This window comes from Dipodomys merriami, unplaced genomic scaffold, assembly GCF_024711535.1.
Source record: "Dipodomys merriami isolate MVZ:Mamm:240054 unplaced genomic scaffold, mDipMer1.0.p SCAF_523, whole genome shotgun sequence".
Lineage (NCBI taxonomy): Eukaryota > Metazoa > Chordata > Mammalia > Rodentia > Heteromyidae > Dipodomys > Dipodomys merriami.
This window is the reverse complement of record NW_027206095.1, coordinates 545034-617122: the sequence shown is the minus strand read 5'-3', so window position 1 is coordinate 617122 and position 72089 is coordinate 545034. Positions and strand designations below refer to the sequence as shown.

Sequence of the window (72089 nt, the reverse complement as noted above, 5' to 3'; positions counted from 1 at the left end):
GGGTGAGAGTGACAACAGCCTAGAGAGTAAACTGGCACTCACAACATTTAACAACTTCTCCTTTGGGAAACTGACCTCCTGCAAAGTGGCAGTGAGATAACTCACCTAGTGAATTTTCATATATGAAGGAAGTTGTCATGTCTCACTACACTACTCCCTTGTAGTCAAAGAGAGGGTCATTGTTTTGTGTCCTCGTTAGGCCCAGGCTCAGTTTATCTCCATCTTAGATTTTGCTCAGACTCTATTCCTACCAGAAAGTCCCTGATGAGGAGGAAAGTGTGATCTCTTGGCTTCTGACTGGTCCTTTCGGACCTGAGGCCACTTTTAGTTTTCAACCTGTTACTTCTGACAATGGGAAAGCTCATTCTCTTCATTGTGCCCTAGTATCAAATCTTTTCAGAGAAAGTCAAGGAATGACAGATTCTACATGAGGGAGTTAGTTGCTCCATTTCCAAAGAGGCCAATTAATATCTGATTCTGAGACCCAGGTGGAAGTCCTTCACCAGATCCTCCAAGCTGGAGTGGATGTTAGCTCAGACTCCAAGCCATCCTCATATTTCTTCAGCTCTTTCTCATGAACCAAAAGGTTACAAGAGTTTAGTTCAGAACCAAAGAGAAATGAGAGTAGCAGAAGGACCATTGGCAGGGTGAGGAATTAGAAACTTTGAATGAAAAAAAGGGCTCAGAAAATCTAGGATCACTCACATCATTTGGGAATCACATCATAAGATTTGGGAATAAAAGTAATAAATTACTACCTAAATTAGTAACTCCACTACTCTACATTACAAGTGTACTGTCAAAAATTACCTGTCCTAGCTCTATTTTAATCAGAAAAATGGAGCACATTCTTTCTTCACTAAGTTCTACTGAGTATCTTTATCCATACCCCAGGTTGTTCTTACTCTCTAGTTCTCTGTTACTTTTCTTTGTTGGATTCAATCAATGACACTTGAAAGTGTTAGCATATTCAGACATGTAATTACACTTCCTTCTAATCCATTTGTTATAAAGTAAAACAAATTATGGGGAAATGTATAACTATGGTACATTTTCTTCCAAGGCATATTTATTTGATTTTATTAAGTATTATTTTAATAGTTTCATTGTTAAAACTTAAGGAAAATGTTTTACTATTAGCAGTAATTAGTTGCACATTTTTTGTATTTTTCCATCTCTGTGTATTTGTTAAGCTTCTAACATCAACTTTTCCCCCAACTGTTGCCTTCTTAAAATTGCTTCAAATTATATACTATATATGATGGTATTCTATGTGTTCATTGATATATTTAAATTTTGATCTAATATCCACATATTATAGGATAACCTCAACCTATTGTAACTGGTCTGAAAATCAATATGGACATTGCTCATTAAAGCAAAAACACAATGACACAAAATGCAGTGAAATTAGGATTAGTTATATATTCAAAATATTTAACAATGATACAGTAGAAACATTCACTTCTCATATACCAGAGCATGTTTATAGCTATGAATAGCACATTTTCTTCATTCCCTCTTTCTGGTGCATCTAGGTTGATTACACAGCTTGGTTGCTATAGAATATTGCTACCATGAACATGGATGTTCATGTTGATTTATATTCCTTCAATATGTATCCAATTGCGGTAAAGGTCTTCAACATATCTGACATTTTGGTATTGTGTAAACTTACATTAATATATTCCTATGGGTTGCACTAGTTTACAATGCCACAAAACCAAATATAGTTCCTGATTTATTTCAGTCTATCCAGCAGTTTATTTATTTGAGTGGTAATAGCTATACTGGTGTGTAAGATAGGATCTCATTGACTTTCCTCTTTATTTTACTTCGTCTTTGCTATGTGGATATGAATTTTAAACATTTCATTTATTTATAAAACACTTATGTTTGTACTTCATTCCTGATCAGTGTCTTTCTTTTTCTTTTGGTATTTCACCAATTTTTAAGATTTATAATTTTTTATTTTTCCCATTACAAATACTCACTTTAGTTAGTAAAAAGATTTTTTTTCATTACAGTGGTGCACAATTAACTAAAAACAACAGATTGTAGATTTATATCACTGGATATTTTTGTTTGTATTTACAACCAGGAAATTGTTTCAATAAAGATGCTGAACTTCTTTCACTGATATTCTGAAAGTATACTATCTCATATTGGCCTAAACTAATCTCTGAATTAACAGTCACAGCAAGGACCACCACAGTCTGGGCTAAGTAAAAACACTAACATAGTAAAAACTGGATTTAAAGAGAGCAAAAGGCTTCAAAAATTTTAGAAGAAAGGCATCACCTTCATGAAGCAAATGTGGAAGTTCACAAGAAGACCTTAGGAATCTGAATATCAAGAAGATCAAAGGATAAAAATATTTAGAAGGACAACCTTAGAACTCCAGATTGGGGAGGGGGGACAAACAATAGATACACAAACTGAATGCTGAAGGGAAGGAGTGTTTTACTCCAAACCTCATCTGTGTCTGACTGTCTTACACAACACACACACACACACACACACACACACACACACACACACACACACACACACACATACACACACACACACACACACACATCTAGTGAGAGGACTTTGCCAAAGTACAGGCATTCTGTACTTAGACTCCGAATAATCAGGAAGTATCCTTTGTGAAGACCTCTACTGAAAGTACCCATTGTAAGTAGACTTTTACTGAAAGTTAGAACTCAGGTTCCTGGAAAAACTGTGAAATGTCATAATAATGTTCTGCCCATAACTCCCCTAACAATAGTCATCAGCGGATGAAGGGAAGTATCTAAAGTTACAGATTTTTTTTAATTTTTTAATTTTTTTAACTTTTTTATTGTGAAATACTGTACAGAGTGGTTACAATTAGATGGGCAAGATAATGAGTACATTTCCTATCAAACATTGTAGCCTCCTCCTTTGTTTCACCCTCCCATCCCTTCTCATCCTCCCCCCGCTCCCCATTGAATCCTCCTCCCCCTCCCCCCCACCAAAGTTGTAAAGTTCGTTTTTCTCCATAAGAACTTGTAGATCTCATTGTTGCAATGGGTCCACCTGTATCCTTATTTAAACGATTTGTTTTTTCCCTTCTCCTCCACAAATTATTGCTTATTGCTTAGCCTGCACTTGCTAGCCAATAAGATTGTTATAAGATTACCCATTTAACTGAAGGGTTGGGGTTCTCAACTCTGACACACTGCAATGGTGACAGTTGTGATTCCAGGCTCAAGCTTGCAATAAATGACTCTAATGTGGTTGCATGAGAACTGGCTCCGTGGTGGTCTTGGGGATCCTTATCTAAGCACAAGACTAGTGTACACAGAGAACCCCAGGGGCAGCTGTATCTGGGACAATGAAGCTTTTTTTCCTCTTCTTTTTAGATAATCAAACATGATGTTGCAGTTGGCTCCACAGCTGCTCCACACCTGAGCAAGAGGAAGGAAAGGGTGCCTTAGACTGCAGGACGGCCTTGTGTACCCCTAGTTTTCTGTGCAAGAATGCAATTCATGGTCTCCTAGGCTGGGGTGGCCAAACTGAAATGGGGGTATGCTTTGCCTAGAGGATGTCACCCTGTGAGCCCTGCGTGCATGGTGAAGCAGCCTGGATAGCCCTGTGAGCATCTCCGGGATGGCCTCTCAGTGGCTTGCAGAAGTTGACTCCTGTAGTTGGACAAGGCAGGAGGCAAGAGGAGAGCAAGAATCCAGAAGATGGGAGAGGCACAGAAGCAAATGCACCTCTTCATTGAGACTCCTCGGCCATCCTAAGGAGGTTCACAACCCACACTTGGCGGCCACTGCACAAGTCCCCAGAGGCCCTACTTGTTTAAGGAGCAATGCCTGGTCCTGATGGTCCTAATCCAGAGCTGGAACTTCCCAAGTGGCCCTGAGCTTGGCTGGGCTGTAGCAGAGCCTACCAAATATGCTTCCTCTGCCCTGCTGTGTATAGCCTCCTAGCAGCTGCCCAGGCTACAGCACCCACAACAGGCCACCTCCTTGGGGCAGGCTGAGGCTGTGCTGACAATTCCTGGTGCCTGCTTCAAGGCAAGAGCGAGGCCTAGCCCACAGCAGAGCTAGCCCTCACTTCCAAGGGCACTGAGAGAGGCATGACAACCACAGGCCCAGCCTTGCTGTCCTCACTGCCCCTAGAGGTTACCAATAAGTCCCTGCCTTTGTTCTTGAAATTCTTCAGCCATTGGTTGCCTCATTTTTCACTATCTGTTTGGGTGGGACTCGAGACTTCTTCCTCTCCTCACCAAGCAAACAGGCCCTAGCAAATCCACCCCAAATTCCACACCTCACATACACTCCCCAGAACCCAGCTGCCTTTAGGGCTGCTGCATGAGCTGTTGGCCAACTGCCTCTTCCTCCATTCACAGCCTCCTTCAGGGCCTCCCCACCATCCTCTCCCCACCTCCCTCAGCCCCAACCAAAGCTTGGCTTCTCCTGTGGCCTCCTTCCTCTCCACACAGCCCCCATCCCCAACCCCAGCAGGGCCACTGCTGTAGTGAAAAGAACTCTCCGCCTGGCACAGCAGAATCAAAGGTGTCACAGTGCACAGCCTGCTGGGAATTGGAGGCAGCATAGGTCTCTGATCACTGTCTTTCACTTCATCTACACATGTATTAATTGTATTAATTTGGTATTTAATATTAGATCTCATAATTTCTTATTAAGCCTTTGCAGAATAGCTGGTAGAAATATAGTCCCAAATTTGTATTGTTTCTTGTTTAATTCTTTCGAGATTGAGAGATATTTTAAGTAGACATAACCATCATAAATTCTCATTTACATAACAGAGTTTTATTCAGAAAATATTTGCTTATGCATCTGTTATCAATTATTTACAAGACTAGAAACATTTAAAGTTCCAAATATTATAGGAAGATCGTTGATTCATGTTGAATGAATGTGAGTAGGTTGAGCTGTTGCATACATTCGTGTGTGTGTGTGTGTGTGTGTGTGTGTGTGCACGTGAGTATGTGTGTGTGTGTGTGTGTGTGTGTGTGTGTGTGTGTGTGTGTGCAGGGGGGTTATATGTGTCATTGAAATCAAGGACAAGGAATTTTTTCCTTTTTCTGAGATATGAATTATGGTGTTTCTTTGTTTGTGGTAGGCTCTGATTTCTTGCTTTTGTTTGATGTGCACATTCCAGCTCAATTTTTCAATTAAACCTTCTTATTTAATATTGAGCATATAGTGCTCTGATATGGCTTTGTCTTTAGTTTGTCATCTAGGATCTTCTTTTCCTCTTTAACTATTAACATTCAATATAAATATTACCTCCTGACTTTTTCCCCTTTAATTTGCATTTTGAAATAAGAATAATAAGACCTTTGATCTCTGTATTCATGAAGAAAAACTATTTTGAATTGTCTGTTTAATATAATAATACTTGGACACATTTGTTAGCAACAAGATCTTAAAATTTCTTTTGTAGTTTTAGTTTAAAATACCCTCCTCCATGTTTTTAGTATGGGGAGACAAACACTTCCTAGTATCAATGATAACAGTTTTATTCATTAAAATATCATTTAATTCATAATTAATTATAATTCATAATTCATAATTCATAATGAATATGTCTAGTGGCAAATGTATACATTTGCTCAATAGATTTGGTTGATAGACCCGTGCACAAACATACCACTCATAGGGGCTGAGAAGGCGGATCAGTTGTAGACACTCATAACGGCTGAGAAGGTGCATCAGTTGTAGACAGCTTGCCTTAAATGCACGAGACCCTGGGTTTGATTCCTCAGCACCACCTAAGCAGAAGAAGATAGAAGTGGTACTGTGGCCCAAGTGGTAGAGCACTAGTCTTGAGCTGAGGAGCTGAGGAATGGCATCAAGGCTCAGAGTTCACCACCGCCGACAAATTACATTAATAAATAAAACTCATACTCAAGTACATTAATTTCAAAGATTAATTACCATTTTAGTTAAGGGCAGGGTGCCAAGATATAGCAAAGCTTTAAGAAGAATTCAACACCTGACAAGTACTAAAAACAAAAAGTAAAAATTTAGCTATTACAACATATATAATCACTACTCAAAGAGAAAGATGCACGAAAAATGAAATACTTTTATAACATTTCTTGAGATTCAGGCTCTACATTAATTATCATATAATGTGACCTTCAAAAACTCCAGGTGAGCCTGAGTCTTAAGGGCCTCTACAAAAATTGGAAGAGAGAATAATCAGCCTGGATTTCTCAAATGGTTTTTGTTAAGGTAGTGTACATACAGATCACCATGTTATAAGTCGCTAACGAGTTCACTTCTTGTTTGACAATCTCATCACTTTGTTCTCTCTCTGATTTTCCCTCCTGTCCCTGTCCACAAGAGGTATAGCTCATTGTGAATATAATATCTACAGAGTACAACTGCTGCATTTATTTCCCTGTTCTTCTTGAATTTCTGTGGCTCCTTCAATGTCCATAAAAAGATAAACAAGAACAGAAAAATCCCTCTTGTTTCCAATTTCTGGAATTCATTTAAATATAAATGCCAGTAGTTTTATGAGAGTGTCAGACTCTGTCCACACATTCTGAACACTTATACTTCCTGCACCCAGTCATAACTCCAACCGGATTCTTAGGTCCACAAAGTAATTCTTTTCACTTTCCACACAGGAAGAACCTGAGTGTCAGAAAGATTAAGTAACTTACTGGAAATACTGGGCTGAGCATAGTGGCTCAGATCTGAAGATCATAGTTTGAAACTAACTCATGTTGACATATCCATTACATGTTTATCTACAGTTTAAGGCCACCTGGACATCAAAGTAACCCATTTTAGCTACAAGAGTCTGGCAATCCTGAGCCACAGAGAGAAGGTGGAAGAGCATAAGCACATGCTCTTGCCCAATTTCTAGGGAGTGGCTTGGTGCCAGCTTAGTAAGGTATAGCTACACCAGTGAAGGGGAGTAAAACAGAAGTGTTTATAAATAAAAGCACTGGTCTGAAGCCTCAAAATAAGGACCCCAGTGTGTGTGGACCAAAAAGTCTCTAGCATGAGGTTCTTAAAATTAACAAACACGATTTTAGATTTTTTCAGAGTGGGATGGTGTATAGTTACAGGCAATGTCTGCAATGTCAGGTAATCCAGTCTGCTCTATCACATGTTACCCAATAGCCAGATTTCAACACAAATGACTTCAATGAGATTGTTCAAATTATACTGTGACTTTTACCTCTCATGAATCAAAATTCTGTCAAATGATTGCTGAATTCCAGATGTTGACACACGTTTCTCATGATCTTTTCTACTATTTTGTCTTTATTATTGATGTTCATATCACTTTTTTGTTGTTGTCTTTTGTGTACTTGCCATTTTTAGGGCTTGAACTCAATGTTTAATGGTCTCTGTTGTATTCTTTGCTAATGGCTTATGACACGCTATTCCTTGAGCCACATCCTCAACTTCTGCTTCCTGCTAGATAATTGGAGATAAGTTTTCCCCTATTTTTGTTTGGACTGATATTGAATTAAAATATTCAGGTCTTAGCCTCCTGAGTTTCTATGATTCCACACATGAACAGCTAACACCAAACTTTCCTATACTGTTATTTTAATTATGTGTTAGAAGAAAGTGGAAGTATATTTGTGTTAAGTGTACAATTTTTAAATACAAGTTTGAATCAACTAGATATGATGTAATTGCTATCAATTTTAAGTTAAATCAATGAATATTACACATTCCAAAGAAATATAATTGAAAAAATGCATTATCATTTTCTTTAAACAAGTAATGAAACTATGAATTTCTTTCACTTTACAATTCATGTTTTATATAACTTTAATTAGCAGACTTCTGTGACTGAAAGTAAATATATTAATTTTATACTACAAGAGGCAAAGTGATTATACTTAAGAATAGATATTTCATCAGCCAGAAGATAAGTTTTTGAGCATTCTCACAATAAAGAAATGTTACACGCAGAAATTAATGGATACGATGTAGCTTGATCATTAAGCAACATATAAATGAATGGCATTGCCACTTCATACTTCATAAATGTGAAAAAATAATTATGTAGCTAGCTAGCCGCCAATGGCTCATGCTTGTAACCCTAACTACTAAGGAGGCTGACAGGTGAGAATCATATTTCAAATCCAGCATAGGCAGGAAAGTTCATGAGACATATCTAGACTATGACTTCTCATGTTGGAGAAGAGGAAAGGTATGAAAAAGTTCAAGATTGTTTGACTATTCCCCAAGATCATTCTTCTTTATCAGCTATAGCAATGCAAGTAGCCTTGGTTACTCTTAGTATCATGCTTGTTTATATTTAGAAACATTATTTGTTGCTGGGTTATAAGCTGCAAACACTTGAGTATTAACAAAAATCATTTCCTAGAGAGTAAAGTTGCTGTGTAAAAAAACCTAAAATATAAAGACTTAGCATTGTAGAAACTATTTTCTAGCTATATCACAATGTGTAGGTGTAGATTTGTTTCCCATTGTTCCAGGGGACCCATTCTTGTTACCTTTTTTTCACCATCTAGTGATCCTATAACATCCTATATCATCCTGGGATTGCTGTATCTTTACTGTATTCTCTAATTTCTGTTGGAAAGTTAGGAAAGATATAAAATTGACTTACTGTTTCTGTTTTACCTTAGTTTTTATTACCTTACAACTGTAAATCAAAGTGACATAAATCATCTTTATAACATTAGAAGACAGATTTCATTTCTATATTCTTACTTTAGCCTTCTACATAACTTTGGTACTTAGTGATTCCCAAATGTGAAAATGAAGAAAAGGACCTTCTTATTTAAATATTATTTAGAATTTCAAGACTTCATTAATGCAAGGCCCTTAGTAGTATGTATATCATACATGTGTACAAACCTGGTGGCAACTTTTTCTTATTCTCAGAAACTAGGACATGTGGTAACCTTTTGGTTGCATCAGGAGAGGCTGTAGTTGAGTTAGTTTACTAAATCAAATCTTCTGTAAAATATTTCTACAAGTTAATTGGCTTGAACAATCCGTATTTATCATTTTACTGTTCTAATGGACAAAAATCTAAAAAATTCTCACTAGATTAAAATTGAGCCCCCTACAGAACTGAAATATTTTTCAGATGATTCTAGTGGAAAACGCATTTACTTCCTGTTCCGCTGTCCAGAAACTTCAGAATCTGGATTGTTGTCTTTTCCTTTATCTTCTAATGTAGCATATTTACATCTTTCAGATGGTTCTTACCTAATAATGTCCCTCTCGAACTACAGCTGGGACTTTTGAGTATACTTTCCCCATCTGATAATTATTCAAATTTGTGTTCCTTAGGTAATGAAAGGTGATTATTTTACAAACATATATAAAATGTAAATCTATATTTGATGGATTAGATATTTCGGGACTATTGATATTTTGGAAAGGTGTTTTACTGCCTACCACAATGAGTGTGTAAGCATTCTTTCTACTAAAACCTGCTATCTTTTCATTAATTTCAACGAAATGTAACTAAAAAAAATTTAGTTCCTGAAAGCCTTTAATCCTGATTAAAACATTGTCATGTACTAGAAATCTTAAATGTCAGGGAGCAGTTCCTTAAGCAGTTCTGGCACTATCAATATTTGTATATTCTGCTTACAATCTCCTCTTTTCAAGAGCATTTGTTTGTTATTATTTTGGAATTATGGTTAATAGTTATTTGACTGATATTTTTAAAGAATGCACCACAAATCCTGGTTCTCTTCTTCTAACTTTTTATGTCTAATCTATTTCTGAAATAAACACAGCTATTTGAATTACATGAACTGCTTATTGAAGTGTGAAGAGGAAAAGAAGAAAAAAATGTCCCTGTGTGTATGTCATGCAGAAAATGTACCTAAACGCTATTTATCTTAACATCATATATTTTTCATTTTGTTTAGATTCAGATATTATTTAGCCTTTCAACTCACACAATGTTAATGCAGTCTTATTTCATGCCTACCAAAAGCAAACAACAAATTACTATATATTTAAATTTTTAATTTTTAAAATTATTTATTTTAAAACACTATATTTTTAAAAATTAGCCAAAGCAAATGGTTTATTAAATATTTAGAGTTGTGTTCAGACTCTATTGTTGAAACTATTAAGGGGAAAAAATCATGTTTTCCTTCTTCCTTGAGTCATTCTGATTTACTTCATCTATTTCTGAAAGAATAAAATTCTGGCTTTGAAGCCTTTTGCTTGATATGCACAATGTCTCATTCTTTATTAATAGGAGAATTTGGAGAAAGGATGAGAATTCTCACTAGAAAAAGGAGAAGAGGAAAAGAGAAGTGAGTAATCTAGATATTTTGTTCTTCCTCATCTCAATCACAAGGTCTGGATAATGATTGTGGGTGTTAGATACAGTGCTCTAGAGTGATTATACACATTTATAGAAAAAGTTAACGCCTCAAGTGACCACATATAGAATGCTTATTTATTTAAAAAATAAATGTAATAAATGTAATAGCAACAAACAGGAAGTTTTATCTGTTTAGTACTTGTTTAGTATTTCTAAAATACTGAAGTGCTGTAGGAAACTATTATAAAGGTATACAAGAATAGTAAGAAACTAATATCTTAGTATCATATACTAATATTAACTTAATTCTTCCTGTGTTTGAGTTTTGCCTCAATTTCACATGCTATATTCTTTCAGTATATAAGTTGAAAAAAGATTCCCTCTGGAAATATGCTATTTTTGTAACTAAGGGAAAAGAAGTTAACTCTTAGACCCAGACAATGGGATAGAAATCTTCCCCTAGAAATAGCCTTTCACCACTTCTGCTTCATTTTTGTAAGCTGAAGTAAGTCACATGCTCCATCTTGACATTTCATATTAGAGGTAAATCTCACCTACAGGAAGCTGATGCAGGACAGATTAATATGCCAAAATATGCAACATGAGATGAAGAGGAAAAAAAAGATAATTACAATACGATCGGTCATACATGCCATCACATGCCTCTGCATGAAGGCAGCTACTATGTACCTTTGTTTCTAAAACTACTGAGATCTTCAAATCAGATCTTTTATGCTTGTATATTACTGGAATTAGAGAACATCTTGATACTTAGACAGCATAAAATCTCAAAGAAAGCTGGACTACTCATTTCAATACTGCATTTTGTTCTGCTAGGACAAGAAACCATTTTATAGTCAATACTTTATACTAGTAATTTTTTTTGGCAGAACTGGATTTTGTTAATATATATGACGATACACCAGAATAAACGTCTTCCTTTATCTGCATCTTGTGCAGACAGCATAGTCAAGAAGATGTAGGAGTTCATCAGTAATACTTTTTAAAAATGCAAAAAATGTGGACTGGGAGCCAATATAAATATTTTTCCAACATCACCTTCCACATCCTCATTCTTCCTTCCTAGGAAACACATCTAATCAATAAAAAGGCTTAAATTTTTGGCTCTTGAACTTGAAAGTGGAAGCAGAATGTTATGGATGTTGGAGATGACTGTTAATGTTTTTTACATAATAATGTAAAATATTATGTAATAATGTAAACTAATAATGTCACATGCAAGAGCCCTATGAGTCCTAAAGATCTTAACACTGTACTTCCTTAGTGATGTGACAGTAATGTCAGCCTTACTGGGCTTAGTATTGTTTTTCACTTCCTTTTCTACCAAGTAACCTAAATTATAATACATAGTAATGGAATGAAAAAGCAAAGTCATCTTAAGAAATTTATTTAAGGCTCTGGGAATGTGGCTTCATGGTACAGTGATTGCTTAGCATGCATGAAACCCTGGGTGCAATTCCTCAGTACCACATAAACAGAAAAAGAAGTGGTGCTATGCCTCAAGTGGTAGAGTGCTAGCCTTAAGCAAAACAAGAAAAATCTCAGGAAGAGTTCCCTGGTCCTGAGTTCAAGACCCAGGACTGGCAAAAATATTCATTTAACTAGTAAATGCCAAATAAAGAAACTATACTTGGAATATATTATTGCTCCTTCCAACTATGACCTAACAATAGTTCTTAATCCATGTACTTTACCTATATTAGATGACTGCGTTGAGAAAAAGAAACATTTTGTTAGTAGGTCATGGCAATTAATGTCAAGAATGTGCTCAGATATCAGGTGAGGATTAATCTAAGTCTAAGTGAGATTTGGAACATTTTTGGTCAGTTTTGGCACCAAAAATGCACCAGCTAATTAATGGTTGTGATAGAAGTGAAAGAATGAATCCAGATGCAAGAAATAAATGATAATAATAACTAAATTATACCAGAAACTGTTCTAGAGAACCATATTTGGTTATTAAAGAACTAGTTATCAAGTAGGCTTATTCCTCATTCCTTTAGCATTCTAAATCACTTAGGGTAGTTCTAAATCTCTGTGAGATAAGTTTTATCCCATTCTATGTTGTTGTTTCATATCTGATCTCCTTTGCTTTCTAAAAATCTCAGTCTTTCTCTATTTATCTACTAAAAATTAATTATAATAAGTCCACCGATGCAGACCTCACAGGATGCTAAATTAAGAGTCCAATGGCTCATGAGTCATTAATGTAACAACATGGAAAAGGATGACATATTTATTGCTACCTCAAATTTTCTGAAAAGCTGCATGGTCATCACTTGATTCAAATTTCCAGTATTTGTCTACAGTGTCATTAAGTGCACATACATGCAAATATGAGACGGGTGCTGGTGGCTCACACTTGTCATCCTAGGTACTCAGGAGGTTCAGACCAGAGGACTGTGGTTCAAAGCTAGCCTGGTCAGGAAAGTCAATGAGACACATCTTTAATTAGCTACCAGAAACCCGGAAGTGGTGCTGTAACTAAAGTGGCAGAGCACCCAACTTGATCTGAAGAGCTGAGGCACATGCCCAGGATCAGAGTTCATGCCCCACGACCAATGAAAATGTGAAATGTACTTGAAGTTTCCCCAAAAGAAACTAGGAATTCAATAGTAATCTTCCCAAGCAGAAAAAATTTTCCAATATGACTCAGTGCACTTACTTTTGCTGAGTTATTTAAGTTATGGCTTCTTTGCTGCACATATTCTCTTCTTTTAAAAATTGTCAAATATTACCTTTATAATAAACTTCATCTAATATTTCTTGGTTCAAGAGAGAAGTCCATACAGTTGATGTGACTTGATTTTCTTACTGTCTTAGTTCAAAGCCAACTCAGGAAGGAGAGTCAAACTCTTATGTGTAATTAAACACCAAAAATCCAGAAGTGGAGTTTTGGCTCAAGCAGTAGAGTACTCTCTTTGGGGGCAGGTGGGCAGGAAAGACAACTGTTCAGGGACAGGGTCCAGCCTCTGTGTTCAAGCCCCAGAAGCGGCACAAACTAAACAAACAAACAAGAAACAAAAAAAACCCCACATATTTCTTTGGGACCATCCTTAAAGCACTACTTTGAAAAGAGGCTCCTTTGGCTGATCATACTCACTGGATCCTGCTTTTTGGAATCCTTATTGACATGGCAAACTCAGGACCAGAATAAAGGAATGGATATCTGACTTTTGCAACAAGAGAATCATCTCAGTAGTTAAATATTCATGCATAAGACATTTTAAAACCTCCATGTCTTTGTTTCTTTGTAGTAGAACACTGTAAAACAATGTTATTTCCTTTTTTTCCATGCTGGCCTTCAAATGGCATATTGTTTCCTTTTGTAATACTGTCAACTAGAAGTTTACAGACAAGTTTTATGGCTAAAGTGCACACTCGAAAAAGATAGGGACAGAGTTCCCCTCAAGCCTTGGTTTATATTCTTGTACAGTAAAAATGAGAGCACAAATTAACTTGAACTTTGTCATTTCTCTATTTTCAATTTCTCTCCTGGATTCAGTTTCTACTTCCTATAAAAGTTCGTTCCACTTACTTCCGGTAACAATCTATGGTATTGCTCCAGGAAAATGAATGTTTTCTGGCTTCATTGAGATAGCACAAAGGCATCTTTAGACACGAGGTAACACGTGTTTCAGAGACAACTTAGTAATGAGAAAATATGGAATTTACATGGCTTATAAAACATTATCCATGTACATATGGCTGTATAAGACGATGTTAAGTGAAATGAACCCCAAATACGGACACAACTTGTTTTTTTCTTTCTTACTATTGTTTTTAATGTATCTACCATGTATTATGTGATTTTTTTGTTTCTCTTCTATTTTCTTCCTCCATGGTATAACCCGTTTCCACTGTATTTGAGTTCGGTGAGCTGCAACTTGCATATACATTTTTCTAATGTGGGGAGGGGAAGGGAAATAAAATGCTGAAAGAAGTATACAGTATGACCCGTTGTTACAATGAGATGAACAAGACTCTATGTTGAAAATGAACTTTATTAGTTGGGGATGGGAGGGGAGAGTTGGGGCAGTGTGGAGAAAAGGGATGACAGGGGAAAAACAAAAGAGGAAGTAACAATGTTCGGTAGATAATGTACTCATTAACTTACTTATGTAACTCTAACCCCTCTGTCCACCATTTTCACCATAAAAAAAAAAAAAAAAACATTATCCTGGAGTACATTAAGTTCAAATTTCCTAAGTGCTCTGTAAATTAAAACCAATTTTAAGTGGGAAGAAGATTCTCAAAAACATTTTTTGTCAGTGTTTGTGTTGTGCATTATTACCCAAGTGTACATAAGTTAACAGAAGGAGAAACAATAGGAATAGGAGAAAAAGAAGTTCTGTGTTTAAGTATAATGTTTCAATACTCTATAGAAGACTCTGCAAATAAGACAGCGTTGAAATAATAAAGCCAAGGCCAGTATGTAGATCTATGGGAGTGACATAGAGAAAGCTTTACTACTAAGTGGAACATGAAGGATGAGACCACTCTCTTTCTTCTACTAGCTCTAAATCATGATAGGTAATCATGCAAATTTGTAAAAAGTAGAATGGAAGAATAATTCTGGTTCCAAGCCAGTCAGATATAAGACCATGGACTTAACTGGAAAAAAGTCCTTTTCAAGAGAGCAGGAATTATACTAGCAATGAACTAGTGGCTAAGATCACATTTCTTTTTCTTTTTCTTTTCTTTATATTCTAGACATTTCCTACTTATTACAAATGAGGAAACCACGGAATCTGTTTCTTTGTGTCTTGTTTATTTTACTTCGTAGGATTTTTCCATGTCTTTCCAGTTCCATGTGAATTTGAAGTATAGAATTCCACCGTGCATACATAAATCACATTTTGTCAATTCGTTCATCTACTGAGTGGCATATTGGTTTAAAACATGACTGCATATAAGTATCACTTAGTTTCATTCAAAAATGAGAGCTGTCACCTCCCCAGACATTCTAAAAGCATGATTTCTAAGTAAGATAGGATTTTATGGTGGTACGAGTTTTGAGATATCTGGATGAGTCTCATTTATATCTTGCACTGAATTAGGCAGGAAGATATCCAATATCATAGAGGATAAAAATGGTAGTGTCAAAAATATTTCCTTTGAGAAAGATATAGGAGCCTGCCAGAAGTATAAAATAGTTCAGATAATTTTGAAGTATTTAGAAATGCAAGGTCAAGTATGTCTCTTTAAATAATAATTATGTAAGTGGAAGGGCAAAAGAAGGGGAAGAGAATAAAATAAGTGACAGCAGATCATTGTCCCAATAGAATATAAAAAAACATAATCTACAACTTTCAAGTTAATGAGAGACCAATAGAATAAATGCAAAATATTTACTTGACTTTATCCTACTTTAATGCTCCAATGGCTTTCATAAAATGCAGATGCATAGTTTTGTGTCTTCTGTCATTTGCTAAAAGTTTCGTCCAGAAAAGGTTATCAATTACTTATAAATGATGCATAATTCCTAGGTATTTCAGTTATCACATACCCTCTTGATTGAGATATCTCTGTATAAACTCAAAATAACGGACAAAAAACCCTTAAAATAAACAGAAATCACATGTTTGTTTTAAACGCTGTAGTTTACAGAGTTTTTAGCCAAAACCAAAAACGTCTATTTAGATATTCTGCATTTTGTGTGAAGAATTTTTAACAATAGTTTATTTGCTGACATGTAATTCACTTGCAATATACTATCTCCTTTTATTGTATACACTTTAGTGCTTTGGAAGTGAATTGTACCTTCATAGGTTTTCAAAGCCTAATTTTCACAAACTTGCATTTCTCCAAATAGAAATGCTAAAAATTTTAGAACAGACATTAAAATAGATAAAAAAAATTCTGTTACTAGAATTTGTCCAGCATACATGCTCTGTAGTGTGTATTTTCAAAATTTTGGGGATTTTTTCCAGGGTCTCACACATACTATTTAAGTGCACTGTCAATGAACCACAATTCCCTGTCCAAATACTTTTTTTTACTTCTCTTTAATACATTCATAGAAGTATAATGAATTGATCCTATACAATTCTTTTTGACCTTTGAGACTTGAAAACTTGCTTGCTAAAATGATTTCAGTATTATACAAATGGATCACTATGAGTAGTTTATCAATTCTTCCACAATGCATTACTATATTTTGTGTCATCTTTTTATATTAGAGTCATACTAGTGATTTTTCTTTTTCTTTTTTCTAAGATACTAAAGAGGAACTTATTTCATATTCTCCTCTTATTGACTATTAATTTACACATGTTCTTTAAAGAAATATCCTATTCAGGAAAAATTATATAGAAATAGAAGATATAAAAATACTTAAGATTAAGAATCATTGTAGCATTCACATTTTAGCATTAACAAATATGTTACCTCCATCTGTTGGATATGTTTTCACTTCGGTTATAGTGTCCTTTGAATTATGAGTATAGTGTCATTTGGATTATGAAAGACTATCACTTGATATAATCCAGTATATTCTTGCTTTTCTTTAGCAACTAATGCTTTCCATTTAGAAACCTTTACTGATACAATGTCATGAATTTTTTATGTTTATCTCTTATAGGTTTTTACATCTCACATTTAGTTTGATAATCATTTTTTATTTTAAATTTTTGTATAAGGATTAAGGTAGGCCAGGTGCCTGTAGGTCATGCCTGTAATCCTAGCTAATCAGGAGTCTAAAATCTGAGGATCACGGTTTAAAGCCATACCGGGCAGGAAAGTCCATGAGACTCGTATTTCTAATGAACCACTAGAAAGCGAGAAGTGGTGCGGTGGCTCAAGTGGTAGGGTGCTCACATTGATCTGCAGAGCACATGAACAGCGCCTAATCCCAGAGTTCAAGCTCCATGAGTGACAAAAAACAAAACAAAAGAAACAAAAAAAGGGATTGAGGTAGTAGTCTAAGATCATTCTTTAAATCTCGAGGGAAAATAGTGCCAATACACCCATTTAAGATTCTATTTTTTATTTCATATAGTCATAGGATAGTTTTCAAAATCAATTGACCATAAACTGAGAATTTATTTTTGACAAATCTGCTACATTCTTCTATGTGTCTGCTCTTGTAGTAGAACTATGTTGTCTTTACTACTAAACATGGTAAAAAGATTCAAAGCTACTATGAAGGCTGAAGCTAAACAATTTTACAAGATTGTTCTAACTGACCTGTATTCCTTGAATTTACATACGAGTTTATTGAGCAGGTGGACCAATATTCTACAGAGATATCTAGATGTTTGAAAGTGACTCATATTTTTACCTTGTAAAAACACAAGACCCCAGATATTATATATAGAAAAATGTCTTCAGAGAATACTTGAAACAACTAAAATTAATTCAAGAATGAGTTACGATTTAGATAACACTGTAACATAACAAAACTGAATGATAACAACTTGAGCTGTACAACAGAGGAGAGTGAGAGGGGAAACAATGATGTACCACATAGGAGCTATATGTCATTGCTATTGTGTTTCAAAAAACAGATAGACTTCAGAGAAGAGAAGGAGAAAAATAACATTTCCTGAGACAAGTTTCTTTTTAATCCATCTAATAGTTTGTACTAAAAGTCAGTGAAAATGGGAAAAATTAAAATAGAAATTAAAGCATTGTATATACCTGTTACAATGTAAAGAAATTGTAATAGGAATATGATAATTAATTTCCAAAGAAATAAGAGAAAGAATAATTAAACTCTAAAGGGAAAAATAATGAAGAGAAAAAAGAAGCAAAGTAAAACCTTTATCTATAACAAACACAAGAGTTTGGAAGTGGAAAGGCAGTGGAAATGTTCTAAACAATAAAAATTGCTAACGTGGATAGAATATGGATCACATGTTATCATATATAATTTTGAAAGGGCATACTAGGAATGAAAGTTTGAAAGTCATGGTTTAAAACACTATTTGGATTATAACTAGACAGAATAGCTCAGTGGTAAACCATTGGCCTTGCATATGTGAAGCAATGGTGTGATCTCGCAAGCATTATAAAGTACACACAAAGCACACACACACACACACACCACCACATACACACATTTGGAATATTGATTTTATTATATTAAACGGAGGAAATTATCACAAACAGTAAAAGTATGTTAATATATGAAATCATAATATTGCTCGTACCATTTAAAAGTTTAGTAGAAATAAAATAGTCACAATATACTTGGATTTTAATAGATTAAGTAAATCGAAAATTAATAGAAGACATGAGAACCTTTGCAAATAAGTTTTAAATAATAATAATTTTGAAACAAGTGTCCTTTTATTTTGACAAAAGATTGATGTTACTGGTGTTTTAACTCAAGATTTAGAATGTGATAGCGAGGTGCTCTATATAACACTAGCGATGGCTACATCTCTAATCAGTTCACTCTGAATAGTTTTATAATAAGGTCTCATAGTTTCCCACTCTCTCCCGAATTACAAACCCTATTTACAATTCCCACCATAGCTAGAAAATGGATGCAACAAATCACCATGCCGAGCTCAAACTTTTTTTTAAATTCAAGTAAAATATTTCCAAAAAGTGATCAGGTAATGAACGCTTTCTTAAATAAAGTAAGTGCTTCTTGAAAATACAGTAAATATTTGTTACCTGGACAAATATGTTTACAAATATAAGAAAATAAATGTATTTAAATTCACTAACCATATAAAAATTAAGAAAATAATTTCAAATAGCAACGTGTTACATATTTTGAAAGCAAAATATATGTGACTGAATAATATACATGTGTAGAAATCATGCAAAATTATATTAACTGATCCTACAACTCTGAAAAAAGAATTACCCTAAAGAAACAAAAGGAAACATTTAAGCTCAAAATTTGAAAATTAGAAAATAAAATGAAGTAGGGGCTGGGACAGTAGCTCAGTGGTAGAGCGATTGCCTTCCATGCATGAAGCCCTGGGTTCGATTCCTCAGCACCATATAAGCAAAAAGGAAAAAGCTGGAAGTGGTGCTGTGGTTCAAGTGGTAGAGCACTAGCCTTGAGCTGAAGAACTGAGGGACGGGGCCCAGGCCCAGAGTTCAGGCTCCACAACCGAACCCCCCCCAAAAAAAGAAAAGAAAATGAAGTGTACTCTTTAGTTGACTTAATTAAGTGGAAAAGCTCTATATATCAATTTTATAATAAAAAAGGCATGAAAAAATTAGCAAAAGTACCCATTGATCAATAGCAACAGCAAGAGCATCAGTAGTTCTTGTTTTGAGTGTACAAAAATATCGATGGAAGATATAACAATGTTCCTTCCCTAAGAAATGTATTCATTACCTCATTTATGTAACTTTAACCCCTGTGTACCTTACCATTACAATAAATTTAATTGAAATTAAAACTAAACCAAAATATATATATACCAATTAAGAATTCTTAGAAGCCATTGTTTAAATTTTTGTAAAAATCTTCCCTAAATACAATATAATTTGATGATACTATTTAAATACTTCAACCTCAGCAGAAAAGCAAAAATTTTAAAAACTGTTACAAAGTAAAGTAATAAATCAGAATATATTACTATTAATAATAATCATAAGATGATTTTATATTTGTAGTCAAATAGGAAGAAATGAGGCAATTTGCCATTCATCTGCACCTAATAAGTGAGAAAGAATTGTCTAGGTCTTTTTAAATTATCATGTTTAATGAAATTATTCTGTCACATCATATGATAATCATATAAAGCTGATATTAGAGCAAAGAACAGATTGTATTAAGTTTTTGGATGTTAATGTATATACTTATTTTGGTTGTGGGAAAATGTGTGTATTTCACCTTGGGGTATATTGTTCTTGCAGGCCGGGATTCCCTTTCCACAAGAACATGCATCTCATCTGTCCTTTTAGCCTTCCCATCATCAATGGCATCAGAGTTGCACACCAACTTGTCTAGCTTGCTACCTTGACTGACCTGGATCCACAGTCCTTCCAATCTTAATCTCTAGATAGTGCAGGTTGGTAGAAAAGATCCAATTCACCCAGCTATAGATAGAAGTAAGTCCACTAAACTTTTGGTTTGCGTTCTGTTCTCAAGCCTCCAAAATAGTCAAGAGTACACATGTGATCCCCTGTTGCCAAGAAATAAGAATATTTTAAAGCAACTAGACATATATATGACTTAGGCTTGTGAATACCTCAGGAAAAGTATAAAAGAGCAGTGAAGCATAGAGGACAGCCAGAATTTTAACTACCTACTCAGAGGCTGAATAAGCAGAGCTAGCTACTCGGGAGTCTGAGATCTGAAGACGACTGTTCAATCATGAAAATACAAGCGATTATCTCAAAAAAAAAAAAACAGAATTGTAGCAGAGGCTGAAGTGGTAGACCACTATCCTTGGGCACAGAAGCTGAGGAATAGTTTCCATGGCACTAGCAAGCCTCAAGAATGATGAATGCATGCATGAGCACATGTACATGTGTGTGTGTGTACTCGCACATGCATGCACACATACACAAACACAAATGAATATTTCAATGTGAAGTTTTTATTTTTTTTATCTTGCTGTACTTTATTTCCCTGTATTAGTTCACAAATTTACAAAATCAGCTAAGGACCTATTTACATAAAATTCATCATGTTTCTCTAAAATCTACTCTCTTTTTGGAAGCCTGCTTTTATTTGACCCAAAAGTAAATTATTCAGGAAGTCAATTCATCACTCTCAAGTTTATAGTATTAAATGATTGTTTAGGTTCCTCCTAGCAATATGATTTTGTGAAATCCTGCATCAAGTAATACATTTCTTTCACTAGAAGAGAAACCTCTGTCAAACAATTAATAATAGCTTAATCTCCTCCTGGCATTCATCTGTAGTTTTATTTTCTTCATATATTTCATGATCTGTCTGTGTATGCCAAAGACTGCCGTGAAAATAAAAACACCCTTCTCAGCGCTTAGCATGTGTATACCATTCAAAAATACGGAAATTGCTTTGGAATAAATAATGTTCACCCTATCCTGAGAAAGAAGAATTGGTTTCTCAGCACTTTAGGTAAGAACTTGAGGGAAAGAAACAAAAGGAAAAGTGAGGAACAACTCAACACATAGATTCAAATGAAACAAACAACCTATGAAAACACAAATTAATTCAGTACTCAAGAACCTGCAGGAAATGAAAGATTTAAAAAAAATCAGCTATGACAAGCTTATGAAATTCGTGACTACCTGAGAGTGCAATGTTGTGAGAATAGTGGCAAAAGCCCAGACTGAACAGAAAGTTCTTTACACAATGCCATGCACCTGTTGTTCTAAATTCCAGGAAGAATAACATCAAGTGGACTGAGGCCAAGTTCATACACAAGTAGGAAGCCAGTTTCTAGCTGAAAAATAATCAGGATAACATGGGGCTCGGGGCATGACAAAGTGGTAAGAACACACATTTAAGGGGACAAAACACTCAATTCAAACTCTAATATTAGGAGTATGAAATAAAAAAGCTATGATTTTAAATAATTAGAACAATTGTAACACTTGAGTATTTGAGTGGAGAAAAATCCATTAGAGAGATAGAATGAACCCACGTTCAAATGTTCCTTTAGTGATAATGTTTAGTCGTACTTCAAACAAAACAGAGTTACATTGCAAATGAGCATGGATGTGCATTTGGGTGATGGAAATACTCTACTTACACAGGTGTAAATTAAATAGATTTTTTGGGGTAGATTGTAGTTCTTGAACTAAGAGCCTGGGTGTTGTCCATGAGCTTTTGCTCTCAAGGCTACCACTCTAATACTTGGAGACACAGTTCCAATTCTGATTTTCTGTTGGTTGTTTGGAGATAAGAGGCTCATGGACTTTCCTGCCCAGGATGGCTTCAAACCAAGATCGTCAGATCTCAGCCTCCTGAGTAATCCTGATTCCAGGCATGAGCCATCGATGTTTTTAATAATTTAGTAAATTGTATAGTTACAGAAGTTATAAATTATGATTGTAACCTGTGTGATATATGTGTATATGTATAAATCAATGCATACAGTTAAAAATATATTAAAATATTTTTGCATCTAAAGTAGATTTATGAAATCATCCTTCATTAAAAATATAATGGAAACAAAAGTTAATAAGAAGCAAAACAAAGGTAATTGTTACACGTTTCTTTTTGTTGAATGGAATATGAATTATGAGAATCAGTTTGGGAAAACCGCCTCTACTTTAACAAAATGGATAATTGCTATTAATTCCAATCCATCTCTTTGCCCATATTGTGCATCCTCACACATGAGTGTCAAAATCAAACCACAATTTTTGCCTTTGTATTTAACTCACCTGTTATAATTTAGGGGCTAGATGAAGTAATCAAATAAAGATTAAAATAATAGTAAGTGATGATATTACTTAGAACTGAAAGCCTTTTAAATATGATAACTAATTTAATTATATATTTCTTACTTTTACTGTGTTGTTATGTCCCTCATTCCCACATTAGGAAAGTACATAGAAGGTTCTCACTAAATTATATGTAATTATTAAAAATTTATTGAAAGAATATGGGCACAGTGTGGTTTTAGCTTATTGAAACCTGTATGGGGTAGTGTGTTTTTGAGGACTTGCAATACGTTGTGATGGAGATGAAGGAAGGGATGTGCTTATTCTGGAAAACTGGCTAGAGGATTGCTCCCAGAAAGATAGTGATGAATTCTTCCAAAAGGACAGTAAAATCACTTTCACAACCATGTTCACTACTGCACTCTTCACTGTAGCCAAGTTATGGAAACAGCCCAGATGCCCTTTGGCGAAGGGATGGTTTGCAAAAGTGTGTCATATATACATAAGTGGAATGTACTTATCCATTATGAAGACTGTTACGTTATTTGCAAAGAAATGGATAGATCTAAAAATATGTTAAATAAACAAAGTCAAAGCCAGACACACAAAGGAACCATGTTCTGTCTCACATTTGGAAGCTAGAACTTTATACAATTTTACACAGCAATATTAACCAAATCATGCTATTTGTAGAGGAGTATTTAAAAGATGTAATTTTTTTTAATAAAATTGAACTTTTAATCCAACAAAATAAATACCAGGAAATTATCACTTTGAAGATGTGAGGGGAAGTCAAAGGGAAAGAATAAAAAGGGTTATGGAGGAAGAAAGTGAAGACATGATATTCAATGCAGATAGTATGAAACCAGAAAAAATTAAAGTGTGGTGAGGTTTAGAAAGGCAGGGAAAAGTTATATAAGGATCCATTATACTTAAAAGAATTATTTATTGAATGTAAATTCCCTTGTACAACTAGTTATGATAATAAAAATATAATTAAAAACAATGGAGCCATCTGATCTTAAACTGTGTTCTCTTAAACCATGAGTCAATGTAATAGTTTCCTACTCAGAAATTTTCTTTGCAGGTATTTTCCTTTTTGTGACAGAAAAATGATCAATGCAATGAATATCAATACATCACATTGCACATCAAAAAGAGACACAATAAAAATCACAGTAAAAATGTTAGAATTAACCACATGATAAAATAACAGGTTGAATATGCCAAATGATCATTGATTGTTTTTCCAAGTACTATACCAATGGTATCTAATTTAATCCTCACAATAATTTCATAAAGTGGAACTACTTACATTTTTAATTCTCAGATGATGATATTGAAGTCTTCAGAGTTGGAATTACTAGTACAACATTGCACACATGGTAAGTGTTAGCCTGAGGTTCATCTCCCACTGTATCAATTAACCTCATTCTATTTTATGACTAAAATACCAGCACTTAGTCTACAAATTCTAGGAAAAATTCCAATAATTATTGTGTACACTCATAATATTTCACTTTATCTTTGTTAGAAAATTGGGAACTTTAATATGAATTCTCAAAGTTCATAATCAGTGCATACCTCCCTGGTGAAAGGAAGTTCTAAAGTATAACATTCTTGATTTCTAGGTCAAAATAGCAGAAATCATATTCTATCCCTTCACTGAACACTGCACTGCCTGGGGAACCTAACTCTGTTTAACACTGACTTACTGAAAGAATGACCTCCCCAAATCCTGATGGAAACTGACTGCAGGTCTCATGGTCCAATCATTTCCACATTGTAGCTCAAGTAAGTTGTTTACCATTAGAAGAATTTTGATTGCTTTTTATACCCAACATTTTGAGACAAAGGTACTAATTTAAAATGCTATTAAAGTAAGACATATAAAAATCACCTTTGACCATAGATAAATATTTTACCTTTCATGTACCCAAAAATGCAGTCTGACCTATCATTAATGAATTAAAGCCTCTCCAACTTGTGGATACAATTGGTTTAAAAAGACATGAAGGGCTGGGAAGGTGGCTCAGTGGTAGAGCACTTGCCTTGCATGCGTGAAGCCCTGGATTTGATTCCTCAACACCACATTAAAAAAAAAGAAAAGAAAAAAGCTGCAAGTGGCGCTGTGGCTCAAGTGGAAGAGCGCTATTCTTGAGCTGAAGAGCTGAAGGACAGCGCCCAGGCCCAGAGTTCAGACCCACTACCAGACTCCCCCCCCCCAAAAAAAAAATACATCAATACTACTATATTTGTTCAAAATTTGTTATGATACTGAAGATTCATTTGTAAACTGTTAACACTTGAAAATAACTCTTTTTCTTAGGAGTAGGAAACAAAACACAAGATTAATCCTAATCATTTCCAAAGACATTTATTTATACTACAAATTCACTCTTATAACTACAAAGATTCTAAAAATAATTGAAGCATAGTGTCACAAAGGGCATAATTTAACTTCATCATGTACATTCAAAGGACTGTGCTAATAGAAAACAAAGTTATACTAAAAATTAGCTCACGCAATTCACTTCCATTCTTTTATTCTATATATTTTAGTTTCATAAAAATTGTCTTTTGATAAAATCATGCATAAAAAGCCTATATACCCACTTACATTTTCAGATTTTAACAATGTTTATTTCAGAAATGTCTTTAGCTGTATAGTCAATGAACTGAAATAACACTAAAGTATTCAAAGGGTTTTCAGAAATTGCAAGACTCGCTCTTGGATGTTATTTATATTGGAAAAGATCTTCAAAAAGCCTTAATTGTTAAAGTTGTGATAGTTACTCCCACAAAAGAACTATTAATGAAGAAACCTTTGTATGTAAAATACAGCTTAAAATCCATCCACAATCTGGAGGTGACACATGCTTTTTTTGTTTATTTTTTTTTTAATTGTATTTTATTTTATTTGAGAACATACTGTACAGAGGGGCTACAATTACATGGGCAGGATAATGCATACATTTCTTACCAAGCATTGCAGCCTCCTCCTTTGTTTACCCTTCACTTCCCTTCCCTGCCTCCCCCCTCCCCCCACCCAATTTTACCCCCCTCCCCCCACCCAATTATACCCCCCTCTCCCCCCCACACCGAAATTGTAAAGCTGGTTTTGACATGACATTTTGTACTTCTCATTGTTGCAACAGGTCCACCTGAATCCTTAAACGATTTGTTTGTCCCCATCTCCTCCACATGATATACTGACATCAAATATAGTGAAAGCGGGGGTTACACTGTGGGGGAGGGACATACAAAGCAACAAAGAAATAATCTTATAAATGCATTAGAAATACATGCATGAAAGAAACGAAAACATTAAAATACATATTTAAGGGTTCATTTTCCTAACATCACATTATCTGGCCTTTTCCGCTTGACTCATACCTATACTAGATATTGCAAATAAGGGAAACCATGGGACCTATGCTTCTTTGGGCCTGGCTTACTTCACTTAATTATGTTTATTTGTTTTTGCAATGTATATATAACAAACATATCCACAATACAGTTTTTCAGTCAATATGATCGGATATTCAAACCTAAAAAATACGGGATTTATTCTTAGTGTGAATAGATACTATCTTATAAAGAAAGTTATTTTCAACAGAAATCCGGAAAGATTTAATCCACCTTGAGTTTCACAGGAATAACCAGAGTGTAATACTTGTTTGGTCAAGTCAGTCAAAATTACTCCATGAGTATATCTTAAAAGTATAGCCAATTTAAGAGATCTAATACATATTTTGTACTGACAGTCACCTTACAGCAATAACTTAGTACTTAAATATATGTGTATCTTCTTGCCTAACATATACAAAGAGCTGAAAGTGATCTCATTTATCTAACTTAATGTTGTAAATGCTTTAATTATGATGATGTTATTATTTGATGAATAAAATGTACAGAAGGGTGGTTCCACTGAAATGACAGTACGGAAAACTGATAAATAAAAAACATTGCAACACAGTTCTTTTCAGCCTCACTCTGTCCTCAGTGGCAAGCAACATGGCAACCACACACACAGACACACACACACACAAACACACACACACACACACATATTTGCGCAAATATACACACACATTTACATGCAAGGCAAATTCAGGGTTTATTGTACAATAAAGTTCAAATAAAATGTTAGTGATAAGGCTAAGGATAATGGGTGTAGAGAAGCACCTAGAAACGGAAGTTATTGGTCTAGGAAATTCGTTTAACAGGATCCGAACAGAGAACTTCCCAAAAATGCAAAAAGACAGGCCTATTCAGATACAAGAAGCTTTTAGAATTCCAAATAGACCAGAAAAGAAGAGGACATCCCACCTTCACATTACAATCCACACAGGATCAACTCAGACCAAGAAAAGATACATAAAGCTGTGAAGGAGAAAACCAATTAGAATCACATCAGATTTCTCAGCAGAGACAATCAAAGCAAGAAGAACCTGGAATGATGTATCCCATGCCCTAAAACCAAACAACTATCAACCAAGAATACTGTACCCAGCTAAACTCTCCATCATAACTGAAGACCAAATAAAAACCTTCCATAGGAAAGACAAATTGAAACAATACATCTCCACCAAACTGCAAAAGATTCTTAAAGATGTCCTACACATAGAAAACCAACAAGACCACAATAAAGGCCAAAAACTGCACCCAAAGTGAGAATCCAAGAACCATAGAAAGAACCCAGTTTTCGCAGCCCCCGAGAAGGTGGATAACATGGCAGGAAGTGCCAAATACCTCTAAGTCCTTTTTATCAACATTAACGGACTTAACTCTCCAATTAAGCGACATAGACTGTCTAGTTGGATTTAAAAAAAGTTCCTTCTATCTGCTGCCTTCAGGAGACACATCTTGCACATAAAAACAAACACATTTTCAATGTTAAAGGATGGAACAAAATCTACCAAGCAAATGACCCCCATAAACAGGCAGGAATTGCAATCCTAATATCAGATAAAATAGACTTCATATTAAAATTCGTCACAAGAGATAAAGAAGGTCGCTACATACTAACTAAGGGTTCTCTCCTACAGGGGGATATTACAATTCTAAATATCTATTCGCCAAAAAATGTTGCACCCAAATTTATCCAAGAAACACTACTTTCCCTCAAATCCCACATAGATCCAAATACATTAATAGTTGGGGATTTTAAAACACCACTCTCCCCAGTAGATAGATCAACTCGGCAAAATCTAATCAGAGAAAACACAGATCTAAACAGCTGCAGAGATCAACAAGATTTAACAGACATCTACCGAATATTTCGCCCAGCAGCATCAGAATACACGTTTTTCTGAGCAGCACAAGGAACATTTTCTAAAATAGACCACATTTTAGGCCATAAAGCAAACTTGTCTAAATTCAGAAACAGTGAAGTTATACCTTGCATTCTCTTGGACGACAAGGGAATAAAACTAGAACTCAACACCAAAAGCCACCAAAGAAAGGACGGTAACACATGGAGGCTGAAAAACACACTGCTGAATCACGAGTGGGTCATGGAAGATATTAGAAAGGAAATTCAAATGTTCACGCTATTCAACAAAACTGAGAACACAAATTACCAGCTCCTTTGGGAAACAGCAAAGGCAGTATTCAGAGGCAAGTTTAAAGCTCTGAACTCCTACATCAACAAACTGGAGAGATCTGAAACCAAAATTTAATGACATATCTAAACCTCCTTGAAAAGAGCAGCAAGATAAACCCCAATCCAGTAGATGGAAAGAAATAATTAAAATTAAATCAGAATTCAATAAATTAGAATCCAAAAAAAACTATAGAACGAATCAACAAAACAAAGAGTTGGTTCTTCGAAAAAATTAACAAAATTGACATACCCTTAGCAAATCTTATCAGAAAAAGAAGAGAACACACCCAAATAAATAAACTCTAAAATGAGAATGGAAACATCACTACGGAAACAACCAAGATTCAGAACATTATAAGGGAATATTTCTCAAAACTTTATGCTAATAAATTTGAGAACTTGACATAAATGGACCTTTTCCTAGCAAATATTGACATGCCAAAACTAAACCTAGATGAGTTAAACATCTTAACAGATCCATACCAAGCATTGAAATAGAAACAGCAATAAGAGACCTCCCAGGTAAGAAAAGTCCAGGACCAGATCGTTTTGCAGCGGAATTCTACAAGGCCTTCAAAGCAGAGCTCACACCAATACGCCTCCAACTCTTCAATGAAATTGAAAGAAAAAGTTCACTGCCGAACACATTCTATGCAGCCATCATAATCCTCATCCCAAAACCAGGCAGGGACTCATCAAAGAAAGAAAACTATAGAACCATTTCTTTGATGAACATTGATGCAAAACGTCTCAACAAAATTTTGGCCAATGGACTTCAACAATTCATCCAAAAATCATAAACAAATATCATACAGGATTCATTTCAGGAATGCAAAGCTGGTTCAATAAACGCAAATCAATTAATATAATTCATCACATCAACAGGAGCAAGGATAAGAACCACATGATTATCTCAATAGATGCAGAAAAAGCATTTGACAAGATTCAACACCCCCTTATGATGAAGGTTTTGGAAAAATTAATAATCCATTGAACATTCCTCAATACAATAAAGGCTGTATATGACAAACTTACAGCCACCATTATACTTAATGGTGAAAAACTAAAGTCATTTACTCTTAACTCAGGAACAAGACAAGGATGTCCACTCTCTCCACATCTCTTCAATCTAGTATTAGAATGCCTAGCTACAGCAATAAGACAAGATCCAAACATAAAGGAGATCCAAATTGGGATAGAAGAAATAAAACTCTCCTTCTTTGCAGATGACATGATGTTGTATTTAAAGAATCCCATCGACTCCACTCCCAAATTACTCAAGCTGATTCAAAACTTTGACAAAGTAGCCTGGTATAAAATTAAGCCCCCAAATCAATGGCTTTTCTGTATGCCAACAATGAGAAAAGTGTGGCTGAAATTATGAAAGTAAGTCCATTTGTAATATCCCCACAAAAAATAAAATACCTAGGAATTAACTGAACCAAAGGAGTGAAGGACATTTACAATGACATCTTTAAAATCTTGAAAAAGGAAATCAAAACAGAAGTTAGAAAATGGCAAAACATTTCATGCACCTGGATGTGAAAGATTAACATTGTGAAAATGGCAATACTTCCCAAGGCTATCTACAAATTCAACACGATACCTATCAATATTCCAACCTCGTTCTTCAAGGAAATAGAAGAGGCATTCTAAAAATTCATATGGAACAATAAAAGACCCAGAATAGCAAAAACGATCCTCAAGGGAAAGAACACTACTGGAGGAATATCAATACCAAATTTCAAACTCTACTATTAAGCCATAGTAATCAAAACAGCTTGGTACTGGCATAAGAACAGACCTCAGTACCAATGGAATAGAATTGAAAACCCAGAAATGAACCTACAGACTTATAGCCATCTAATATTTGATAAGGGAACTAAAAAAATAGAATGGAATAAAAACAACCTCTTCAGTAAATTGTGCTGGCAAAATTGGTTAACTACTTGTAGAAAACTAAAGCTAGATCCTTATATATCACGTGGCACAAGAATCAATTCCAAATGGATCAAAGACCTCGGAGTCAAACCAGACACTCTGAAAACATTACAGGATGGAATAGGAGAAACCTTAGGTCTCCTTGCTCAGGACGAAATTTTCTTTATAGAGACCCGGAAACACAACAAATCACAGAAATGTTGGACAAATGGGATTGCATGAAGTTTCAGAGCTTCTGCATGGCAAAGGACATAGCTAGCAAGAACAATAGATAGCCCACAGATTGGGAGAAGATCTTCAATAGCCATACAATGGACAAGGGTCTCATATCTAAAATATACTTGGAACTTAAAGAATTAAATCCGCCAACAACAAATCCTCAAAGAAACAACTGCCCAATAAATAAGTGGGCTAAAGACTTAAAGAGAAGCTTCTCTGAAGAAGAAAGAAGGATGTCCAATAGACGCATGAAGAAATGCTCAATCTCCCTAGCCATAAAAGAAATGCAAATCAAAATAACATTGAGATACCACCTCACCCCAGTTAGAATGGCAAAAATCAAGAACTCTAACAACAACAGATGCTGGAGGGGATGTGGACAGAAGGGAACCTTACTGAATTGTTGGTGTGAGTGTAAACTTGTTCAACCACTTTGGAAAGCAGTATGGAGGTACTTCAAAAGACTTCATATGGAGCTCCCCTATGACCCAGCAATCCCAGTTTTGGGCATTTACCCTAATGTTTACAAACAAGACCACACTAAAGCTACCAGCACAACTTTATTGCAGCATTATTTACCATAGCTAAGATATGGAACCAACCCAGATGCCCCTCAGTAGATGAATGGATCAAGAAAAGTTGTATATATAAACAATGGAATTCTATGCCTCCATCAGAAAGAATGACATTTCCCCATTTGTTAGTAAATGGAAAGACCTGGAAAAATTTATATTAAGTGAAGAAAACCAAGCCCAAAGTAACATAGGTCCCATGGTTTCCCTTATTTGCAATATCTAGTATATGTATGAGCAAGCAGAAAATGTCAGATAATGTGATGTTAGGAAAATGAACTCTTAGATATGAATTTTAATGTTTTTTTTTCTTTCATGCATTTGTTTATAACGCATTTATAAGATTATTTCTTTGTTGCTTTGTATCTCCCTACCCCACAGTATAACCCCTGCTTTCACTATATTTGATGTTGGTACAATTTGTAGAGGAGAGGTGGAAAAACAAGTCGTTTAAGCATACAGGTGGACTCGTTGCAACAATGAGAAGTACATGTTGTCATGTCGAAAACAAACTTTATTACTTTGGTGCCGGGGGTGGGGGGAAGGGAGGACGGGGGCGGAGGATTGGGGGGGGGGCGGGGGAGGCTGGGAAGGGATGTGAAGGGCAAAGAAAGGAGGAATATGCAATGCTTGATAAGAAATGTACTCATTATCTTGCCCATGTAATTTAAGTGTTCTGTACAGTATGTTCATAGAAAAATAAAAAAATAAAGAAAAGAAAAGAACCTAAGTGATCTGAGGACCAAATTATTATGATATTTCACTAGGTATCCTATAAGAAAGCAAAACAAAATGCACCAGAAGAAAACTCAGAAAATCTGAATATAATACAGGCCTATTTGTCCTCACTAACTGTCATAGATGTATATGTTAATTCTAAGGAGACTTAAGTTCTAATAGCATTCGAACTACTGGAAGACACTCATGTTTTCTGATACAAATTATGTCCATACAGGTAGACCCATGGCAACAGTGAAATGTACGAGTCGTTTTGTTGAAAACGAACTTTACAACTTTCGTGCATGGGGGGGGAGGAGAGGGGAGAAGGGAAGGCGGGGAGGATTGGGTGGGGAGGATGGAAAGGGATAGGAAGGGGAAACAATGGAGGAGGATACAATGCTTGATAAGAAATGTACTCATTATCTTGCCCATGTAATTGTAACTCCTCTGTACAGTATTTTCACAATAAAAAAAAAACAAAGTATGTCCAAAAGATATTAGTGATTAGGAAAAATGATAATTTGCCTTATTACAAAATAATACATAATCCACTCACCACGGTGGTTACATTTTCCCTGTCTGTCCACATGTGACCATTTAATTTATTTTTAGTTCATTCATTCATTCATTCATTAGTTTGGTGCTAATACTAGAGCTTGAACTCAGGGCCTGGTTCTGTCTCAGAATTTGTTATTTATTTTGTTTTAGTTTTCTCAAGGCTAGCATCTTACTTGCTTATAAGACAGCTCCATTTCTAGCTTTTGCTGGTTACTTTCAAACCAGACTCTAATGGACTATATTTCTTTGTCTGGTTTCAGACCACAATCATCAGATTTTGTCTTTCTGATTAGCTAGGAATAAAGACATGAGCCAACAGTGTGGCTCCTACTTTTTCCTATACTTATCTATTGCACATACTTAGATAGCAATTTAATATTGAGAGTATAGAAGCAAGATGTACAGTGATTATATTGTTCTGTCAGAAATTCAAGTTAGTAATGTAAATTTCTTCTTAAGACCATACACAAAAAATACTTAAGAAGAAATCTGATGGTTTGTGTGTGTGTGTGTGTGTGTGTGTGTGTGTGTGTGTGTGTGTGTGCTCTTGCAATATGTTCCACATATAAGCACTGTGCAGGTGTGTCCAGCCATTCACAGTTATTGGATAAATATCTGCCTTGCGATACCAACTCATGGACATTGTCTAAGTGTCCACTCTAGGCTTCCCGATGAAGAGGATTATACTTATCCTCATACATAGTATTCATATGAGTGGCCTTTTTGGAAAGTAGTGTCTGCACTGTAGTAAGCTGCAAGGCAAGCACTCTACCACTGAGCCACCTTCCCAGCCCAAGGATTAAGATTCTTATCTGTAATATGGTCAAAGCTATGTCTCTTTAGGTAGGCGACTAACAATGTATTTACTAATTTCAAGTAAATACATAAATTCTATTTCCATCTTTTTTTTAAATTAAAAAAAACTTGTTTGCTCTGTAAATTGAGTAGAAGCATGTATTTTTTGGCTAGCTAGGTCATTGCACATCTGTATCTCTTTTCCTCTCTCTGTTTTATGGTTCTCATAGACAATATGATTGCTCCATAATTATCCTAATTTATTTTGCTTTTATATTTTTGGTTGCATCATTTCACTTTCTGCTCTGCCATTTCCCAAAACAGCACCACATGAACAGAAAAATCCAGAAGTGGTGCTGTGGCTCAAGTGGTAGAGCACTTGCCTTGATTTGAAGAGCTCAAGGACATGCCCAGGCATAGAGTTCAGGCCCCACAACTAATTTTAAAAAAAAAAGAATCTCAATACTTGATAATTCTACTAACAGATCTGACTGAAATCAGTTGAATCACACTTTTCCTGTAAAATGAAGGAATAGATCCAGACTAGGAAAGCAGCTAGAGAAGGCAGGCAGATTGTATCTGTAACAAAACTTTGTGGAAAATGGAATCGAGGATTACTTACTGGTGATTCACTTGTACTTGAAGCATGATTCTGAATTATTGCTTGCTGATTCTGAACTATTGCTTTGATCATTATATTCTCCAAGAAGAAAAAGTGAAATTTAATTGATAGCAAAGGACTACTAATACATTTTGACTTCTCATTAAGCATCTTCAATCATCAAAATCACCTGAACACAATAGATAGGCCTATTTTTAGATGAAAACAAGTGTCTTTAAAAAAAAAACAAGAATTTAGGTAGTCATACAAAGGACTTCTATTTTATTACTGCATTATACATTTTTTCTAATGTTGGATAACAACATTAGAAAGCTATTAGAAAGCTCTTAAATCCCATAGGTTGAATAGTGAGTTCTCTTACACTATAACATGGTATTTCCCAAATCATTTACATAGAAGACATTGTTTCCTATTTTCTCATTCCTAGAATAAGCTGCACATGAAGACACCACTGGTGCTGACTTTAAGTCTGTACCTTTGAATACTGAGGAAAATCTTTCCTCTGCTCCCTATAATTCACTACTCTCCAGTTAGAATAATTTAGAATAGTAAAAATGGAAAAAGAGAAAATAAATCATGGTGAAAAAACATATGCAGAACATTCACCAGTTTTTTCTGACCAGTTCAACCAATGTGAACTATTGGGGAAATACATGGACACCTCATTCCCACTGGTACTCAATATCTCTGGTTAGGCAATTCTGACGAAGACAAGGTACAAGATGAAAAAATGAGGAATGGTTTCAATTGCAAGAAAAAAATGGAGTAGGATCCAAGTAAATTTCTTCTTTGGGATGCCGAAATGTATCGGCTTACTGTGGTGTGAACACTGCTTTCCAAAATGGCCACCCAGTTGAATACTAGGGATGAGGATGAGTATACCCCTCTTCAACGGGAAGCCTAGAGTGGACACTTAGACATTGTCCATGAGTTGGTAGCTCAAGGCAGATATTCATGCAATAACTCTGAATGGCTGGACACCCCTGCACAGTACTTATATGTGGAATAATACCAGAATGGCTTCTTTATTACTTCATCATGATGCAGATACCAATCCCCAAACTAAAGGCCTCTTGAACTCCTTGCATCTTGCTGCTGGGAATAGAAATAGCAAAGATACTCTGTATCTCCTTCTGTTGAACCATTATATCAAACCAGGTCTGAAGAACAACTTTGAAGAAACTGCATTTGATATTGCCAAAAGGGTAAGTATGTATCACTAACTCTTTGAAGTTGTCGAAGGCTGTACAAATTGTTCTCCTAAATCGTAATGGTTTGGTTAAGTTTCTTAAATTTCAAAAGTGCCAGTCCATCTTTTGTGTCCCTACAAATTTTTTTCACAATACAAAGCAACAGCAATATCTTACAATAAAAATTTATGTATTCCATGGTATTCTTCCAAGTGAATTGCATGACTGTGATATCAAAATGTATTCAAGAGTTGTTTGTATACATCTGTAATGATTTCTGCAGAGTTTGTGATTCTTTAAATCAGAAATAATTTTAACTTATCTGTTGAAATGAATAGTATAGAACCTAAAGATGTTCCGAGTGCTTTTCTGAAAAAAGTATATCTATGTTTGTGTAATGTCCATAATCTATTTCATTCTCTACTAGATATAATACTTTGAATTCTACATTGTTATATAATGTATAGATTCATGGATAAATGTGACCTTTCAGATTGCATTCCATATAGAAGAATTTTAAGACTCCTTTTTTTGTAGTTTCTTATATTATTTCATTTCTTTGGGATAAAATGGCAATATTATCTAATTTCAAGTTTTGTAAAGGTTATGCTATGTAAAGGCCTTTCTAAGGTGAAAATTTAATACACTGATATCAAACTAACCTTTAATTGTATGAATTACATGTATTGTTACACTTGTATTTTTGTAATCAACTTTTTAATAACTGTTTTTCATTTCTTGCATCAGAAGAATGAAAAATATGGAATACTTCACAAATTTTCATATCATCCTTGTGCAAGTGCCATGTTATTCTCTGTCTTGTTGTAATTTGGGTAGACCTGCTGCTGAAGCATGTAGTATCCTCTAAATTTAAGTATATAATGATACAATCTTTATAAAGGCATATATCCATCGTTGCCTATTTGTAACAAGGAACCCTTATTGTTCCTAAAATGCTATTGATCTTATTTCTCTAAATTTCTGTGTACAGTGGAAAAAAAACATATAGTTTGGTCGATTGCTCACATTTACATTTTTTTTGTCATTTTCATTTTAAATTTGATCATACTTTGAAGCCTTTACAGCTAAGTCCAAAGTTGGTGGCTTTTCAAGTACTTATTTATCAACTGAGTTAGCTTTGTGGAGCTAATGGATTCAAAGTAAGCCTTGCTTAAGAGCTACTTCTAACTTTCTGCAGCTTAAAATTTCCCAAATGAGGTCTTGCTGGAACAAATGTCTACCGGAACTGTGAAGACTCGGGGTCTATGTTGAGGGGGCAGAATGATGCAGGCTCCAGCCTCAGGATTATCTGAGGACTGTGTTTGGGATTAGGAAAGCTCTTGGAACGCCAGGCTATAGAGGGAAAATGTTCCCTCTCCCTATCTCAAAACATGTCACAGACTCCTGGGAGCTGAGGAAGTGGCTCTTCTGCTTGCTTAAGCATAGATGAACAGCTGGTCAAGCATTTTCCTGAGACTGGAGAAGTGGTTTGAGCTTGATCTAAAATAGTTTAGATAATAATATACCTAGACTTTCTCTCATAGGTTAAGTAAAAATGTATCTGTGGAAATTTTTTGTGTGAATGTTTTCTGACCAAATCTTGGCAAAGATGATGCTTGCTAGTCTTTAAATACCCACTAACAATAAAGCACAGCATGCAGTGGCAATTGCTGTTTGCACTCTGCATCCCCTGTGTCCTGGTGATTTTGTGACCCTTACCTAGGGACCCCAACGCACTAGACGTTGACACTGAACCTTTACCTTTCTTCCATGTAGGAACAGACCAACCAGAATATCTTACGCTGACAGCATGGATTGTCTTACTGGAACAAACATAATCTTAGTTACAAGGGATCATAGAGAGATGAACAGTTCAGACAGAATTGTTCAGAATAGAAGGTATTTTATCAAAACATAATTGTTTATTATACGTATCATTTCAAAAGTAGCTAAAGCCAAGAAAGTGAAAAAAATTGTTCATATGCATGATTACCTACTGTCCTGACCTGTCTATCATCCAACCAAGCAGGAACTTACACTACTGACATTCTATCACCAAATATTGCAATAGCTCCTGGAGAAGTCCATATGTTTCTCCTCGATATTAGGCCTTAAATTTGTAATGTTTTAATCACAGTGTTTCCTCTTGCCTCTAGGCTGCATATCTACAAATGGTAGAGCTTTAAGTCTAACTCTACCAAAAACTGAGGTAGAGATAATGGAATAATACTTTAAAACAGAGTTGCCTTTGATTCCCTAAACACAACACAACAATAAAAAACATTTTTTATATTATATGTACTTATATATTTTATATTTATATGTGCTGATTTTAAATTTTATACAGTGAATCTTACTAGAATTGATAATTTGACAAATATATTGACATTTATTCCCATAAATAGATTGGAATATAAATAATTAGGTTTAGAATATATATTAGACTATAAAAAGTATCACTGCAATATCTTCAGTATAAGCTTGTGATACCTTCTAAGTGTTCGTGGTCTTCTGAATACACATGGTATAATAACAGTATTGTTTTCTGCTAATCTATAAGGGATTTTATTCTGATGCTCTGTTTATTATTTTAACTTGCTGGTCCCAAAGTGTTTTTCTCCATATTTCTAAAGCATTCTTACTGATTATACCCAAATTTTGCTGATATGATGTCTAAAAGCTATTATTCTTCTGCAGGACCCACGGGTCCTAGGATAACAGGTCCCAGTTATCTGCATCATCAGATAACAAAGGCATGACTTCTCACATAGGCCCATGCAACATGCCAACAGAAAATAATTAAAGACTCATCTCAATTTCTCATTTCCTATAATATTTCAGGGCCCCAATTGCATACAAGAATTAGCAGTAATCAATTGTAAAATACAAGGCAACTTAAAATGAAAGATGAGATCACAAAATCTGAGAGAAAGTACTGTAATTCAAACTTTCAATTTACAGATGACCAGCCCATATGAGTGAACAAAATCACAAATGAACAACGTTATTTTTAATACCTTTCTCCTAATGATGAATGAAAGATTTCAGTGCAGCCAAAAAAATAGTTTCTGGAATGATAGATCATAATTGGTCTACCAAGACTAGGAAAACTTGATTTAGAGGTCAAATATAATTTAGAAAAACATTAATTGAGAATACCCTTAGTGCTTCAAAACACTGGTACTTCAGTAAAACTTGATTCTGTAGTATAAAAATGTCATTCTCAAACCAATGTAACCTACATTTAATCTTCTGAAAGTATATTCCTTTTCAAATAAACTTTTAAAAATCATATTCACCAAAATAACACTTGACAAGTAGATGATAGTGACATTACAAGGTTTTCAAGTGTAGGGAGCAAGTTACATTAGAGTTGATTTACGTACCCAGCACTAATACCAAACAAGTTCAACCATTCATTGAAGTGCAGAAATACTACCCCCCACAATTTGTGTTGTTCAGTAGGGGCCTTCTAGAAATGTGTTTAATGGATCAGCCTCCCATAATTCAAACCCAAATATTAGCTAATAAAGTAAATTTCATCACATAAGAAGGTACATTTTAAAGTCACTAATAGTTGCCTTATCATGTGTTGCCTTATCATATATTTTCCGTATCTGTCTAACATAGTAAGAAATATGACTTTAAGTCTTGAATATGGGTACTGATGAGAGATTTAACAAACATAAAATCTGTCTTCTATTTCTATCATATTCTTCTAAGTAGTAAATTTTAGTTTTCTTCTTTTTCCAAAACTTATAGTTAGTAGAATATTTACATAGGATAATGTAAAATAAAATAATCACATACCATTGCACAAAGCCATTTATAAAAACTGGTAGGAATAAATTCTAGGCCATTTTTAAAAAGTTCCTTTTGACTAAAGATTAATCTTCCAAATGAACGAGAATAAAATCATGTCTAAGTGCTTCACATTTCCAGTCTTGCACATTGTTATTGCAGATGAATGAATTATGTAAATGTAAGCTGACATCAGTTGCCTATATATTTTCCATGCTGGCTGAGACTCAGAATTTGCACAGCACAGGAAAACAGGTGCAATGACTGGCTTCTCACATCAGGGTGAATTTTTGGCATTGCTGGGCTTTGAACTCAGGGCCTAGGAAGCCCAACTGCCCAATCGGTCCACGTGATCACACCAGACGTTGAGCCACTAAGGAGATGGACTCTTCCTAGGACCTGAGATCGAGCCACAGGGAGGCCAAAATAGTGCTCAATGCATCATTTAAACATGGGATGTATGTTCACATCCGTGTGGAGACTGCATCGTGCATTGAGTGTACTTATTGTGTTTATTTTGTATACTATTCATGGATTTTTGTGTATTTTCTCATGTATATGATGACAGGTATAACTGGGCTGACATGGATAACAACTTATTCCCATGACCACAGGGTGGGCCATGCATTCTCCATCCTAGCTGAGACCCAAGACTTGCAGAGGAAAGGAAAACATATGCAACCATTCGCGTCTTACATCAAGATGAATCTTTTGGCAGGGCTGGGATCTGAACTAGGGGCCTAGCAGGCCCAATTGGTGAATGAGTCCATATGAACACAACAGCCTGTGAGCGACAAAGGAGCTAGGCATTCCCAGTACCTGAATTTGAGCACCCTGGGGGGAGAGTGGGGAGCACAATAGTCATCCATTCATAAGTAGAAGGTAGAATGCAAATAAGTATATATTTGTATAGAGTAGGATTGATGGTGACTTGTGATGGAATCCAATCTGTGTGTACCTATATTTCGATATTTTCTGATGCATTCATTTCATGTCTGTGATGATTATTGTCATGCTTCATTAACTCTTCTTTACAAATAATCTATACCCCATGAGTCTTGCATATCATTTCCTACTCGCATCATGCACAAACTACTCATTCAAGGATGAGATCGATCGCATGCCATGACTCTTCCTAGGTCCAGAAACAAGTATCTCAGGATCTCCCGCCATTCCCTCCTCCTAGGGGGACTGAATTCAAGCCTCAGTCCTGGAAAAGTTACTCCTTATATACATCTTAACAATAAGATTTATACTTCCGTTCAGATGTTCAGTCCATATTGTGTTTGGTGCGTTTATTCATTTTATTTCTTGTTTTATTAATTTATTTACCACTTATTTTATTGACTCTGATGACACTTGTAGCATTTATTACATTGTTTACATCCTATCACATAGAATCTAGATTTTAGATGTATGTGATCTCCATCATGCCTGGCAGTGCTAGGATCGGATCTCAGGGCCTAGCAGGCCCAATTCATGAATGGGTGAGTTTGAGCATGGGAGCCTCTAGCCAATGAAGCTGTCAAGTGATTCCCACGCGCTGAGATTGACCCCCAGTTTTGGCCAAAACAGCAATACATGGATAGGCAGATGGTGATATACAAAGAAATATATATTGTTAAAGAGTGCCAGAGGCGTCTATTTATGATTGAATGACACCTACTACATTCCTACCAACTCTTAGGTATTTATTATACCACCATTGAAGGAATATTATTCTTTTAATGCTTAATAAACTATACATTAAGATCAATCAGCATTCTTGGACTATTGCATCCAAATTTAGACTAGACGGATGCATGAACTACTCTTTCAATGGATATTCCCATGCATAGGAATGAGTCTCTTGTGATCTCCTGCCATTGGTGTCAGGACTGGGATTTGAACCCAGGGCCTATGTCCACAGGTTGTCCTATGGCTTCACTGATAGCCCACAAGCCATCAGCAATGGAAGGTCATATCTACTTTGCAGCCATGTCATTCAAACCCAGGATGGTCACTGTGCAAAGAAAAAAATAATAAAATCCTAGACCCCTGAAAGTTGCCACTTTTTCTGCTTTCCAGTTTTTTTCCTAGAAAGTCCCCTGGGCCTAGGATCTTAGGATCAGCTATGGTTCTGGAGGCTACACCCAAGCCGAGAGAGATCTAAGCTGAGACAGAGTTTCCATGACCTGAGTTCAAGCCCCATGGTTGGCCAAAAGAAAAAAAAAGAAAAAGAATAAAGAAAATATAATTATTTAACTAAATTAAAAAAAAATAAAGCTACCTAGTTTGGATTTTCTGCTAGTTTTCTTTCCTAGCCTGGGATTTGAACTCAGGGTCTTGGTAAATCTGTAGCAATGTGAGGGAAGATTTGCTACTACTTGAATTCAAACCTTGTGCCAACCAAAAGTGAAACCTAAGTCACTGACCTAAGCAGGGGGAGGTAGTTGTGGCAATGGGAGGGAAGGTATAGTAGGGGGAAAACAAAGGAGGAGGTAACAATGCTCAATATGAAATTTACTCATTACCTTGCTCCTGTAAAATATTTTTACAATAAAAAACGAACAAAGACAAACAATGTAGTTCTCAGAGAAGCATTTTGGAGGTAAGGGAAGGATCTCTGAGTGAATAGCTGTACAAAATTCTACACTTTTTAAAATGTTCAGTATGGAACTGAATAAACATAACTGCTTCCATTAAAAAATTATGTCAGTGTCTTGGAACTGGGGCCAGTATTTCTGCCATTGCTAGGATTTGAGCTCAACGTCCAGGTAACTATTTTGCATCATGGGTGAAGGCGAAGCTCACTGTCCATGAGGAAAGAAATTCAGGCTAGAGTACCCAGGGCCTGAATGAAGGCCCTGAAATGGAAAAAATATCTCTATACATGTGTAATATATGATATATATATACTTACATATGTATGTTAATTTCATATTATGATTCAGGTGGCTCAGTGGTAGAGCACTTGCCTTGCATGCCTGAGTCCCTGGGTTCGATTCCTCAGCACCACATAAGCAAAAAGAAAAAACCCGGAAGTAGAGCTGTGGCTCAAGTGGTAGAGTGCTAGCCTTGAGCTGAAGATCTGAGGAACAGCACCCAGGCCCAGAGTTCAAGCCACACAACCGGACCCCCACAGAAAACGAATGATTTTTTATTTTATTTTCCTTTGATTCATTTATTTATTGATTACTGTATTTAGTATTTTTATACACATAATATTTATTACATTTTGCACATTTTTATAAAATTATACCCAATAATTGAGGACATTGACTCATTTTCATTAATATTTTATTAAGTGTTGAAACATAATACATAAGTAAATGGAAGCATTTGTCACAGTCTTCACATGATTAGAGTCTCTCACAAGTATGAGCTTTGTCTTATTTATCTTTGGAAACTTTCTATCGGGTTTTCTTTAGATGATTTATACTCAGAAGCCTTTTCTTGAGGATAGGCAAGTGAGGTATAAAATTGTGAGGGTGGGGCTAGAAATGTGGATTAGTGGTAAAGTGCTTGCTCAGCATGCATGAATGCCAGTGTTTGAATCCTCAGTGCCACATACTCAGAAAAAACCAGAAGCTATGGAGTAGCTCAAGTGGCTAGCCTTGAGAAAAAGAAGCTCAGAGAGAGTACCCAGGCCCTAAAATCAAGCCCAGGACTGTCTAAAACCATAGGCCAGATGCCAGTGGCTCATAAGTGGAACCGTAGCTTCTCGGGAGGCTGAGAGCTGAAGACCACAGTCCAAAGGAAAGCCTGTTAGATTCTTATCTACAGTGAACCACCAAAAGAACCCATCTGGCATTTTGGATTAAGTGCTAGAGTGTTCACCTTGAGCTGAAGGGCTCAGGGTGGTCAGTGCCCAGGCTAGAGTTCGAGACACACAACTGGAAAAAGAGTGAGGGTTAATTAAAATACTTTTCCTATTTGCTAATTACAAGAACATTCTTTGGAACATGAACACTGATGCCCACCAGAATTGGACTCAGAGCTCAAGGTTCAAGTGTAGCACATACATATGCCCATCCTCTCAGACTATAGCATTGTAATATTGTGTCCTACAGGGTTCTTAAAGGTCCAAGGTTAAAAGGCTTAATATGCTACACAAGCCCTTTGTGATAAGCAGTTGACTTGTATTGTCAATGTCATTACAGTTCTGAACCTAGCAGAGCAAAAGTAGGTCATGCCCATCACCCTAGCTCAGGAGGCTGAGGTCTCAGGATCACAGGGTGAAGCCAGCCAGGGCAGGAAATCTATGACAAAATGACTTCAACTTCTGAAAGGTCAGATATTCAAGAGCTTCGTGTGTCTCCCTTGGTGATGAGAAATTACTTGCACATTAAATGTTCTTATAGTACTTGAGCTATAGAAGAAGGAAAGAACCATTATTGACCTATCCTGGATTCAGATGAAGTTCTCAGGATCCAAGCCCTAGCTGTGTTAGCAGGAAGAACTCCAGTGTAACTCTGTAATAGAAGGACAGAAAACAGTTTCAAAAACCAGTCTAGGTGCAGAGACCAGGCCTACAGGATTAGGAGGCAGAACGTACACACTCAACAGGGAAGTGAACTGCAAAACCACTTCATTTATTCCGGGCACAACCAGCATTGGGGAAAACCTGTAAAATTTGTTAAAGTTACACCAGGGCCAGGCTTTACTCGGCCTCTTCAAACAATGACTAATGAACCTTCCTCCCTCATGTGAAGGGAGCCTCAGGCTACCATTAGGTTACCAATAGAGAGCCAGTTTAGTGGGGGAGAGGGGAGGAATAGAGTAGAGAAACCCTGCTCTCTGGTCTCAGGGAGTGGGTTTTTGACTCTCCATCTACCAGATTTGAAGACCCTTCTACCTCTGCCAGTCCATTCTCCTTCCTTAATTCTCCACATAATTAATGCAAATCCCCAGACTAACTAGAGGCAGGACTGTTCCTATTTTGTCTCCAAGCACATGATTTAGAACCTAGCTCTGCCCTCTTGACTCTGGGGCCCTTGGTTGCCTGAGAAGTGGGAAAGAGACAGTCTTCCTGCTCTGTGGTTATGTGAAGGCACACTGCAAAAGGCCTCCTGACTGGGAAGTGTTCCCTTCTTTCCCCTTGACGTCCAAAGATTAAACTATCTTCTTTCTTTCTTTCTTTCTTTCTTTCTTTCTTTCTTTCTTTCTTTCTTTCTTTCTTTCTTTCTTTCTTTCGTTCTTTCTTTCGTTCTTTCTTTCGTTCTTTCTTTCGTTCTTTCTTTCGTTCTTTCTTTCGTTCTTTCTTTCTTCCTTTCTTTCTTCCTAGCTACCTAGGTATCTCTTTGCCAGGTCTTGGGTTGAACTTAAGGCCTGGGCACTGTCTGTAGCACTCTACTACTTGAACCACAACACCAATTGTGGCCTTTTCTGTGTATGTGCTCCTGAGGAATCGTACCCAGGGCTTCTTGCATGCTAGGAAAGCAATCTCTCACTAATCCACATTCCCAACCCCCTCATAAGTATGGTACCATTACATAAGTATGCTACCATTTTACTTCCTCAAGTTTAATTTTCTGAAGACTGGTTACTTCTAAGAAACCCTATCTTGTGTACCCCTGCCTGATTTGTGACTGTTCCTGCATTGTCCTCATAATAAAATGTAAATAAAGACTGCTGAAATCTTCAGTGTGCATCATATAAGGACACAGGCCTGGAACCCTGGAAGAGAAAGACATGCAGTAGGCGCAAGGATCATATCTGAAAAATAAATAAATAAATAAATAAATAAATAAGAGAAGCATCATTGCATACAGTGTGTTTGAACTCAGGGAGGTAATATACACACATAAGTAAGTAGGGCACTGATCCATAAACGTGGCCTTCTCTTTTTGAAAACATTTTTGAGGCTATCCCATGGCTTAAACTCAGGGCCTGATGCGTTCCTCAGCTGTTTTTCCCAAGGCTGAGGCTTTACCACCGCCACAGCTCCACTTCCAGCCATCTGGTCGTTAATCGGACATAAGTGCCTCCCAGGCTTTCCAGCCTGGTCTAGCCTGTTTCATCTGCTTGGCTTTCTCTCTCAAAGCCCCATTTCTACCTTCTGGTCCACTGCTCCACTTCTGGTTTTCTGGTGGTTTATTGGACATAAGAGTCTCACAGACCTCCTGCTCAGGCTGACTTTGAAGGGTGATCTTTCAAAAAGGTTTCAAGCGGCTTTCCTCAGGGATTCACCAAGGAGCACCTCCACACAAACCTGGAGTCTAAATCTCGAGAGACACTAGAAAAGTGATGATGAAAATGCTTCTAGTATATTCTAGATACTTAAGGTTGGAGAGACACAACACTCCTAATTATTAGATTATTTTATAGGCAAAAGAAGCAATGCAGACAATATAAGGATCGCTCTAGCTTTTGGTCCTCCCATCTTGAGACAGTAAGTTGCTGTAGCTCAATGCTAACTGACAAAGCTGGCATGTCCTGTGGACATTTGCACAGAAATTCTATGACATTCATTTCTCACTTTTGGTTTCAAACCTATGAACAGATGGTAAGATGAGGAAGCAAAATCCTTCTTAGAGAAAGCAACTATAAAGGACATTGGGTAGTTAACTTATAAATTCATAAGACTGGTATGACCCTGTTAACAAGTCAGGTTTCCATATTAAAAAATGAAGAAGAAAAGAAAGAAGGTGCCAGTGGCTTCTCACTGTAATCTGAGCTCCTCAGGAGTCTGAGATGTAGAGAATCTGAGTTTGAATCCAGCCAGCATAGGAAAGTCTATGACAATGTTATTTCTAAGAGATCACAGAAAAACCCAGAAGTGGGGTTTTGACTCAAGGTTAATGCACTACCCTTTAGCCAAAGGATCTCAGGAACAATGCCTAGGCTCATAGTTCAACACCAGGACCTGCCCCCTCAAAAATAACCTGTACCTCCATATCTTTGTATATGTATGTATGCATTCCTATAGGTGAAGCTCCAGAGTAGTTACCATGAATGGCACCAAGCTAGAAAATTTGTATCCAATAAAATGATTTCATAACAGAGACTGATTTCATGAAAGTGCATGTTCTGTGGCTGCCCTCACTGTTTCCAGTATAGCCTGAGGGTTTCTCTGCATTCCAGGCCTGCTGGAAGAAGTCTCTCTCATTGTCTGGACAGGCAGACAAAAGGCCTCAATTCTGTACAGCTACGTAACAAACAACTCCATCTGTGTCAGATTGTGAGAATGAGTGTGAGTGGGCTCCGAAGGTCAGGATAAAGGTCTAATTTTAGCCCAATCTATTTCTTTCCCCAGTGCTCTGGTTTGACAGGAAGCCAAATGTGCCACCTCCCGTGGCAGGCCAAGTCCTGTGCACTTATCCTGCCATTGTGAGACTATATTCTGGTGTTCAGATACAGTGCTCAATACAATTCAGCAGTCCTTCTGGCAGACAACTGGGGCACTGAAACTCATGAAATGTTTCATTGAGGATGATGATGGGCATATGATGTCTCTCCTAGGTTTCTGGAAGCTTGGGAAATCCAAGCACATATCTGATATCACAAAGCTTCCTGTCATCTAGGGCTGTTAAGCTCTTCAGGTTTTGAAACATTTGACCTCTCCAAGTTGGGCCCTGGCTGGCTAGGTTGGGGGTTGAAAGCAGGGCTGGGGTGCTGACCATGAGCTCAGTGTAGAAGCCCGGTGCTTTACCATTTTGTCTAACAGCATCACTTCTAGTCTGTGAGTGTGTGTGTGTGTGTGTGTGTGTGTGTGTGTGTGTGTGTGTGTGTGTGTGAGCCCGCGTGTGCACAGGAGGTTGAACTCAGGTCCTGATTACTGTACCTATTTTCTCTTGTACAAGGATACCCCTCTCCCACTTGAGCAACAGAGACACTTCAGGCTTCTTTTTAGTGATATGTTCCTGAGAAATCAAACCCAGGGTTTCATATATGCAAAGCAATCTGCACTCTACACATTCCCAGCCCTCTACTTCAGGTTTGTTAGTTTGTTTCTGTCTTTTCTTTATTGTTGTAGGAGTTGAAATCTGGGCCTGGGTACTGTCCTTGAACTCTTCTCCTCAACTCTTGTGCTCTACCACTTGAGCCAAACACCACTTCAGCTTTTTGGGGGGTCCATCGGTGCTAAGTGTCTCAAGGACTTTCCTGCCCAGGCTAGCTTTGAACCATGATCCTCAGATCTCATCCTTCTCGGTAGCTAGCATGACAGACATGAGCAACAAGCACCCAGATTCCACTTCAGGTTTCTTAGTGGTGAATTGGAAATAATAGGCTCATGGAGATAATTGGAGAAAATAGGCTTTTGTGTCTGGGATAGTTTGGAACCCAGATCTCAGCTTTCTGAGATGGCAGGATGACAGACTTTAGCTATAGACCCCTAGGCTGTGGCCTCTGCTATAAAGGGATCCATGTCTCCACATGGTAGAGCGCTAGTCATAAGCCCAAGAGGTAAGGGCCAGCACCTAGACCATGAGTTCAAGGTTCATGACTGAGAACAAACAAAACAAAACAATTGTTTGCAGGAGATAACTTACTAGTCTTCAGTAATACATCTTTGTCCCTGCCATGGGGACATAAATGAGCCTCAATATTCTTGTCTGCATAATCATCTCAGTTGTGGAGATCTTATAAGGACCCGAAGAAAGAATGCACCCTGTGCAGGACACAGCACATTGCACTCTTTGCATGACTCAGCACACAGCATCCTTTGAAAGACTCAGCACACAGCACCCAATGCAGGATGCAGCCAACTGCACCCTGTGAAGGACTCAGCACCTAGCTCTATTCCACAAGCTTTCATTAGAATTAGGGTGCTTTTATCAGTATCACCATTCTTTGAGGGACAGTTCACAAACCACAAAAGTTCACATCTAATGGGTTAGTGTGGTGTTTTTTTGGGGGGGGGTTAGCCATGGGGCTTGAACTCAAAACATGAGGATACTATTCTAGTAACATTTGATCAAGACTAGAGTTCTACCACTTCAAGCCATATATCAAAGATTCTAGCAGACTTCCTGCCAAGTTTTAAAGGCCCTTAGCAAACAGGATATGGGGATAAGCCAGGGTAACCAGGATGATGGGGATAACCCATGGATCTGGGTTGCAGCAGTTTACATCTGGCTAAGTCAGGTTAGGTGGAAACTGTCAGCCCCAGACTCCTAGATTACTCTGTGATGAGGTATTTGAAGTCCTGTCCTTCTTGCCCTTCTATAGTTGCAGTTAAAACATTCTACTTTTTTTTTGGCGGCAGTCCTGGGGCTTGAGTATGCGCTTTATCCCTGTTCCTAAGCGTTTGTGCTCAAGGCTAGCACACAATTGAATGAAAGACAGCAGAACTTCTGGGTTTTCTGTTTATGTGCACTGAGGAATCAAACCCAGTGTTTCATGCTTCCTCGGTGAACATTCAACCACTGAGCCCCAGGAGTGAATATGATATAAATAGATAGAGATTGTTGTATAAAAATATTATATACACAAAAAGAGAGATGTCTGCATATTATTAAATTATAGATAGTATTACTACCAATTATTAGGTATTAAATTATGTCTCCATTTAATGATGTGTCCCAGTTAACAATTAATAAAGCATTAATTAAAATTACTCAATATCCTATTATTGTTTATCACATATGTAAGTACATTCCTACTATAATTATGTATTTTATAGAATGAGACATATTCCTATATATTATTAAATTATGCATCGTGTGTTACTACCAATTATTAGCTATTTGTGTTTCCATGAAATTTTTATTCTGTTAATGCTTAATAAAATATTAAACTTAATCCACGTCCTATAATTTTTGTGTCTAATTTTATCCTAGAATGATTCCCTACTAATGCAATCTGTTTTTCATTTATTGTAATGACAATTCTTCCACCTATGACATTTTTTACATTTATTACATCCTATTACATAGCATATAGATTTGCATCTGAATTATACATCCCACCTGTCACCGAGCACTTTCAAAGAAAAAGAAAACATGCTTCACACTCGGCTTCTCACATCTGAACTCACAGTCTACAAAGCCCAATTCATTAATGGGTAAGTGTCAGCATGCCAGCCTGGAGCATATTAAGCTGACTAGCATTTCCAGAACCTGAGATTGAGCCCTAAGAGTTGACAAAATAAGAACACATTGATATGCAGATTGTAGTACACAAATACATATAGATCATTATAGAGTGCTGGAGATGTCTACACATTATTCAGCTATATAGGCTCCATTCCTGCCAATTCTTGGGTGTTTATTATGCCTTCATGTAATTAATATTATTGTTTTCAGCCTTAATGAATTGTTAATTAAATCAACCACTGTCCTGAAACTATAGCATACATGTAATTAATAGTATTCTTTGAATGTGTCAAAAAGCATTCATTAAAATCAATTGGCCTCCTAAAATGACTCTAATTGTATAGAAGTATTCAGAAATAACTAATTCAACTTTGCTATTCATAATCTTCCATCGGTATTCCCATGACTAGGAACGAGACACTTAGATCTCTTAGGGGTCAGGATCAGGCATCAAACACAGGGCCTATGTTGGTGTGTTGGCCTATGGCTTCCCTGGTAGCCTGCCAGCTTTCAGCAATGCCAGGTTACCAACATTTTTCAACCGTGTCATTCAGACCCAGCATGGTCACCTAGCAAAGAAAAAAATGTAAAATTGGCAGCCATCTGCAAATTGCCATTGTTTTTTTCTGTTTTGCATTAATTTTTTTTTCCTGTGAGCCATTGGGACCCAGGAACCCAGGTTCGGCTATGGGTCCAGTGACTGCACCCCAGCATAGAGTGATCAAACCTGAGGCAGAACTGCCACTACCTGAGTTCAAGCTCAGTGCTTGACAAAATAAAAATACATACAGGAGTTCCAGGAAGATGGCAGAGGAGAAGCTGGAAGCTAAACAAGCTCTCGCATAGAAAGCAGTTTTAGTGCTCCAGTGAACAGTCCTAAGCCAGAGAATCACACCAAGTGTGCCATCACAGTACACAGAGTTAGGCCAGAGAGAGAAAATCCAGGCAAGGAAACAGATCTGTGCACTTGTCAGCAGCCACCAGTGTGGCAGCGGTGGCTGCGGTGGCGGCTGTAGCCACCATACCTACAACACAAAGAGTCCAGGACAACGACTCCAGATGCAGAAGGCGAGTTGATTCTACTCAACACCAGGAAGAACTGACAAGGAACAGACATCTTCATCCTGCAGACTGCATACCAGAGACGACCCAAGAACCAAGACTCTGGCATGAGTAGAAGCCTGACATCCTCACTCCTTCTCAGGGAGCAGAGGAGGTAAGAACATCCCTCCCCTCCCCACTACCAGAGATCTCCATCTTTGATACTGACAAAGGCCTGGCTGAGCAGCTAGCTTCAACTCAGGCCTTGAAAGAAAACAAGAGTCATTTACCAGGTCACAGGAACCTATTCTGACATTCCAGGCTCCGCTACAACCAGTGGAAAGTGACCCAGTACAGCGGAGAAAGCTCCACCAGGCCCAGGAGTGGCTTTCTTCACTGGGTAAACAGAGCCAGAGGCTGCCCCTCCCTATAGTAGCCTTGACAATCAATTGACATTCAGTAAACATAAACCCTGAGAATGGCTCCAGGTTGGGCTCTGTCAGTGTATCAAAATCTAGTCCCCTAAGGAAAAGCTACTGTTTGCTAAAAGGTCTCCACCCTACCAGAAACTAGCCTAATCACAGCATCTCCAAACTAGAAGAAACAACCATCTCCCTCTTTTGTGAAACTCAAACCAGATCTTCTCATTGAACTAGCCTGGGAGGAGGATCACAAAATTCTGGGTAAAGCAGAGCATTTTTCTGCCTGCTCAAACAAACTGACTTAAGAGACCAACCAAGCCACAGGAAAATCAAACACCACAAGCAGACCAGAGACTCCAACAAGTGACAGTTACAGACACAAGGGAGATACAGGATCTACCCATCCCCACCAAAAAAATATCAAAGAATTTTTTTTGTACATTTTATAATTTCTTTAAACTTTTTAAACTTTTAATTTTTATCTTTAAAAAAATATATTTATTAACAATGTTTTTCTTGCTCTTATACTTTTTATTGTAAGGGTATGTGTGTGTGTGTGTGTGATTTTTTCTTTTTTTTCTTTTTATTCATTTTTTTGTTTAGCTCTACAGACTTTTGATCCTTTTCTTTCTTTCTTTCTACTTTCTCTTTCTTTCTTCCTTTCTTCCTTCCTTTCTTTCTTTGTTTCTCTTTCTTTTCACTTTTCCTCTCTTTCGTTCGTCTTTGTGTGACTTAATTGCTGTTCTGTTCATCCTCAGATATACCTGTAGTCGATTATTAGACATTATCCCCCATTTTGTACACACTTAATCCAGAAATTTATTACTCAGTTCAAAACCTCTTAGACTTAAATTCCTTAATAGCAGTATTACTTCTATGTACCTATATGACATTTTAAGCATTTTTATTTTTAAATTTTTCACATCTCATTCTATCCCTCCCCTTCTCTTATCCTATCCTTGTTCTTCTCTGAATATTACTTTGTTAATTTGCATAATTTATTTGTTTCACTTTTAATTTTAAATTTTTGTTTTTTTCTTGCCCTTTTTTCTTTCTTTCTTTTTTCTCTCTCTCTACTATCATTCTATCCAACCTATCCAACCTATTTCCCGCTTAGATATTAGTATTTAGTCAAGTTAACTCTCCCTCTACATTTCCACATTCCTCTATTCCTATTTTTACCCACAAATCTCCCTTAACCTAAAAATGTCTGCTTTGCCAAATTCTTTTTTGCAGTTCGCAGCACACTAATACATAGTTGTTTGATGTTGAATAGCTATATCTGTTGAACTAGATTGTATCTGCAGACTTTTTACTTTGCAACTACAGACTTTGGTTGATGCTTGCCTTAAGATAGTGCTCTAGCACAAAACTGGTGTTTCATTCATCCCAAATGGGCAGAACAAACCTGAAAAACACAAGAAAAATGGTAAATCCGGGTATCTCAACTCCCACTCATGGTAATAAGGGGACAGAACAGAAAATGAATAATCCAGAGGAGAGCTCGCAAAAAGCTCTGCAAACGCTACTGGTAAACATGGTAAATGAAAAGATTGAAAACCTGCAAAGACTTCATGTGAGCGTGATAGGGAGAGAGAGAAGACAAACGAAAGGTCAATACAGGAATATCATGAGCCTGAAGAAGCTACTCAAAGATTGATACAGGAATTGTAGGAGCAGCTTGAGAACACTCAAAGAGTAATAAAAGAATGGTGTGAGCAGGCTGAGATCAGTCAAAGAGATAGACAGGAATTGCGGGAGTTGGCATAGAAGAGACAAAGAGAAAGTCAGGAATGGTGTTAGGAGGCTGAGAACACTCAAAGAGAACTACAGGAATTGAGTGAACATAAGGAAGCTAATCAAAGAGTGATACAGGAATTGAGAGAGCAGCATGAGAATACACAAAGATCACTAAAGGTATCCATTGAATCTATAAACAGAGAGCTGAAAGAAGTTAGGAAGTCCACAAAGGGAACGCTGACTGGAACCCAACAGAAGGAATGGGAGTCCAAGGAAACCATAACAATCAACTAAGTGACTTGAGAATAAACACTGAACATTAAATTAAGGAAGTAAAAAGTTCATACAAGATCTAAAACAAAGCTCCAACAAAGAATTGGAAGCCATCAAAGCCAACCAACTACAAGGAAAAAAAATAAATAACAAAGTAGAAAGTCTTGATAGTAGATCGAATCTCGGGGATTGAAGACAGCCTAGATATTATAGAGAAAGAACATACAACCATTCAAGAAAAATCCAGGAAATATGATAGATCTATTCAACACATGGAAGACACCATCAGAAAGCCTAATCTGAGGATAATGGGCATAGAGGAGCACCTAGAAAGAGAAGTTAATTGTCTAGGAAATATGTTTAACAGGATCCTAGCAGAGAACTTCCCAAACATGCAAAAAGATAGGCCTATTAAGATACAAGAAGCTTTTAGAAATACAAATAGACATGGCCAAAACAGGACATCCCACTCTCACAGTATAATCCTCGCAGGATCAATTCAGACCAAGGAAAAGATCCTTAAAGCTGTCAAGGAAAAAATATCAATCACCTATAAAGGGAAACCAATTAGAATCACCTCAGATTTCTCAGCAGAGACAATTCAAGCAGGAAGACCTTGGAATGATGTATGCCATGCCCTAATGGCAAACAAATATCAACCAAGAATACTATTCCCAGCTAAACTCTCATTTATAACCCAAGGTCAAAGAAAGTCCTTCCATAGCAATGAAAAATTTCAACAATTTATCTCCACCAAACCAGCCCTACAAAATATTCTTATAGATGTCCTACACGTAGAAAAGCAAAGAAGACCACAATAAAGGCCAAGAAACTAAACCCAAACTGAGAATCCAAGAAGCATAGGAAGAACTCAGTTGCCTCAGCCCCCAAGAAGGTGGATAAAATGGCAGGAACTCCCTAATACCTCTCAGTCCTATCTCTCAACATTGATGAACTTAACTCTCCAATTAAGCTACATAGACTGTCTAGTTCAATTAAAAAGCAAGATCCTTCCATCTGCTGCCTTCAGGATTCACGTCTTGCTCATAAAAACAAAAACATTTTCAATATGAAAGTCTGGAACAAAATCTACCAAGCAAACGGCCCCCATTATCAAGTGGGAGTTGCAATACTAATATCAGATAAAATACACTTCAAATTAAAACTAGTGAGAAGAGATAAGTAAAGTCACTACACACTAATTAAGGGATATCTCCTTCTGGAGGATATTACAATTCTAAATATCTTTTCGCCAAACAACGGAGCACCCAAATTTATCCAAGAAACACTACTTTCCCTCAAATTCCAAATATATCCAAGGACATTAATTGTTGGGGACATTAGCACATCACTTTCCCTACTAGATAGATCAACTCGGCAAAAACTCAAAAGAGAAACTGTGGACCTAAACAACTGCATAGGTAAATTAGATTTAACAGACACCTACTGAATATTTCAACCAGCAGCATCAGAATACATGGTTTTCTCAGCAACACATGGAATATTTTCCAAAATAGACCACATTTTAGTCCACAAAGCAAACTTGTCCATCTTCAGATACATTGAATTTATACCTTGCATTCTCTCAGAACACAAGGGAATAAAATTAGAACTCAACACTAAAAACCACCAAAGAGGGTCCTGTAACAACGCAAGGACGTGGAACAACACACTGCTGAATCACGATTGGTTCATGGAAGAGATTAGAAAGGAAATTCAAGTGTTCATGTTATTCAACAAAAATGAGCATACAAACTACCAGCTCCTCTGTGAAACAGCAATGGCAGTACTCAGAGGCAAGTTTATAGCTCTCAGTTCTTACATCAACAAATTGGAGAGATCTGAAACCAAAAATTTAATGAGACATCTGGGCCTCCTTGAAAAGAGCAGTAAAATAAACCCCAATGCAGTAGACGAAAACAAATAATTAAAATTAAATCAGAATTAAATGAATTAGAATTTAAAAAAACACAGAAAGAATCAACACAACAAAGAGTTGATTCTTTGACAGATGCTTAGCAAATCTTATCAGAAAAAGAAGAGAACACACCCATGATATGTATTATAATTTAGGTTAGGTGGTAGGAAAGGAAGTGGAAAACAATACTACATCCAGTAAAGATGATATTCCTATTACATCACTAAGGAAGTAGTGTTAAGACCTTCAGGACTCATAGGGTTGTTGCATGTGACATTACTATGTAAAACACTATTAACAATCATCTCAGACATCCATAGCATTCTGCTTTCATTTTCAAGATCAAGAGCCCAATATCTATGACTTTTTATTAATTGGGTGTGTTTCTTAGGAAGGAAGAAGGAGGATTTGGTAGTTGATGATGGAAAAAGTATATGTATTATCTCCTTGTCCAAATTTTTTGCAGTTTTATTTATTTTTTTTCTTTATATTATTTTTTATTGTGAAAATACTATACAGAGGGGTTACAATTACATGGGCAAAATAATGAGTATATTTCTTAGCAAGCATTGCAGCCTCCTCTTTTGATTCCCCTTCCCATCCCTTCCCATCCTCCCCCTGTCCCTCCACCCAATCCTCCCCACTACACTCCACCACCAAAGTTGTAAAGTTCATTTTTCGACATAACGTCTTTTACATCTCATTGTTGCAATGGATCCACCTGTATCTCTATTTAAACGAAGTTTGCAGTTTGAAAAAGTGCTACTGATGAACTCACACTTACATCTAATTGACTTTCTGTCTGCACAAGATGCATATAAATGAAGATATTTATTCTGTTGGATAGTCACATATATTAACAAAATCCATTTCTGGAAAATAAAAGATACTAGGTAAGAAATTATAAAGTATTGTCTTTAAAATGGTTTATTTTCTTGGAGAACAAAAGGTAGTATTGAAATGATTAGTCCAGCTTTCTTCGAGATTTTATGCTGTCTCAGTATCAAAATGTTCTCTAATTCCTGTAACATCCAAGCATAAAAGACATGATTTGAAGATCTCAGTAGTTTTAGAAACAAAGGTACATAATACCTTCCTTCCTGCAGAGACCTGTGACTACAAGTATGATTGATTGTATTATAGTTCTTTTTTTTCTCTTTATCTCAAGTGTTGCATATCTTGGTATATTACTCTATGTGTTGCATCAGCTTCTGTAGGTGAGATTTACCTCTACCTGCAATGTCAAAATGGGTTATGTGACTTATTTCAGCTTACAAAAGTGAACCAGAATTGGAGAAAGATTATTTCAAGGGGAAGATTTCTATCTCATTGTCTGTGTCTAAAAGCTAACTTGTTTTCCCTTAGCCATAAAAATAGCATATTTCAGAGGGAGTCTTCCTTCAATTTATATACTGGAAGAATATAGCATGTGAAATTGAAGCAAAACTCAAATACAGCCTCATACATATAACACAGGCAGAATTAATCTAATATTAGAATGTGATATTAAGATGTTAGTTTCTTACCATCCTTGTATACCATTATGATAGTTGACTATAGCACACCAGAATTAAACAAATCCTAACCAAGAACTTAACAAATAGATAACATTTTCTGTAGGAAATTATTACAATATTTTATAAATAAGCATTCTCCATGTGATCACTTGTAGGGTTATCTTTTCTATAGATGGTTTTAATCACTCTAGAGCATTGTATCTAATATCCATTATCATTATCCAGACCTTGTGATTGTTATGAGGAAGAATAAAATATCTAGATTTCTTCTTCTCTTTCCCTCTTCTCCTATTTCTAGTGTGAATTCTCATCCTTTCTCCAAATTCTATTAATAAGGGAAGAATGACACATTGTGGATATCAAGCAAAAGGCTTCAAATCAAGAATTTCATTCTTTAAGAAAGAGATGAAGTAAATCAGAGTGGCTCAAGGAAGAATAAAATCAGGATTCTTTCCCCGCTCTGGCTTTCACCTTAGAGTCTGAACATGACTCTAAATATCTAATAAACCATTTCCCTCGACTAATTTTTTAAAAATATATTTTTTAAATAAATGATAATTTAAAAATAAATAGTAATTTGGTGTTTGTTTTTGGGAGGCATGAAATAAGACTGCATTAACAATGTGTGAGTTGAGAGACTAAATTATATCAGAATCTTATATAATGAAAAATAGACGATTTTAAGATAAATATCTTGTAGATACATTTTTAATGTGATATACCCTCAAGGTCATCAATTTTCTTCCTTTCCTCTCCATGCTGATTCAACTTTAATAAGCAGTTCATGTAATTCAAATGGCTGACTTTCTTTCAAAAATAGATTAGACCCAAAAAAGTTAGAAAAAGAGAACCAGTATTGGGTGATGCATTCTTTAAAAATAGCAGTCAAATAAATATTAACCATAATTCCAAAATAATAACAATCAAATGCTCTTGAAAAGAGAAGATTGTATGCAGAATATGTAAAATGTGATAGTGCCAAAACTGCTTCAGGCATTCATGATTTCTAGTACATGACAATGTTTTAATCAGGATTAATTGCTTTCAGGGACTAAATTTTTTTTAGTTATATTTCATTGAAGAAATATCTTGTTCAGGTTAATGAAAGGATAACAAGTTATAATAGAAAGAATGCTACACACTCATTGTACATAGCAAAATACCTTCACAGAATATCTGTCTTTCCCACATACCTAATCCTTCAAATGTAGTTTTGCATCATATATATGTTTGTAAAATAATAACCTCCCATTACCCAAGGAGAACAAATTTGAATAATTATCATATGGGGGAAGAATACTCAAAGGTAGTTAAAAGTCCCAGGTGTAGTTCAAAAAGGACATGATTAGGTAAGAACCATCAGAAAGATATAAAGATGCTACATTAGAAGATAATGGAAAAAATAACAACCCAGATTCTGAATTTCTGAGAAGCAGAACAGGAGATAAATGTCTTTTCCATTAGAATCATTTGAAAAATATTTTAGCTCTGTGGGTGTCTCTATTTTAATCTAGTGAGACTTCTTTTAGATTTCTGTCCTTTAGAACTGTAAAATGGTAAATACCGATTATTTAAGCCAAATAACTTGTAGAAATACTTTACAGAAGATTTGGTTTAGTAAATTAATTCAACTACAGCCTTTTCCTAATGAAACTACAGGGACACTATATTTCCTAGTTTATGAGAATAAGAAAAAGTTGCCACCAGCTTAGTACACATGTATGATGTACATACTACTAAGGGCCTTGAATTAATGAAGTCTGGAAATACTAAATAATATCTAAATAAGAAGCTCCCTATCTTTATTTTCACATTTGGGGATCACTAAGTACCAAAATTATGTAGAAGGCTAAGGTAAGAATATGGAAATGAAATCTGATTGCTAATATTATAAAGATAATTTATGTCATGTTGAGTTAGAGTTTCTAAAGTAATTAAAAAAGGTAAAACAGAAACAGAGAAATTAGAGAATCCAGTAAAGTTATAGTCATCAGAGGATGGTATAGAATATTATAGGAACACTAGATGGTGAAAAAGGAGATAACAAAAATGAGTCCCCTGTAACAATGCGAAACAAAATCTACACCACAGATTGTCATATAGCTAGAAAATAGTTTCCACTATGCTGTCTTTGATATTTTAGGTTTGTTTACACAGCAACTTTCACCTCTTAGGAAATGACCCTTATTAATACTCAAGGCTTTGTGGCTTATAACCCAGAAACAAATAATGCTTCTAAATTTAAACAAGCATGATACTAAGTGTAACACAGGCTATAGCTGATAAATAAGAATGATCTTCGGGAATAGTCAAACAATCTTGAAAATTTTCATACCTTTCCTCTTCTCCAACATGAGAGGTTCTAGTCAAGATATGTAAAACATTAATAAAGGATTTTTATATTTTTTATTGTTCACTCCAAAGCAAATACACTTTGCTCTTTGCAAGCCTGACTTTGGAAGAGTCACACCCTCACGATTATTTTATAGACAAAAGTTTACTGCTTTGGCTTAGGTGTTTTCCTGCTGTTGGGTGTTGGTCTCTATTATTTTGGCAACTTGATAGAAAAACAAGATAAATCCATTACGCTTATATTGAATTGTTCAAAGTCAAGATGTCTTCAAACACAGTTTTCTGTTATCTTTTTCATTGCGAATTAAAGTTTAATTATTGCTCTTTAAATGCAACAAAAACGTGTTACTTTAATGTATATTCTTATTGAAACTGGTGATTAGAGGAGTATCTGTGATTGCTTTTTTAATTGTTTTCAAGTATTTTCCATATTGCCTTTGTTGCGGTCTTCTAGTCAGAAACAGAAGGTTACCCAAGAAGATCTTCCTAAGATATAAGATGTTAGGCAGAAAAAAACTAGATGTATAATTAAAGATTTTAATCTCTTAAGAGATTGCAAAGCTCAGAAGACATTTTGCTATTATTGGCATGGTTAAGATGACTTGAATGTTTTGGATCTTAAACTAAGTGAAATTCATGTAAAATGTTACAGTTGTTCCAAACAATGATTATAGCTTATACTTTTTTGCTCCAATGAGATTAAATCTCTGATAAGGTTGGAGGGTATATCGATTTTAGGGTAGAAGGGTTAATGTTAAAAAGCCAAGTGAAATTCCTAAAACAGCACTGCCTATCACATATCATTTAATTATACTTACGGTATATAAGTATATAAACATACAAATATGAATTGAGTGACAAATATGTGATTTACAAAATTCAATGACAACTAAATCCAGAAAAATCTTCTCTATATTTATATAAACTAGTGTATCTAGTGAGGATTTAAAATTTTTAGAATAGATATTTTAACATTTATGTCAAAATATTTATTTAAATTGTTTATTTTTAGTCAGTTGTGGGGCTTGAAATCTGGGCCTGGACACTGTTCCTCAGCTCTTTAGCTCAAGACTAGTGTTCTACCCCTTGAGCCACTGTCAGTTTTTTGGTGGCTCATTGGAGATAAGAGGGTCGTCGACTTTCCTGCCTAGGCTGGCTGTGAACCATGATTCTAAGCTTTCAGGCTCCTTAGTAGCTAGGGTTACAAGCATGAGCTACTGGCTCCTAGATACATAATTTTTTTACATATTTCTAAAGTATTGAGTGGTAATCCCATTTATTTATATATTGTGTAATGATAAACTCCATCATACCCATTAATTTCTGCATGTAACGTTTCTTTTTAGTGAGAATATACTAAAACATATCTTCTGGGTGTTATGAAATATTTATTCTTAACTATAATAACTTTCTTTCTTGTGGTATATAATTAATATATTTACTTTTACTCAAAGAAGTCTGCTAATTTAAGTTAAATAAAACATGATTTGTAAAGTGAAAGTAATTTATGGTTTCATTGATTGTTTTAAGAAAATAATTATGCCTTTTGCTTTCAATTATATTTCTGTGGGAATGTGTGACACTCATTGATTTAATTTTAAAATTAATAACAGTTATATTATATCAAGTTGATTCAAACTTGTATTTGAAAATTGCACACTTAACACAAGTATACTTCCACTTTCCTCTACCACATAATTAAAATAACAGTAAAGCAAAGATTGGTGTTAGCCATTCATGTGTATAATCCTAGAACTCAGTAGACTGAGACCTGAATATTTTAGTTCAATGTCATTCCAAACAGATAAAATGTGAAAACTTATCTTCAATTATCCAGCAAGAAACATAAGATGAGCATGTGACTCAAGGATAGAGTGTCATCAGCCATGAGCAAAAAATACAAGGGAGACCATTAAACATTTAGTTCAAGCCCTAAAAATGACATATACACACAACAACAACAAAATGTACTATGATTATCAATAATGAAGACAAAAGAGTAAAAAAAGATCCTGAGAAATGTGTAAACATCTGGAAGACAGAAATCATTTGACAGAATTTTGATTCATGAGAGGGAAAAGTCACAGCCTCTTTTGTACAATCTCATTGTAGTCATTTGCGTTGAAAACTGGCTACTGGGTAACATGTGAAAGAGTAGACTGGATTACCTGACATAGGAGAAATTGCCTGTGACTATGTACCAACCCACTCTGCAAAATTTAAAATCGTGCTTGTTAATTTAAATAAAACTTATTGTTAGAGACTGTTTGGTCCACACTGACTGAGGTCCTTATTTTGAGGCTTCAGACCAGTGCTTTTGTTTATAACCACTTCTGTTTTACCCCTCTTCCCTTGTGTAGCTATACCTTACTTAGCTGGCACCAAGCCAAGTCTTTGAACTAGACACTCCTGCCTTAATGCCTCCCTTTCTCCAGCTACAACACATTTCACATATTATCTCTGTCTTAGCATTAGTTGTTTTCTGACTAATCCCCATCAGAAAACACTTATATTCATGTAAACCCACTATAAATAACCTAGTTAGAAAAGGGAGAAAGGGTTTACCATTGGCTGAGGCTCTTATCTGTAGGTTTGCTCCCTAATAAATCTGTGCTACACTATCTCTTTCTTTCATGGCTTTTGAGTCTGACAAATGATTGATTTGGTTTGATGTAATCCCATTTATCCAGACTTACTTTGGAAATTTTGACCTATTCCAAGGAGCCCTCATGTTTCCCCTAACTCTTCCTGTAAGATTCCTAAGGCATCTGGACTTACATTGAGCTCTTCAATCCATTTGGAATTGATTCTGGTGCAGGAGGATATAAAATGATCTAATTTCAGTTTCCTGTGTACAGCCAGTTAAACCAATTTTTTGAAGAGGCTGTTTTTCTTCCATCCTGTGTTTCTGGCTTCCTTATTAAAGATTATGTGTCTATAGGAGTGAATTCATTTCTGGATCTTGAATTCTGTTGCATTGATGGAATTCTGTGCTTCCATGGGAAAGAATGGTATTACCCCATTCTGAAGAAATGGAAAGACTTCGGGGAAAATGCTATTAAGTGAAATAAACCAGATCCAATTAAATATATGCTGCATGGTTTTCCTCATTTCTAATAACTAGATATGCCCATAAATCTACAAGTTAATCCAATAATAGTAAAAGACAAATAATTAAACTTGGATATGATTAACAGCACTCTAAGCATTCACATGGCAAGAACAAGGGAAGCTATTCTTAGGAGAGGATCGCAATGGCTCAATAGCTATGTGCATATGAACAGATAAATGTTGCTTATTGCAATGAACTCTAAGAATCAATCATATATATGAAATACTTATATCTATATATAATTTTAAAAGATGTCACAAATAATTGACTTCACTGTAAACTCAAAAGCAAATTTCTAAGTTTAGAAGATAAAATTGAGTTTTCAACACATAAAATAAAATACATAGGGGAAAAGGTGGGAGAGAAAACATAAGATGAAAAGTATAATAGCTAACTATTGAAGAATTCATAAACAATTTTCAAAACAATACAAGAGAGCTTGGGTACAGCTAAGTTGTAGAACGAGACTAATATATACAAAGCCATGATTTCAATCTCCAAACCTAAAGGTCTAATAATAAGTTAATGAATAGTAATAATACAATATTTACTTGAAATAAATGCTTTTATATTAGAGAGCCCTGAATCCTGAAACAGTAAACAAAATACTGTCAATTCTTGTATCCAATGAAATGAAACCAAGAATGAAGAGAAAATATTTTCTTTTTATCCATTCCTGTCATTTTCTGTTTTCTTCTTTTCTTTTTCCTTTGGCACTACTGGTGCTTGAAATTGCTAAGGCTCTAACCACTTTAGATTATTTTTCAGGCGAAGCCTCCCTTGAGCAATGATCTCTTACCTATGGCTTCCACATCGTGAGATAACAGGAAAATTACACTATATCTAGCTTTCTTTGTTTTTGTAATTTTTTTACGAATTTTTTTTGTCAAAACTGTCCATTATATCAGTCTTCTAAATCTCTGCCTCCTAATTAGCAAGGTATATTTCATCTCAAGTTTGGGAGCAAACTTGTTTTAAGGTAAACATTCAATATTGACTTCTGTTTTCTAGATATCATTAAATTATATTGAGGTTAGTATGGATCTTTATGATGTTGAAGGAACACACATAATTCCCTTGAAATCTTTTTCCAATTTATTTAAGTATTTCTATTATACATCACAAATAAGACATTGATATTTCACAAGTACATTATGGAGACTTCAGTTATTTTATTTTGTGACATATTAACCACAATATAATTTTATCAAGTCTATATGAATATACAATATTTACAGATTCATTATTTAGAGAATTAATTCATAATGTTTGCTTTTACTATTTTTTGGTAAGTACTTGGGTTCAAATTCAAAGCCTTGCATTTGCCAGGCAGGCACTTTACCACATGAATCATGCCACATCCAGTATTTTTTGCTTTGATTGTTTTTGATATAGAATCTTGCATTTGTTTATTCCTAGGCCACCTAGATACTGAACTTCCTTGTTGTATGTCCAGTAATAGGTAGGATGACATCCACACATTGGCACATCCAGATTTTATTGATTGAGATGGAGGTCTCTTGTATGTTTTCCAGTTTGACCTTGAACTGTGACTATCCACGTTTCTATTTTCAGAGTAGCTAGGATTATAGGTATAAATCACCTCATTTGGCTTCTATTATTTATGTTTATGAAAAGTCTGAAAATATGAGACAATCATCTAGAGGTTACTGCCATACCAGATTCTAGGTTATTCATTTGTTTGTTCTTTCACAAACTGTTATGTGACAAACTGTTTTATATAGCGATATGGCACATCAATAATACAAATATATGTTGCTAATGCCATTTCAAACAGCTGTGATGATCTAATTTCTACGTGTGGATTTGTTTCCTGGGAAAACATCCTGAGTACATAGGTCAAAATCTCTTTGTTGCTTTGTATGTCCCTCCCCCACAGTATAACCCCTGCTTTCACTATATTTGATGTCAGTATAACTTGTGGAGGAGATGGGGAAAAAGCAGTTGTTTAAGGAAACAGGTGGACCTGTTGCAACAATGTGAAGTACAAGTTGTCATGTCCAAAACAAGCTTTACAAAGTCGGTGCGGGGGGGGGGGGGAAGGAATAGGATTGGGATGGGGGGAGGGGGGAGGCTGGGAAGGGATGTGAAGGGTAAACAAAGGAGGAGACTGCAATGCTTGGCAAGAAATGTATGCATTATCCTGCCCATGTAATTGTAACTCCTCTGTACAGTATGTTCACAAATAAAATTAAATTAAAAAAAATTTGATATTCCTAACAAAAATTTGCTTCCATTATGATCAGCAGTTCGCAAAGAGGTGTTCCATGCCTGTAGAGGAGACTGGTCACAGGGGAATTCCCTGCTGTAACTCTGAAATAAATCTTATCTTTTCAAACTAGCAGAATGGTAAAAATTTGTCAAAATTATTACATGGGAACTTTCTTGAGGTGATAAAGAGTACTGCATTAGAATGAAAGTATTCCCAGTTGCTCTGAAATCAGGCAAAGATGTCATCCATTTTTCTTCAAACACATAGGGGTTCCGGGAAGATGGTGGAGGAGAAGCTGGAGTCTAAACAAGCTCTCGCATAGAAAGCAGTTTTAGAGTTCCAGTGAAGAGTCCTAAGCCAGAGATCACACCAAGTATGCCATCACAGGATAGAAAGTCAGGCCAGAGAGGGAAACTCCAGGCAAAGAGACACATCTGAGCTCTTGCCAGCTGGCGCTGCAGCAGCGGCAACGGTGGCAGCGGCGATCGCAGGCACGATACCTGAACCACAGAGAGTCCAGGACGAAGGAGCCAGAAGCAGCAGGCAAGCGGATTCTACTCAACACCAGCAAGAACCGACAAGGAGCAGACATCTTCATCCTGCAGTTCACAGACCAGAGACGACCCAAGAACCAAGACTTGGCGTGAGTAGAAGCTTAATATCCTCACTCCTTCTCAGGGAGCAGAGGAGGGAAGGCCACCCCTCCACCCCCCAGTACCAGAGATCTCCATCTTGGAAACCGACAAAGCTCGGTGGAGCTGCTAGCTCCAACTCAAGCCTTGGAACAAAACGAGTCATTTAACAGATCACAAGAACTTAACGGCGGCGTGACCTACCAGACTCAGCTCGACCCAGGGAAAAGTCACCCAGCTCCGGTGCCAGCCCAAGGAGTGGCTTTCTTCACTGGGTAATCAGAGCCAGAGGTTGACCCTCCCTCTAGCAGCCATGACAATCAATTGAAATTCAGTAAACAGAAACCCTGAGAATGGCTGCAGGCTGGGCTCTGTAAGTTTTTCACAAACTAGCCCCCAGGAAAAGCCACTGTTTGTTGAAAGGCTTCAACTCTACCCAGAACCTAGCCTCAACACTGCATCCCCCTCTTTGGTGATACTCAAAGTAGATCTGCCTCCCATTGAACTAGCCTGGGAGGAAGATCGCAAAATCCTGGGTAAAGCAGAGCATTTTTCTGCCTGTTCGAACAAACTGACAACAAACCAATCAGCAGAACCACAAGCAGACCAGAGAATCCAACAAGAGGCTGGTTACGGACACAAGGGAGATACAGGATTTTTCCCACCCCTCCCAAAAAAATCAAAGAAGTTTTTTCTTCTTTTTTTTTTTTTTGGTACCTTATATAATTTTTTTTTCTCTTTTCTAAAACTCTTTTTAATGTTTAATTTTTGCCTTTTTTGAAAAAAAAATTGTTTTCCAATAACTTTTTTTCCTCTTATAATTTTTATTTTAGGGATATGTGAGTGTGTTTTTCTTTCTTTTTTTGTTTTCTTTCTCTTTTTTTTCTTTTTAAATTAACTTTTTGTTTTTTGTTTAGTTCTTCTGAACTTCTGATCTTTTTTCTTCCTTTCTTATCCTTTTCACCTTTTCCTCTCTTTCGTTCTTCTTTATGTGACTTAATTCTTGTCCTGCACATCCTCAGATAAACCTGTAGTCTATTCAAACACAAAGCAGATATTTTTGCTAATATAATGAAGCAAAATATAAAATTCTTGTCAAATAGCTTTTATTCATAATATATAAAGAACTCTTAATACATGAATCATACAATAAATAACCTAATTAAGCAGATACAGAGAGAAGGCAAATAAGCACATCAAAAGCCCATACATTACAATACTATTGTAGAAATTGTTCCAAATGGGTTCAAATAATGCTTTCTGGAATGTAAAGAATGTTAATAATTTCACTATCTTGAGTCTTAAAAATAATAATTTAAAGGGAAATACATAAAGAACTTCAGAATTCAGGGAATTATTGTTTCATGTTCTGTGCACAATACTTCACAAAACGTATATTCTTTTTTTGGGGGGGTGGTCCATATGTGGGGCCTGAACTCGGATTGGGAGCTGTCCTTCAGCTCTTCAGCTCAAGGCTAGTGTGCTACCACTTGAGCCACATGCCACTTCCAGTTTTTTTTTTCTTTTTGCCTATTTGGTGCTGAGGAATTGAGCCCAGGGCCTCAGGCATGTAAGTCAAGTGCTCTACCACTGAACCACCTTCCCAAGGTATATTCTTTAATTCTCAAAAACAGATGACTACTCTAAGAAACATGTAAAATGTCACCCAGCTAGCACAAGAGTTTTAGATATTAGTATAGTCACGGGGTTTCCAAATCATGAATTAAATCTGAGCCATGGATTCTGGTTCTGCTCAATCTCAATTGTCATTTACACCTCAGCCTTCAGAAACACACCAACTCTCCTCGTGCCTCCATTTCTGCATTTTTAAAATGAAGATAACATTCTTCCAACCCTAGATGATGAGATAGGTAACACCATCAGATGACACAGAACACATTTTTGCATTATTGTGATTTATCCAACAATTGTTGAATAGCTTCTGTAAAAATCTATGAAAAAATTATCTTACAGCTTTTATAAAAATTTCAACCATAATTTTATTGGTTTAACACCTTGGTTGAAATTGTATCCCAAATAGCAACACAATTTACTGTAATTTTTCAAGTTGATAAATCAACATAATCCTCCTCTTCTCTTAAGAAATAAATCCTCTTTATGAGCTCCTCACATTCTGACACATAGCTATGAAGTGCAATTTCATGTGCCCATTATCTCTCATTTCCTGCTCATTGAAATCTGCTTGACAAAATTGCTCTGTTACAAAGCTGGTTGCAAAGACTTCCTTGTGATTTCCCCAAATGTTGGTAGTCATTTGTGTAAGTGATTTTGTAAACATTTTAAGGCAATTGAAGAAGGAATTTATAGCAGAAAGCTGCAAAGGAAATATCTTGAAAATTGTATTATAATCTTTCTTCCTTTTTCTTGTCTCTTTTTCTCAGGAGAAGGGATTGAACTCAGGGCCTCAAACTTGCTGAATAATTGTTCTTGATCCATACACCTAGCACTTTGTTTAGTTTAGATTGATTTTCAGATAGTTTCTTATTAACTGCCTAGGCTGGCCTCAAACCATGACCCTCCAACTTCTGCCTCTCTTATCACCATGTGTCACCAGTGTGTTTTAAATATTGAAGTCTCAGTATTATACTTTTACCATACCAACTGCAAACCTCCTATACCTTCCAGAGTCTAGCTCATAAGTAGTTGGAATTATTGACATGCACCACTATATCAAGCTGAATTTTCTTAAAAAGAAATCTTCAGTAGCTCTTCTAACAAAGAACTATTCACTCACTTCTCTTTAGTCTCCAATTCTCTGCCTCTGTAACTTCTTTCTCATTTTTCTCCTCACTGAAGCAGGCAAGTTTGTGATAACTTCAGTTTTGTTAATGTTTTCAAAATATTTCTTGTTAGTCTAAATTTTTCATTCCTCATGTTCTATATCATAGTGATTTTCCATACCAAAAATATTTGATGCCTGCAATCCTACGTACTCTGGAGGCTGAGATGTAAAGATTTTGGTTGGAAGCCAGATAAATATTTTCTATCGAAAAGGAAACTGGGTTGCTCCTATAAAAATAAAAAACTTATTTCATATTTGTTATAATTACAGCTTACAAATGTAAAGTTATTCAGTTGATAAGCTTAATAGAAACAAGGAATCAAACATGTATTTCTCTCAGGAAATCCAAGTCATTCATTACAACCCTTACTTGATTTGTGAAAGAGATGAAATCTCATTCAGAAAACATAATTAGGTTCCATTGTTAAATTCTCATTTCTGTCTTTATCAAAGATGATTCAGAGGAAAGAGACCTAAACAGATATGAGTCCTGGAACATATTGTAAATGCCAGCATTGAATGATCTCTCCATGGTTAGAAAGACAATCTTCACAAATTTTCACGCACTTGAACAACTCATACTGATGCTTTGTTCTGAGCCTGGATGAGTTTTCCCGTTTGTCCTTCTGTGGCACTGCTTCTGTGTCAGGTGTGTGTCTTTCATTTTATTCGGCCGAAGTGGACACTTATTTCTGCTTACAAACATTCTGAGAAGCTTTTGCCAGGCCACAAGAAGTACAGATAAAATTTTCATCCCATATTCTCCTCTCACAGTTCTCCTGTCCTGAAAAGCTGTTTACTGAACAAAATGGAGCAATGTTTGCACAGTGATATAAACCTGAGCAAGCATTATCACACTAGTAATAACACCAGAAAGGAACAAATAGAGGAATCATTATCTGAGTGTCACCAGTATCAAATGATCTATTGCTTCACATGTTTAATTGGGACAACTAAGAGATGTTTTGCTAGCTGCCAGTGGCTCACACCAGCAATCATAGCTACTCAGGAGACTGAGGTCTGAAGATTGTGGTTTAAAATGAGCCCAAGATAGAAAGTCCATGAGATTCCTACCTCCAATTGGCTACCATAAAGCTGGAAGTGGTACTGTGGCTCAAGTGGTAGAGTACTAACCTTTAGCAAAGCAGCTCAGGGACAGCACTCAGGCCCCAAAACCAGCACACACACAAAGATAGATGCTTCTAGTTCCTGGCCATGTTCTTTTTTATAATGCTTCTTTTGGTGAAGATTTTGTAAGTCAAATAGTCTCAATGCAAAGTAATAGCTATGCTGTCTTGGGCTTGTAGTCCTCTTCATCTTCTTTACCTGTACAATGAAGAAATTTCTTTGCCAAACTGGTCCAGTGGGAGAATCCAGTCATAATATTCAATGTACATGTGTGAAAATGTGACCACGTAAATGGAGGGGGTGAGATAGAGAAGACAAACCAACATATTAAATTAAAACTCCTTTGTAAACTACTTATGTATCATTTTGTAAGTAGAAAAAAATGAAACCAGTGCTTCAGTGCAATCCACACACCTTAGGTATAGATTGCTCAAAGCTATTACTTTTAAAGTGTACAGGACAGAGAAGAATGGAACAAATCATGTCCAGAATAAAACTGAACAACTCTACCCCAAAGTTAACATCAATAGTGATGTTGACCATACACCCTTGATTTCATGCACTGAGAACACATTTCCTCTCATCCCCCAATCCTGGGTTTAAATTCAGGACCAAGATTCTGTCCACCCCCCACTCACTCATAGCTAATGCTTTAACATTTGAGACACAAATCCAATTCTGGCTCTTTTTGTTTAATTGGAGATGAATCTCATGGATTTTCCTGCCCAGACTGACTTCAAATCATAATCCTCAGATCTCAGGCTCGGAATATAGGTGTCAGCCATCAGTACCCAGCTTGAGAACTCACTTTTCCATTGTAATTCTCCTTTCTGAAACTTCATAGCCACAATCTTGGGAGAAGAGTTTCAGAGAGCTGCCACGCCTACTCCAGTGGAGTCTGCTTAGCATGGGAAACCAGCTTTCAGACCTGAGAATGGGGTTTCAGAGACCCATCTCTGAGTATTGGGACTTCACTGAAGTTTACCTCAGAGAATGGGGCTTTACAGAGACCTATCTCTGAGTATTGGGACTTCACCGAAGTCTACCTCGGAGAATAGGGCTTCAAAGAGGCCTACTCCTGGAAAGGCTGGCAAACCCCTGGGAAAGATGTGTTTCTGCTTTTCTTTTCTTTTCTTCACTGTATAAGAGTGCCTATTAAGCTTTTACTGTTTCTGCTGCTCATTGTACTTACTCATGCTCAATGTTCCTTTATTCAAAGCTCTTTCTTAAGAGTGTTGACGACTCCAACATCTGATGAGTGTCTTAAAAATATGACTAACTCACCAGAGTTAAGTGCTACCCTGAAATCCCTCTTAAGGAGGCGAGTAGACAAGTCCTAAGTAAATGGGTTTCATGAAGTCACTTCAGCAGAAGGAATTGTCTGTAAGAGATTTACAAGAAGCTGTAGGCGCGGCTAGAACAGAAAGAATGTATGGCAATTGCTGAGATAACTACTTAGGAGAAAGAACTTCCTGTTACTCTCTTTTATTTACTAAGAGACTTGCTAGATCTAGGCCTCCATAAACTTACTATTAAAGAAGGAACAGGAAAGATCTTATGGGACAATTAAGGCCTCTATAGAAATAAGGTAATGGTTAGATGGTGACAAACATCGAAACCCATTATATTTCTTAGAGATAAGCCGGAAACAAGTGCCTTTCAGGCGACCAGCTGGTGACCACCCAAGAATGAAACCCTGCAGCAAGATTGTGTAACCTTTTGCCCTTTCTTATGGAGACTTTTGCTATAAAAGTTTGCTATCCTCTGCATTAAATCACACTCAGCATCCACTCCTAATGTGTGTGAGTTGTCTGTTTGCCATCTCCCCCCCTATTCCAGGTTCCTCCCCTAGGTATCCTCCATCTTCCCGACAGAGCCGGTCCGCGGCAGAGAGCCCCCAATTGAAGAACATTCTATAGAATACCCTGTCCCATACTCTTAAAAAGGGAGAAATGCTATCTCTCTCCCTTTGATGAAACAATAGATGTTAGATTATTATATGATAATAATAGTAGATATTATTATAATGCTTTCAATATCTACTCCCATCCCCATTGATACCAGGCTTGGTTGTAGAACTTACTTTGACAAATGACATGTGAGAAGTGATGGCATGTGTCTTTTCTGAGCTTTAGCCCTTTGGTTTTCACTCTTTGCATCCCCTGGGAACCTCCAGCAATCAGTCTGGGTCCCAGAATGGACACCATGCTGAGTGGAAGTAGATCTGGAATAGGCTTTGTAGCATGAGAGAGAGTAATCAAAATTGTAAGGTATTGTGTCCTTGGGTCTGGTTTCCCATATTAAAATTAAGCTCACATTGAGGTCCCAGCTCTAGGTAGTCTAGGTCTCTTTCTCTCTATTCCCTCCCATTCTTCCTGAATATTTAATTCTCATTCTTCCTGAATATTTCCTCTTTCTCTTGAGGTGACACCAGTTCTTGAGTCTCCTTATCCTAGAAACTGGTTTTAGGGTTAAACATTGTGGCTTTCTGTTTTACATTTTCTCTTAAGTGTTTCTTCACTTTTGTCTTTCTGGAGTTTTCAGCCAGAAGCTCCCAAGTGTGATGGATCTTCAGAAAAAAACCCTCTGCCAGGGCTGAGAAGGTAGCACAGTGGTAGAGTGCTTGCTTTACATGCATGAGGCCCTAGGTTCGATTCCTCAGCCCCACATAAGCTGGAAGCGACACTGTAAAAGCTGGAAGTGACACTGTGGCTCAAGTGGGATAGTGCTAGCCTTGAGCTGAAGAGTTGAGGGGCAGTGCCCAGGCCCAGAGTTCAAACCCCAAAACCGACCAAAAAATTTTTTAAACGAAGTAAGCCAAACCCAAAGAAGCCTAGGTCCCATGGTTTCTCTTATTTTCAATAATTAGTACATGTCTGAGACAAGCAGAAACTGTCAGATAAGTTGATGTTAAGCAAAATGAACCCCAAGATAAGAACTCAATTTTTTTTCTTTCTTGTGATTGTTTCTATCATAGTTATAAGATGATTTCTTTGTTGCTTTGTATGTCCCTCCACCACGGTATGCCCCCTGTGTTCACTGCACTTGATGTTGGCATACTTTGTACAGGAGAAGTGAAAAAAAACAAATTATTTAAATTGGGATACAGGTGGATCCATTGCAGCAATATGTGCAAGACGTTATGTTGAAAAACGAACTTTACAACTTTGGAGGGAGGGGGGTCTGAGGAGGGACCGCTGGGTGGGGGCGGGGAGTTGGGAAGGGATGGGAAGGGGAATCAAAGGAGGCCACCACAATGCTTGAGAAGATATGTACTCATTACCTTGCCCATGTAATTGTAACCCCTCTGTATGGTATTTACACAATTTTAAAAAATAAATTCCTCTGCCACATCTGCCTTGCTTGCTTTCACTCCCCTCATGTTGGCATACTAGGAGGCAAGAATAACATGAAGCTCCAGAAACATTTCGGATAGAAAAAGAAACAGCAGCATGGGATGCGAGCGGTGTATTACAAGAGATTGGGGGCTGAACACAGGTAGAAGGGATCACAGCTTCAGCCTCAGCTGTGTTCTGAATCATTGCCCTGTTACCAGCTGTAACCCTTTGCTCTGAAATCTATGTGGCGAATTCTGCAATTCTTACTGAATCATCCACACACACAGACTTAGTTAGGCATCCAGTATGACATAAAATATACATTTCTTAAATCAGAGAAATCTGTACCGGAGAAAATGTGCAGAAAGAACTTCATTTAATCAGGTTCACTTCATTTTTACATGCTTATAATTTGACTGAGAGAACAATATCAAATTCTCTTAGCCTTCACAAAATCAAAATATCCAAGCAATACACCACTGTAATGAAAAAAATCTTTTTACCAAAGTGAGTATTTGGAATGGGAAAAATCAAATATTATAAAACTTAAAAATTGATCAAATACCAAAGAAAAAGAAAGACATTGATCAATAATGAACTACCAATGTGTTTAGTAAGTAAATGAAATGTTTGAGATTCTTACCCACATAGGAAATACATAGGAAAATAAAAAGGAAAGTCACTGCGATCCCATTCTTACACACCAGAATAGCTATCACCACGGAAATAAACAAACTCCTGGAGAGGTTGAAATAAATCAGGAACTGAGGAATTGTGTTTGGTGGTGTGGCATTGTAAACTAGTGCAAGCCATATGGAGATCATGATGGAAGTTTACTCGATACAAAAAAGACACATATCTTTAAGACCATTATTGCAAATTGGATCCCTACTGAAAGAATATAAATCAAAATGAACA

The 72089-nt window shown here is 36.4% G+C and overlaps 1 pseudogene; it reads right to left on the bottom strand.

Moving 5' to 3' along the window:
• Nucleotides 1–35596: 35596 nt before the first annotated feature.
• On the bottom strand, nt 35597–35696 carry LOC138811389 (U6 spliceosomal RNA; annotated as a pseudogene).
• Between the last annotated feature and the right edge of the window lie 36393 nt (nt 35697–72089).